The sequence below is a fragment of the Delphinapterus leucas genome, chromosome 8 (assembly GCF_059928025.1).
Source record: "Delphinapterus leucas isolate spDelLeu-1000000601 "Yukka" chromosome 8, BTC_Dleu_Yukka2, whole genome shotgun sequence".
In the NCBI taxonomy this organism is placed as follows: Eukaryota; Metazoa; Chordata; class Mammalia; order Artiodactyla; family Monodontidae; genus Delphinapterus; species Delphinapterus leucas.
Genome location: NC_143136.1, coordinates 115,467,279 through 115,539,367, shown reverse-complemented (window position 1 = coordinate 115,539,367; position 72,089 = coordinate 115,467,279). Strand labels below are relative to the sequence as shown.

The 72,089-nt window shown below is 41.9% G+C and overlaps 2 pseudogenes and 1 gene segment (V, D, J or C); 2 read left to right on the top strand and 1 right to left on the bottom strand.

The window, feature by feature from the left end:
- Positions 1 to 5,975: 5,975 nt before the first annotated feature.
- LOC149748641 (immunoglobulin heavy variable 3-23-like) lies at positions 5,976 to 6,521 on the top strand. The segment is given in 2 exon segments: positions 5,976 to 6,078; positions 6,183 to 6,521. Coding segments are annotated over 2 exon segments (363 nt in total).
- Positions 6,522 to 22,872: 16,351 nt separating this feature from the next.
- Positions 22,873 to 35,174, top strand: LOC149748640 (metabotropic glycine receptor pseudogene; annotated as a pseudogene).
- Positions 35,175 to 56,323: 21,149 nt separating this feature from the next.
- On the bottom strand, positions 56,324 to 61,460 carry LOC149748639 (protein TASOR 2 pseudogene; annotated as a pseudogene).
- Positions 61,461 to 72,089: the final 10,629 nt, after the last annotated feature.

The following is a 72,089-nucleotide window of genomic DNA, read 5'->3' as shown; positions in this document are numbered from 1 at the left end:
ACCTTTGTATGAAAAGGCCAACACAGTGTGATGAAGTGTGTAAAGCTGGTGTGTAACTAATGAGAAAGTGCACAGCATCTGTTTAACAAGCAGCTCAGAGTTAGAGCACAGAAACAGAGAAGGTGTGCGGGGGCAAAGCGGGGGGCCCGAGGCGGCCGGGAGGGCACGAGAGGAAAAGTGAGAGGTGCCGGGCTCTAGGCGTTAGGATCGGATGTGCCCTTGGGAAGCTTCCACGTGAAACCCTGGGAGGGCAAGGAAGTCCTGATATGTTTACTGTCACACACCTGCCCTCTGACTCTCCTTTGTCCAAACACTCCTGTTCTAGAAGGGCAGGACCTGTGGTCAGTGAACAGAAGCTGTGTCCACCATGGACCTCAGCCAGCACCCTCCTCCAGAGCCCCAGAGAGGGGCCAGCCATGACCATCTTTATATGGAAACATGCTTCCCACCTGCACATCACACCCTGGGCTCAAGGGGAAAGCACAGCACCTGTGCTGTGCAGAGTCAGGGTTCTCACCTTCACTGACATAATTCTCTGAAAGTCAAAGATTTAATGAAAAAGAACATGAAATCCTTCGGGTCATTCCTCCTCTTGCTGGCATCTCTCAGCTGTGAGCATCTCCTGGGTCTGAGGAAGGTGGAATTATGGGGTGACGTCTGTGAAGTGGGTGCCACATTACTTTTCCTTCCCCAGGTGTCCTGTCCCAGGTGCAGGTGCAAGTGTTGGGCCCAAGACTATTGAAGACCCTCTACCTCACCTGCCCTATTTCGGGATTCTCCAACCAAAGAGTGCTGACTGCTGGGACTAGATCCCTCAGCCCCCAGGGAAAGGGCTGGGGTGACCGGGGTGCTTTGGTTCTGGGAATAGCACAGCACACAAGCTGTCTCTCCAGAAATGACTCTCCACCTCCAGAGACACATCACAAATTTAGTTTTCCCACAAATTTAGTTTTCCCTGCAGCTCAGCTCAGGGCACAGACCTAGGACACAGCCCTGTGTTACTGTCCCAGGAGGCCCAGTGAGAAGTCAGGGTGAGTCCAGACAGGAACCTCCCTGCAGGGGCCGCACCAACCACCGGGGGCACTCAGGGTCATCAGGAACAAGAGGACCCATTTCAGGGCAGGGGCAGAGGATGTCATGGAGGGATTTTCTCTCAGAGCCTGTGGTTTCTCCACTGGATCACTGCCACCCCTGAAAGCCTCATCCACAGTGATTCCAGGGAACTTTCTTGTTTCTAAACTTGAGACGCTTTTCATGGATTCAGGCTTGTCTGTGTTTCCCCATCTATCTTTGGAAGAGCCGCACAGAAATATTTCTTCATGAGACCTTTATTTGAAGATTAGGTTACTACTTTCTGTTATTACTTGTCAAGTTTTTAATCGTTTAATGACATAAATAATTTTTACTGTTGAACTTTAAATCTGCTTTCCACCATCAGATGGATTTCCAATTCCTCTCATCCTGAAAACCTCTCCAGTCCTGTCTGATGCAATGCCTTTCACTTGAATAGTATGAGTCATGTTGATATTCGGAAATTGATGTCCATACAGCACTGCAGTCATTCTCTCCTCAGAGGACATTTTGAAATGTTGGCACACAGGCCTGGCTGTAACATGTGGGCTGTGTTGCCTGCACCTTGTTATCTAGATTGATAATAGGTAATTAGATAAAACAGAGAGATAGATAAAAGGGAACAGAAACAAGTATATCCTAATCGTATGGAAAATAACCATAAAAACTGACTACATAACCCATATTTAGGGAGTGGTAAAGGCTCGAATGTGTAAAGATGATACAAGCACCCGTATGAAGTTATTTGTATTAACATAAATATTTTTAAAACTTTTGTAAATACTTTTCTAGCTCACTCCTCAATCACTTGGTGAGTGTCTGGTTTTCTCTCTAAGAAAACGACAAATATATTCCAATTGGCGGCCATTGGCATTCCTTCCAGCAAGCGGATGAGGGGCCTTTTGCTCTACATCATCCCCAGTATTTAACTTTTTTATTATTCTGTGCTTTAATTGTTGTAATAAGTGAATAGCAGTATTTCATCATCGTGTTATTTTATGTTTCCTTAATGAAGACTCCTTTTAAAACCTTTATCTCTTCTATGTGTAAGTATCTTCTAATCACTGGCACAGTGTACATTATTTTCATTTTTTGTTGCTGTTGTTGAGCTGTTAATTTGCTGTGTATTCATGATACAAGTCCATATAAATATGATACTAGAAAGCACATTCTCCAAGTCTGTGCTTTAATTCCCTTCTCAGTGAAGTTATTGTTACTGTTGATGTTGTTGTTTTCAGAACAGAAGTTTTAATGGATACAGAAAAATTACAAATTTATATTATGAATGATGTTTGGTGTATTATATCTAAAAATTCATCATGTAACTCAAGGGCACCCATAATTTCTGCCATGTCCATACTCCAGGCCACTTTCAGGGATGGAAGGTTAAGTTCACCTTCCTGAAGGGAGGATGACCATGATGAGGTACCTGAAGTTATTCATTAAGGGAGATTTATCCTACCTTCCCCATTAGATATATTTATTCAATCTCTTTATATAAGTATGAATCAAGTTATTTGTTTCATATTTTCTGTGAAGGTTATATACTAAGGCATTTTCTTTGCTTCTGTAATTCTGACCACTTGTCACCCGGGAGGAGCTCTTTCAGATTGTCTCCTGTATCCCCTTTATGGGTCCCCATCAATTTGTGTGAAGTTCCTTATTTTCTGGTGATACAAGAATCTTCAGAATAATCATATGTATTCTCTTCTCTGGCCCTAGAATTAGCCATGCCGCAGCTGAGTTGCAGATCCCATTCTGGAGAATAGTAATAGGAATCAGAAGATTGGGGATTAGGATACTAATGCTTGTGTCTTGTCTACTGGGAGCATTAGCTCTAGACCCTATAAGGTAAAGGACCTTGGAAATATATCTGTGTGCACTACCCCACGTATACACACACACATCTGCAACTAGCTCTGTATCTCACCTTCTGACCTGTGTTAAGGTAAATGTGAGACAATACTTACATCTCCGATCCTAGTGCAATATCACATGGTTAAATCCAGTCTTTCCACCTTGCTTGTCTGTTACTTTCCATCCAACAGTGAGAAACCTGGCTCCACCGATGCCATCCAGCTACTAATTGTTCAATTCCACATGCACAGTAGTAACAGAATTCTTAGCCTGACTCCTGATGGAAATACCGTTATCCACGAGGCTCTAGTGCTTATGTGCAGTGGCTTAGAACTTAGCCTTTAGACTCCACTCATTTCCAAAGTCACTTAGGTCAAAACCTACTTTCCCACCTTCTTCAGCCATGTTAATTCATAGATTCACTATGATATGAGGTATCATCTTTACAGTGTGCCTCGTTCCATCCTTCAGTCTCTGAACTACTAAGTGAAATTTATATTTATACTAAAAAGGTTCTCCTATTACTGTGTATATTTTGACGAATTCAGAGTGTAATGATTCCACCACTGCAATTTCATAGAGAAGAATTTCACTGTCCTTAAATATTGCCCATGTTTCACATATCAAACATCTTCTTCCAAATTCCTGCTAAATGCTCATCTGATTGGTTTATATATAGACTTGCCTTTTCCCAAATGTGAACTAGATGAAACTGAACGTTTTCAGACCGATTTTTTAATTAGCAATATGCAGTTAGGATTCCCTCATGTCCTTTCATGGTATAATTGTTTAATATTTAGATTGCTGAATACAATTTCATAGCATGGATACATCGCTCATTATTTATCTGCTAATTTATGGAAGAATGTATTTGTGGCCTCCATTTTTTCTCAGTTGTAAATGAAGAGACCACAGTAATTCATGGGAAGTCTATGATGAGCTCTAAGTATCAAGACACTTGTGTAAATATTACGAGCATGACGTTGGGGTCCTACATTAAGCTCTGTCTAGGTGTGTAAGTGACTGCGGGGAGGAAGGGCTCTGATGCAGAGACCGCTCAGCTGACCCAGGCATCTTGCTGAAAGGATGTCAGAGCCCAAGCAGTGTCCACACGAGGTGGACACAAGGCCCAGCCCTCAGACCAGGCTGAGCCCGCAGCCTACAGTCAGGGTAACCCTCCCTTACACGTGAGTGTGCATCACAGGAGCAGGTCCTGCAGCTGAACTTGAGCCTCTCACAGCGACCCTGCATGAGGCAGGGTGGGCTTCTCCTCCAAGCCCTCCCTAAGCAGAGACGGTGAACAAAGTAAAGAGCTGCTGTCAGTGTAAACTGTCAGGGGTTGTGGCAGTGTTTTGTGCGTCAGTCAGCACCCGGAACATTCTTATTCATTTCCGCATGTGATCCTATTTCACCATTTCATATGTGGTAAATATATGGCACAGTGGGACTGGATGAGGGGACAAAGGTCACACTGTGAGCGGAGATGCTATGAAACAGTGCAGATCCAAGTCCAGGGCCAAGGTCCTCTTTCCGAGGATGCAGGAGGACCTAACAGCTCAGGCAGGAATCCTGAGCTGTCCCAGGTAGGAAGACACACCTGTGTTGATAGAGAGGTAACACCATCTGACGCACACTTTAGCAGGACCACGCTGACACTGGCAAGGTAGTTACTTAGGAGACGTTGGGACACTATTACACCCTAACCACACTCGACCTCAAGGCATCCGTTTCTAGTTTAATCTTGTAGTAGTTTTTATTCCATTCAGCAGCCTATGGCAGCATTAACAATCTTAGTCTTTGCTATTCTGTGAGCATTTGTCTATCCAAGATTTAAATTTGTTGCTCTCTTAGTTCTCTAATTATCTGATATAATGGTGAGATTTTGATAATGTGCAACTTGCCCCATTTTGAGGTTGTTTTAAGAACATTAAAAAAGAAGCATTTTCTCAGGTTCTCATCTCTCTACATCTCCAAGACGAGTATCAGCTTTATTGTAACGCCCAGAAACTGGAAACAATTCCAATATCACACATCAGCTTAATAAATAAGCCAATCATGCTATGATCATTCTTTAAATGCAACCTGTTATTAAAACCAGGATTCTTGATACACACAATAACATGATAGTATTCACAACTATTTGTGCTGAGTAAAATAAGCCATAATAATAAGAATACATACAATATAATCCCACTTTTATAAATTCTAGAAAAGGAAAAGTAATCTGAGATAACAAGGAAAGATCAACGGTGATGTGGGGACAGGATGGAAGATAAGAAGGGACAGGAAGGAGGAAACCCAGAAACTACTGAAAATAATGAGAGGAATTGATTTGTTCTCTCCTGATAATGCTGATGCCTCCGTCAGTATTCATCACAGTGTTCATTCTGAGTGTGTGCGCTTTATTATATGTCAAGAAACTCATTAAAGTAATTACAAATAAAGAAATGCATGACTTGGGAGGTAAGGAGTGAAGGGAAGATACTGAAACATAAGAGACTCTTGAAAATACTTCTCATCAACCCTGACCCTCTCCATATATTTTAGGTAAACACTAGAATAGAGCAAAGTCATCATGAGCTCATTACAGAAGGGGTTTTTGCAAACCTCACCCAGCAACTCCAGCTCTGTCCTCCAGTGGGTTCCAGGGAGCAGACTGGCCCAGAGCTCAGGTGCAGATGCTGGACCTCACGGTCACCCCATGTTTCTCATTGGACACTACACACACCCTCCATTCTTCTGGGTGTAGTTTACACCCCTAATATGAGGGTAACAATGACAGCTACATCACGGGATGTGTGTGCATATGTAAAATGACATATGGGTCCTACGTGTTTACTGTGGAACAATCAAACAATGAAAGTTATATTTCCCAGATGCTATCAACACCACAAAATCCAAGACTCTCACACCTGTTCTGAGACCCTGCCCTTTCGGAGGACGTTCAACGACATAGCCTCTTATAGACTATAAGGTCATGCAAATAGGGTCCTTCCTCTGTTGATATAAAGCAGCCCCAGCCCTGACCCTGCAGCTCTGGGAGAGGAGCTCCAGCCTGGGATTCCAACGTGCCCCCATTCAGGGCTCAGGACAGAGCACTCACCATGGACTTTGGGCTGAGCTGGGTTATCCTTGTGGCTATTTTACAAGGTAATTTATGGAGAGCAAGAGACACTGAGGATGTGAGTGGATATGGGTGAGGGAATCACTGGATGTGTGACAGTCTCCTGACCAGGATGTCTCTGTGTTTGCAGGTGTCCAGTGTGAGGTGCACCTGCTGGAGTCTGGCGGAGGCTTGGTACAGCCTGGGGGGTCTCTGCGACTCTCCTGTGCAGCGTCTGGATTCACCTTCAGTAGCTATGCCATGAGCTGGGTCCGCCAGGCTCCAGGGAAGGGGCTGGAGTGGATCTCAGTTATTAGTAGTAGTGGTGGTAACACATACTATGCAGACTCTGTGAAGGGCCGATTCACCATCTCCAGAGACAACTCCAAGAACACGCTGTATCTGCAAATGAACAGCCTGAGATCTGAGGACACGGCCGTGTATTACTGTGCGAAAGATACACAGTGAGGGGAAGTCAGTGTGAGCCCAGACACAAACCTCCTTGCAGGGAGACAGGAGGGGGGATGCAGGGGGCACTCAGGACATACAAGTGTGTGTTTCAGCCCCAGGAGCAGGTGCAGATGGTAGTTAAGGGCTGCTTTCCACTAAGGGTCTGGGGTTTCCTCTCCATGTAGCAGTTTTCCCTGGGGAACCTCTCTGGACTCATCCATGGTTCTTGACTTGCACTTTCAGTCTCTCAATTAGAAAGACTTTGAAATAGGGGAATAAATGTCATATAAGAAAGGCAGAGACTCAAAGATATATATTCAGCTTTTCCCTTGTCTAAATCTTGTCTAAATTGACCCTTTTAAATACTATTCCAGCGGATGTATAAAGAGTTAAACATATTCTTCCTTCCTCATTGTGATATCTCAGCCCTGCCCTACTGTAGACCAGCTGTCCCTGCCAGGATGCTGGCTGTTGACTTGCCTGCTAACCTCTTGCATGAGAAGCATAAATGCGCTGAGCAGCCCCGGATCCTCAGTGGGTCGCTGGGAAAGATGCCAGTTAGAGGGGACATGGGTGGGGGCGTTTCTACATGTGCTCCTTGCTTCCAGGCCCAATAGAATCCCTATATGCTTATATGAGACCTGCATCCTCTTCTACTGTGCAGTTTATTTTATGTCAAATATTCATCATCACAGCTATTACCAATAGACACATATGTAGTTGGCAGGGAAAGTTTAGCGTCAGGTGGATAATAACATGAATTTTCAGAAGCTGCTGAAAACAAATCTATTCTCCTTTCTTCACCACAGCATCTTACGTGAGCACTAAAATGCAGGAAAGTCCCACAGCTTCTCCTTCCAGGAAGAGTCCTGCAGCCTCACTATGCAGGCCCACCTCCGTCCAGGAACCCCTGCACGAGCAAAAATAACCAGGGTGGAGACGCCCAGGCCTGGACGGGAGGCCTCACTGTGTCCTGATGTGTGCTCTCCAGCACATCACTGCCAAGTCCAGGCTGCAGTTTAGCTTCACATCTGTAAGATGCAGGTAAACCGATACCTACATCACATGCTTGGTGTGCATATGTAGAAACAAAATAATAAAGGAGGCCTTGAGTGTTCGGATCCAGGGTAGGCCACCCCTAAATATGCCTCCAAGTGACTTAAGACAGAGCCCACTACAGGGACACTCTGAATTTCCTCCAAATCACCCTGAAATGAGAAATAAACCTCCCATGTGAAAGGTGCTCTCCCCCATTTAGGTGTGGAAGTGAAACGGTCCTTCACCTCATGCTCTCCACCTGCCTTTTTTCTGTAGAAACAATTTAGCCAAAGAATAAGTTTAATCTGAGAAGTGAGCAAATGCAGAAAGAAGGGAAAACTGTCCAACAAGACTAAAAACTAATAGTTTAGTTATTAAGCAAATCAAGGACCTTTGGTTCCTCCTCAAGGGCTGCAGATAATATTCTTGTCCATGTCCCATGAGCCGTCTTATAGATACTGAAACTCCCACCAGGAGGAAGAAGTTAACTGCATGATGACCAGACTGTAGCCATGACATAAGCTGCCACAATTCCAAGAACTGGCCTCAAGAAATGAGAACAAACCGACCCTGGACCTGAAGATTAACTCTACTTAAATCAATCAAGATGAGGCTGATCACAACACCTCATGACCAACTGCAAGACGACTGTCACAGCTGACTCTGCCGTTTCTGCCCGTAGCCCCGCCTTCCGCCTATAAAAGCCCTTTCCCACAGATGCTCAGTGCTGGGTGACCTTTGGAGAGAAGTCTGCCCCCCACCCCCGGGTGCAGGCAGCCAAAATAAAGCAAACTTTCCTTTCACCAACTTTGCCTCTTTATTGGCCTTTCAGCACCAAGCAGCCAGACCCTGCTTTCCTTTACAGAGGGACACTCTTATCACCAGGGATGGGGAATTCAGGCCTGGACGTCTCTATGAACAAACCTTGCTCCTTCTTTAATGACTACGCAAGCCCAAACCCTGCTTAGGTTGTTCGCTATTTGAGCACCAAAAGCACACATTTCCTCCTTCTACCAATTCCTCACAAATATTGCATTTTGTCTAAAAATATAAAAGCTGCCTGCTTTGGTCACTTCTGGGTCCATTTCTATGGCACGTCCATGCACATGGTTAAATTTTTTTTCTTTTCTCCTGTTAATCTGTCTTTGTCAATTTTGTTATCAGCCCAGCCTCAGGAACTCAAGAGGGGCAGAGGAGGAGATTTCCCTCCTGACATGTCCCAGGTGTCTTCTCTTCAGCCTCACGTTGTACAACCTCTTAGGAACCTCAGTCCTCACAGCCACTGTCACTCTGTTGACATCACCTTGCCAGGTGTGTTCTTCTGGAATCTCTACTTTGCGTTTCCATCTCACCATTCGATATTTCTTCAAATCGGTATGAGATTTCAGTGTCCATTGACTGGATATACACAGTTTATTAATCATTCCCTATGAAAGGACATGTTGCTTTTTCCAAATTTCGGCAGATATCAATAAAGCTAACTGAGCATCGTGGGCAGGGTTTTCTCTGGACTAAAGTCTTACTGTCTTTCACAAACATACAAAGGAGCACTATTGCTGAAACATAGATAACAGTATGTTTAGTTTTGCAGGAAGCCCCCAAAATGTCTCCCAAGGTGCACCCCGTTCTGCATCCCCACCAGCTGTGAATGGACCCCCTGCAGCTTCACATCCTGCAGGTGTTTGAGGTTCTCAGAGTCCTGATCTGATCCACTCTTGTAAGTTTTCAGGGATATGTCCTTGTTCGGAACGGCACTTCCCTGTGACATATGTTCTCCCACAGCCTTATTTGCGAACTCTTTGTCTTTTTGGTCAGGTGTCTGTTAAGGATTTTAGCCCATTTTTTAAGACTTTTGTTTCTTTCTTATTGTTGAGTTTAAGGCTTCTTGCTACATATTAGATAACAATCACATATACTAGATATGTCTTTTGCAAATATTTTCTGCCAATCTGTAGCTTGCCTTTGGGTAAATTTTAAATGTATTTTTTTTTGCTTCTCAATTATTTGTTGTTATGTTTCTATTACAATGAAAAGTGAAGTTAAACTTTCACTTCCTAAGCCATGGGAACTTCATGTGGGAACATGTCACAGTACACTCAAAGGCCTCTTTCAGATACTACAAGGATGGAATGGGTAAACAGAGGGGGGACTTCGTCAGAGATGCTCTTCTGGAAAAGTAGAAATGTACCAACGTACCCTCCTTCCTGTGTTGCTGGTGAGAACTGTGCTGCGTGTCCACAGAGACACAGATCCTTGATGAGAGAGTGAGATTTCATCAGTTAAAATGATCGTTTCCTAACAATAAATTTTACCCATGATGCATCTGAGTTTATGAATGATTATAACTTGAATGATTCAATGGATTTAGCAATGGTTGAAAACAAAATCAATACCTTGAATTATTATTATTAATTTTAATTTATGTTGCCACAGAGAAGAATTTGACAATCACAATTTCAGTAACACATTTCCATTACTTAGACTTATACTTCTTAAATTTTAGATACCTTGTTGTTTCATAATAAATATTTCATTACATCCCTCACATTTGAAACTGGATTCCAAGTGGACCTAGAAGATGAAATGTGAGGATAGCGAATGTCTGTACATTCAGTAACATCTAAGACAACTAATTTAATATCACACGAGGGCATTGCTCATTTCCAAGTATACTTCCTGCTTCTTCTTTTCTCAATGATTCCAACAAACATACTAAATGACCTAAACCATCTGTCCTCAACGTTCCTGAAATCCACAACTCATTCTGAGCTTATACTCTCAAGATTTTATAAGGGAAAACACAGAAACCATCAGAAGGACCTGCCCACGTGGTCCCCATGAAGCCACCACCATCAGCCCTTCTCCCTCTTATCACGAAGGTCAGGCGCTCTTGCTGTGACCATCACTAGTAACCTGCAAAGCAAGATGACTGAAATCTCCCCACTTCTTTTTCCCATCACCCACTGGGCGTCTCTAATAGATATTCCCTCCAGCATTATCATATGACCTGGTTTCCAGACTGAATGGACCCCAATTATCTCCACAAAGGAAAAATAACTTTTTTCAGTTCTGGTGAACTAACACATTTTTCCTAGGGTTAAATGGACCCTAACAACACATCCCCACCCACTGAAACATAAAGACACCTGTTATATATCCTTCTATGTTAACATGAATTTGGATGGATCTCCTCTAATCTACCAGCTCATGAAGGACAGGTCAGATGCTGGGGCATCTGTTCAAATGCAGGCCCTTCTTCCACCTGGTGAATAATGGGCCCACCTGGTTCTAGGTTTTAGATGCCATCCCTTCCATTATCCTATCCCATGGCGTATCAGCTCAATTTTCAGTTCCTGACAACAGGGTGTAGACTTGTCCTTTGATTCTTGCCCATATTACTTTGTTCGGCTCTCCTATTATCGACATTCAAGCAGGCAGATCCTTTAGTATTGAATTTACTCTGCAAATATTATTGGACAAGCTAGAAGAAGTATCGTACTCTCTTCATGAAAGAGTATGGAGTAAATATCTTCTCACAGACGGCAGGCTCGACATCAGTCAGTGTACAGGTGAAATCACTGGGCTGAGGGAGAGCTGACCTGCCCCAGACCCACAGTAGTGACCTCTCAGGGCAGGAGTGGAGCCAGCGCTACATGTACAGGGTGTCAGTCAGTGATGGGGACTCACGTTGGTCTTTCTGGTTCCCAGGAGAAGTAACATCACTGATGACACTCATGTCAACATCCAGCACCCCTGGCAACCCCACTATAAATTTCAGACATACCATTACCATCGTGATCCCCAGTTTACACCCTTGCAGACTGAAATGCAGGTGGTGAGGCCACATCCTCAGTGCCCACAGTGAGATGGGATGGGGCTGTGCTCTGCTCTCCAGCACCATTTACTTATATGACCTCAGGCACAGTCCCAGGACTCAGTGACTCAGGGACTCAGGAAAGCTCTCACGTGGACTTTTCAAGGGAACCTGCTTCCTGAGGTGAGGACTTTCCTCTGACCATGACACCCACATACTCGGCAAGCCATTCACTTTGAAGGTTTACTTCCAAGAATCATGCATGTTCTCTCACCCAGTGCAGTGGAAACTGTGTTCCCTGAGCTCCAATGTCACTGGCTGTGACAGGGAGAGTAAAAATGAACACTTCTAGAAGTAGTGAGTCTGTGCACTGTGACCAGGTCACCCGCCCAGCATGTTGGAGTCCTGAGGAGCTTCCAGGAGCTGTCTGTTCTTAGACCTTGCTAGCCCTGGGGATTCCTCAACGTCCACCTGCAAGGAAGGAGCCCTGAAGCTCGCACTGTTCCTGCAGACACTCAGTTGTGCACAGGAAACAGGCAGGTCAGGCTTCAGGCCATGTCAGCAGTGCTAGGATCCATGACCATCTCAGCAAGAATGATTACCTTGTCCACAAAATACACGGTGTGTTTAGTTGTTATGAATAAATCCACCTCCAGAGTAACTCTTGATAACATTTAAACTGTTTCAGGTGAAGAAATGTTCACCCAAGTTAAGGGACACACGAAGTCCCTTGTGAATTATGATAAACATTAAATTTTACCTCACTCTGTCTGAATTCAATGTGATTATTACATGTATGGTTTGTCTCAAATACTTGCACATCCAGGAAATAAACATGAGGTAATGCAGAAAGGAAAAAACAAGAGTCTGTGTCTGACATCTTGGAGGACCCTGAATGTGTGATGGGTATTTATGTGAAATATATACATCCATGGGATTAAAGTCTACTGCCCAAATCTGCCGTTAATCCTTGAGCACAGCTGATTTCCTCACTAGCCCTTCAGCATCATTTCATTCCTGGACACTGAGTCCCCCAGGCATAGGGAGGGGACGCCAGTTGGGGGCTGAGTTCTCTGAGGAAACAGTCAGCAGCGACCTCAGGTGGAGTCCCAGAGACTGGGACCTCCCTTCACTACTTTCTGCTTTTTATAAAAAGGTCCCTCCCTTATGCAAACATCCCCTTAGACCACAAGGTAAAAACAAAGTACCTGTTCACTTAAATTCGGGTTTCTCCTCATGCTTGAAGAGAATTTCTGGGCTTCAGGAATCTCATCTGCAAGAAGATGAATCCACTGTGGTTCTTCCTCTTCCTGGTGTCAGCTCCCAGAGGTGAGTTTCTCAGGGATTCAGACGTGAACACCTGGGGAAGCTGCATCTGAGCCCATGAGTCACCGTGGTTCTCTCTGTCCACAGGTGCCCTGTCCCAGGTGCAGCTGCAGGAGTCGGGACCCAGTCTGGTGAAGCCCTCACAGACCCCCTCCCTCACCTGCACTTTCTCTGGATTCTCATTAACCAGCTATGCTACAGTAGCCTGGGTCCTACAGCCTCCAGGAAAGGGGCTGGAGTGGGTTGGGGGGATAGATAGTGATGGAAGCGCATATTATAACCCAACTCTTAAGTCCCGGCTCCGCATCACCACGGACACCTCCAAGAGCCAAGTCTACTTATCGCTGAGCAGCCTGACAACTGAGGACACAGCCGTGTATTACTGTGCAAGAGACACAGTGAGGGGAAGTCAGTGTGAGCCCAGACACAAACCTCCCTGCACGGAGGCCCGTTACCACCAGGGGTCGCACAGGACCCAACAAGTACAGGGCTGCGACCTGCAGCAGGTGCATATATGGGCTGGGAGGGAATTCTTGTTAGATCCTGTGCTTTCCTCTTCCTGCCCAGGACCTCTACCAGAGACTCTGTACTGTATCCTAATGTTTCATTGCTGTGGATTATGAAGTATCTAAAAATTTTTGTGTGCATATACATATTTGCTTTTTATTTTTATTATAGCTGTGTATATATATATTCATATGCACAGACCCATATAATACTCAAGAATTAAGGTTGTTTATCATTTCTTTATCTTTTTCTCAAAGGAGCTCAAAAAAACCCTGCAGCTCACCATAATTTTCAATTTCAGCCTGAAGTTTGTGAAACGTGTAAATATCCTGACAATGCACATGAGATTTTTAAACAGTATTAATTGTTGTTTTGTTTTTGTAGATGTGGAAGGAAGAGACACACCATCCTGCTTTCAGGCAACCTGTACAGGCATTCTGAATTCTGCAGCGGGCAGTGTTATAGACTCTAACGCCAGAGCGCTCCAATACTGCACATGCAATTATCCTCATTATTCACAGATTCCAAATCTGCCAATTCACCTACTTCTAGCTTTTATGAGCACCCTAAAATAAATACTGTCATTTTGTGGTCATTCACAGACATTAAAAATGTGGCCGGTTGTTTGAATCAGGCAACACACATGCGTGCACTAACACACACACACACACACACATACATACACACACACACACACACACACACACAAACACACACACACATTTTCCCAGCTGAGGTCAGTCAAGGTGATGCTCTCTTTAATTGTTTCAACTCCCGTCCTGTAATTGAGCACTTTCTGGGGTCAAATTAGTGTCATGCTTTTCACATTTCCGTGATTCTTGGCGATTGTTTAAAGTAGTCCCAGGCATAGGGCTGAGGAACAGTCTAGTGTCCCTACGCACAAGTGGCTGTGAGTGGACTTAGGGAAAATATACATGAGACATCAGCTTCATTCAGGCATGAGTTATATGGCCATGGGTGCTGAAAATGATACTCATGTTTCCAATATAAAGTTCGTCGGAAACCTGAAGACAAAACTCGTTGCTGCACATGGGATGCAGCCTTGGAAACTTCACTTAATTCCAAATACAGCCTGGCAAGTGTGGGCTTATGGCCAAGAAGAGGGTGGGGTGGAGTGGACTGGAAATTATTAACAGAAGAAATACAGGCTAAGGGGATTCTGGTTACATAGACTCAAAAGGATTCTTGCTAAATGGAGACCAGGGTGATCAGATACCGTGTGGGTGATAGGAGGTTTGATGGCTTTGATCAACTACTGCGGGTGATCAGAGTTCAAGGGTAGGGGATTCTCATTATTCTCACTTAGCAGGGCTCTTGACAAAAACTGGTCATGCACATATAAACACAGAAGCCCACAGGTCAAGACTAGTTGAGAAGAGAATTACAAGGATCCTGTTGGCAAAGGGGTGGTCAGGGGTCTTTGTCACACTTAAGAAGAGGAATAATGAACAGACAAGTAAACCAGGGATGCACACAGAAACACAGAGAAAAGACCATCTGAGGAGTCAGTGAGAAGACGTCCATCTGCAAGCAAAGGAGAAAGGTCTGAGAAGGACCCAAACCTGCTAACACCGTGACCTTAGACTTCTTGCCTCCAGGCCTGAGAGGAATCCATTGCTCTTGTTTAATCCACCAGTCTGTTATTCTGTAATGGCCACACTAGCCAACGAGTACACCTATAATATAGACGCAGATAGACATATATGGAAATGTAAGTATCGTATTGGAAAAGGAACATCACCCATTCTTCAGAGGTGACATGAAGCTGTGTCCACTCTGGATCTCAGCCAGCACCCTCCGCCAGAGCCCTAGAGAAGGACCAGCCATGACCATCTTTATATGGAAACATGCTTCCCACCTGCACATCACGCCCAGGCTCAAGGGGAAAGCACAGCACCTCTGCTAGTCAGAATCAGGGTTCTCAACTTCACTGACATAACTCTCTGAAAGTCAAAGCATTGATCAAAATGAACATGAAAATCTTCTGGTCATTCCTCCTCTTGCGGGCATCCCTCAGCTGTGAGCATCTCCTGGGTCTGAGGAAGGTGGAGTTACAGGGTGACATCAGTGAACTGGGTGTTTCCTTGTTTCCCCTTTGCCAGGTGTCGTGTCCCAGGTGCTGGTGCAGGAATCGGGCCCAGGACTATTGAAGACCCTCTCCCTTACCCGCTCAGTCTCTGGATTATCCATCACAAACAGTGCTGGCTGCTGGGACTGGATCCCTCAGCCCCCAGGGAAAGGGCTGAGGTGACTGGGGTGCTTTGGTTCTGGGAGTAGCACAGCATACAAGATGTCTCTCCAGAAATGTCTCTCCACCTCCAGAGACACCTCACAAATTCAGTTTTCCCTGCAGCTCAGCTCCGTGATGACCTAGGACACAGCCCTGTGTTACTGTCCCAGTTGGTTCAGTGAGAAGTCAGGGTGAGTCCAGACACGACCCTCCCTGCAGGGGCCTCCCCAACCACCAGGGGGCGCTCAGGGTCATCAGGAAACAAGAGGACCCATTTCAGGGCAGGTGCAGAGGTTGGTATGGAGGGATTCTCTCTCAGAAGCTGTGGTTTCTCCACTGGATCATTGCCACCCCGGAAGCCTCATCCACAATGATTCCAGGGAACTTTCTTGTTTCTAAACTTGAGACGTTTTTCATGGATTCAGGCTTCTCTGTCTTTCCCCATCTATCTTTGGAAGAGCCGCACAGATATATTTCTTCTTGAGACCTTTATTTGAAGATTAGGTTAATACTTTCTGTTATTAGTTGTCAAGTTTTTAATCGTTTAATGACATAAATAATTTTTACTGTTGAACTTTAAATCTGCTTTCCACCATCAGATGGATTTATCCTACCATCCCCATTAGATATATTTATTCAATCTCTTTATATAAGTATGAATCAAGATATTTGTTTCATACATTGTGTTAAGGTTATATACTAAGGCATTTTCTTTGCTTCTGTAATTGTGACCACTTGTCAGCCACGGGGAGCTCTTTCAGATTGTCTCCTGTATCCTCTTTATGGGCCCCCATCCATTTCTGTGAACTTCCTTACTTTCTGGTGCTACAAGAGTCTGCAGGATAATCATGTGTATTCTCTTCTCTGGCCCTAGAATTAGCCATGCCTCAGCTGAGTTGCGGATCCTTTTCTGGAGAATAGTAACAGGAATCAGAAGACTGGGTATTAGGATACTAATGTTGGTGTCCTGTCTACTGGGAGCATTGGCTCTAGACCCTATAAGCTAAAAGACCTTGGAAATATATCTGTGTGCACTACCCCACATATACACACAGACGTCTGCAACTAGCTCTGTATCTCACCTTCTGACCTGTGTTAAGGTAAATGTGAGACAATTCTTACATCTCCAATCCTAGTGCAACAACACATGGTTAAATCCAGAGTTTCCTCCTTGCTTCTCTGTTACTTTCCATCCAACAGTAAGAAACCTCTCTCCACAGATTCCATCCAGCTACTAATTGTTCAATTCCACATGCACAGTAGTAACTGAATGCTTAGCCTGACTCCTGATGGAAATACCGTTATCCACCAGGCTCTAGTGCTTACGTGCAGTGGCTTAGAACTTAGTCTTCAGACTCCACTCATTTCCAAAGTCAAAACCTACTTTCCCTCCTTCTCCAGCCATGTTAATTCGTAGATTCACTATATTAGGTATCGTCTATACAGTGTGCATCGTTCCACCCTTCAGTCTCTGAACTTCTAAATGAAATTTATATTTATATTAAAAAGGTTCTCCTATTACTGTATATATTTTGACATATTCGTAGTGCAATGGTTCCACCACTGCAATTTCATAGAGAAGAATTTCACTATCCTTAAATATTGTCCATGTTTATCTTATGAAAATCCTTCTCCCAAATTCCTGCTAAATGCTCATCTGACTGGTTCATATATAGACTTGCCTTTTCCCAAAGGTGAAATAGATGAAACTGAACGTTTTCAGACCGATTTTTTAATTAGCAATATGCATTTAGGATTCCCTCATGTCGTTTCATGGTATAATAGTTTAATATTTAGATTGCTGAATACAATTTCACAGCATGGATACATCGCTCACTGTTTATCTGCTAATTTATGGAAGAACGTATTTGTGGCTTCCATTTTTTCTCTATTGTAAATGAAGAGACCACAATAATTCATGGGCAGTCAATGATGGAGCTCTAAGTATCAAGTCACTTATGTAAATATTACGAGCATGACCTCTGGGGTCTTACATTAAGCTCTGTCTAGGTGTGTAAGTGACTGCTCGGCCCACAGGGCCTGCACCCACTCACCCTGCTTACTCATGGGCAGCACTCCCGCCTCCCACCATCAGTCAGTGTTGGTCACAGAGAATGTGGTCATGACCAGGACCTGCAAACTCCACCCAAATGAATGAGGTTCCCCAGGGAGCTCTGTGTGGACGTGAAAACCACCCCCAAGTCGTATGTACTGTTTATGACTACAGAACTTTGACTCCAATTTGCATGCTGTTCTTCTGATCCTGGTGAGTTCAGCTGGACCCGAGCTGTTGGGTGGACTCCCTTTTGTTCTCTGTGACTTAGAAGCCTAGCCTGAAGGCAGCCAGGCTGTTTTCTTGGCCGTTTTTCTCCTGGCTCACTGCCTAACCTTTAATGCCTTACCACTCTTATGGTAAGAAAACAAAACGAAAATGAAAACAAAACACAAAAGTCAAATCCAACCAGGAAAAGATAGCTTATGAGAGAGATAACCTTGAGATCTCAGAAAGATCCAGTGTAGCCAGGCCAACCTGCTACTCATTGCTACTCACCACTACCCCCTCCCCGCCCCCCCGCCTTCTGATTACCTCTTGACCTTTGATTGGAGGCTGTTTTCATTGATTTCTTATGGTGAGGATGCTGGAGAAGAGATGCTTCTCTCACTCAGAAGGAGATCCTGGGCCCATATTTTCACTTCAGCTGCTCAAATGACAGGTTTAAATAAGGATAAAGAATCCAAAAGAGGAATTCAGGTGGGTACATTATACAGAGACAAGATTATTTTTATATCCTCTTCACTCTTCATGCTTCAGAAGTCGACCCATTAGCACTTTGGCTCAGTGTTCTCCTGCTCCTTGTCCCAAACCTGCCCCCATCTTAGGAGGGAGTGGGTGCGAGGGTGGGAAAACCCAGCTTCTTCGATAGGTACTGTAACACAAAGCCAGTGAATTGCAGGCAAAAACCACTTCATCATAATTTGCAGGAAGCTCTGTCCTGGTGTTTTTTTTTTTTTTGGTACGCGGGCCTCTCACTGCTGTGGCCTCTCCCGCTGCGGAGCACAGGCTCCAGACGCACAGGCTCAGCGGCCATGGCTTACGGGCCCAGCCGCTCCGCGGCATGTGGGATCTTCCCGGACTGGGGCACGAACCCGCGTCCCCTGCATCGGCAGGCGGACTCTCAACCACTGCGCCACCAGGGAAGCCCTACCTTTGACTTTTAAATGAACACTGAAATCAGCCTCTCTGGGGTATCTCGCTATTTTCTTCTTTCAGGTGCTATGGGACACCTTCAATCCTTTTTAGAGAAGGAGGACTGGAGCAGTGCCCTGTGCCCTTCCGGCAGGAGAGAAGCTCATGCACTTTATCGTTTCTCTCTCCCATCTTTTGTCTGAGGGAATCCCAGAAATAGCTATGATGGTAAAATATGTGAACGGCTTACTATTTATATCTGGTCTTCAGGTGCCATAATAATCATAATACATATAATTAAATATGTCCAACTAAGTTGGTGGTAAGTCTTATCTCATTTCAATGTTACTGTTCGTATTTGAAAATCCAGGATAGTTTCATCTGGAACCGGCTGTTCTGTCATTCATCAGAACTGGCTTTCTGGAGAACTGTGTTGTGCCTCCGTGATCATGCTGTGCACCCCATGCTGGAAGCTTCACTCCCCTCCCAGTGGGAGCGCAGCTTCTCATTTCCTCAGCCTTCTGTTCATGATTTATGGATCAGATGGAGGATGATGTTGGCTCCATCTGGAAAGTGGGTCAGGCAGTCTTTGAGGAGACACATTGGAGGTCTTGAAATAGTGCTCTGGATACAGACTCCATAAGTAGAGAGACTGATATGGAAGAGGAGAAAGGGCTGGACTCTCCGGAAGTGAAATCAGATTTCTCCTAGAGTGGACTTCGTCAAAGACAGAGGCTCAGCACAGTTGAAGGCAGGCATTAAAAACCCTTTCTGATCTCAGATACCTCCCTCAGAGCCCTGTCTGAGCACCGAAACTGGCCACAAGTAGACTGTTGGCCATTGGGCTAAGTCAGTCAGAAAAGCTGACTGTGTTACCGAGGAGGAGTAATATCTTGGCACCTACTGGAACAGTTACACCATTTCTTTGCCAGACTTGTCAGTCCAATGAATTGTAAAGGGTGAGGGGTACCCTATCCCATGCTCATACCTCCCCCCAACCCAAGGAGGTCAGCCATCTCCCTGAATCCTGTGTTCATAATTTCCTTGTTTTTATTTTCATCTGTGTGAGGATAACACAGTTCATTCATCTGTTCTCCTGTGGACAGGCATTCAGGATTTCCAGGTTTGTGCTGTTTAAACAGTGATGTTATTAACATTCTTGTATATATTATAGGGTACACATGGGACAGAGTTTCTTATGTGTATATATCAAGAGTGAAAGTGCTAGACCATAGAGTAGGTGAATGTTTGGCATTACTAGATAATCCAAAATTATTTTCTAAAACGATCATACTAATTTACATTTCTACCAGCAGGGCATAAGAGATTTTGTGAATCCACATCTCCTCCATCCTTCCCACAACCAGTGCCAACAACTTGGCATTATTGGACTTTTTAATTTTTGCCAATCATATAGATACAACTCATATGTCTCGTGTTTTGATTTGCATTTCCACGCTCACTAATGAGGTTGAACATTTGCTTTATGTGTTTACTGGCCATATGTGTTTCTTCTGTTTTGAAATTTCTGTTCATGTCTTGTGCTCATTTTTCAGTTGGGATATAAGTACTTTAAACTGATACATAGGAACAGTGATTTTTCTAAGGAATAGAATTAAGTTTTATTCTAAAATTAGGATTCTACTCCCAAATGAAGTTGGCACACATTATTTTATATATTAATATTATTCTTACTCTAGGAAAACCTTAATTGCATCTGAAATTCAGAGGGTATGAATGGGCAGCCACATTCACGACCTTTGGAATATTACAATCCTGAATTCAACAATTTTCAACCATCTCAACCATTATCATCCTGCTTTCCCCATCCACTTCTAGTCTAAACCACCCTTGTCTCTCACTTTGACTAATGCAACAGCTTCCTAACTGGTCTCTCTGCTTCTATTCTTGCCCTCCTCAGTCAGTCTCTATAGCAGCCCCCATGATTTTGTTACTCCTGTCAAAACCCTCCCATGACTTTCAATTGCCCTTGTAATAAAACCAAAACTCACTGCCACAGTGCAAAAAGCTCTATGTGATTTGATTGTTGCCTTCTCTCTCCATCCACCTTTCCTTGACCTCTATCCACACAGAAATTTTTGCTGTTCCTGGGACAGACCAGGCTTGATACTCTCTCAGGGGTTTTATGATCATTATCTTCTGCTGGGAAAGTTGTTCTCCTGAGTCTTCCCATGTATCGGTCTTTCACACCGTTCACTCTCCTACTCAATGCCACTTAACCAGAGGTGCTTTCCCTGACCTCCAATCTTGATATATCTTCTTATCCCACTTTATTTTTCCTCACAGGACATATTACATCTGAATGTAAGTGCCACAATGGCAGAAACTTGACTTGTTTCCTGCAGCATCACTTTTATATAGAATGGTGTCTGGCACATAGTGGACCCCCCAATAGGTATTTGTTAAATAAAATAAAATAATAAATAATGTAGATGAGAATGCTACCCAAAACTTCTTCGGTTGTTCACCTAGATGTTCACAGATAGCATTAAATCAGCATAGGTAAACCATTATCATACAGAATCGTTTCTAAGAACTAAGACGATTCTAGCTAGAATCAGGCTGATTCTAGAAAATCAAGTCAATCTTGGAGAATACCTAGAGTTGGTAGTTCTTTTTTTTTTTTTAACAAACTTTATTAGGTACATTTTACATATCGCCAGTTTCTAGTGTAAAACTCAAATGATTTTAAATAACTTTACTGAAAATAACTTTACTGAGTGGTACAGCTACCATCATCAGTTTTAGAACATTTTCATCCCCCTCAGTAAGATTCCCTTGTGCCCATTTATAGGTGATTCTTTTTTTTTTTTTTTTTTCCTACAGTTGATTCTCATTCCCATTTCCAGCCCCAAGCAACCACTAGTCCACCTTTTGTCTCCATACATTTACCTTTTCTGGACATCGCATCTCAATACAACGTGTGGTCTCTGGGTCCAGCTTCTCTCACTTAGCATAACGTTTCTGAGCTTTATCCGTGACACGGCATGTGCGGGCAATTTGTTCATTGCTATGGCTGACTAGGATTCTGCCATATGGCTGTACCACACTGTGTCTATCCATTCCCCAGTTGATGGGCCTTGTCCGTGGTTTCTGGGCTCCGGCTACTGTGAGTAAAGCTGCCGTGAACATTCATGTGTGTGTCTTTGTGTGGACATGCTGCTTTCATTTCTCTTGGGCAAATGCCCAGGAGTAGAGTCGTTGGGTCACACGATAGTTTATGTTCAGCTCTTTTGAGAAACTGCTAATCTGTTTTCCAAAGTGACTGTGCCACTTTACACTCCCACCAGAAGTATATGAAGGCTCCTGTTTTTCCACATCCTCACCAGCATTTGTTATCATCTGTCTTGTTTATTATAGCCCTTCTAGTGGGTACGTAATGGTATCTTGTGGTTTTGATTTTCATTTCCCTAAAGGCTAATGACGTTGAGTATCTTTTCATGCGCTTATTAGCCAATCGTATATCTTCTTTGGAGAAATGTCTATTCAAAGTGTTGGCAGTTCTTAAAGGTCTTAAAGGAGAGGAAGCGTATTTGTGGAAGTTTTCTCAATACACAGAATTAACTTCTACAAAGGCAGATATAGGATGGGAGTGTGCAAATTACTTATAAAGGAAGAGTGTAAACAGCATAGCTTTGTTAGAATGGAGTATCTCCAAAATGTAGTGGAGGACTAGTGGGATGGGCAAAAAAAGTTAGTAAATGGCCTTGAATGCCAGGTTGAGTAATGCAGTGTGAGAGGAGTGGTAGCACAAAGAGATTGGATTTTGACGCCTAAAAGAAGTACTTGGGTTAAATATGCCTGCACTAGTTTTCTTGTTTGTAGGGACATAACAGGATATATTCCTCAGTCTATTATAGGACTGTAGGAGAAGAATAGATTCCAATGACCATTTGGTTCATTTGTCTATCCAGGCAGAATTAAATATAGCTCATTTCTGATACATGGATATAGTTTCTACTGGAGATCACAAATTATTCTTCAAGGAAAGATATTCTCTTCTGCTCTTGGCTAATCCATTTCAATTAAAAACAACCCTGACATTCAGAAAAGCCTTCTTATTGCTTTCTTCTTTCTTTCTTTTACTTTTCTTTATAAATTTATTTATTTATTTGGCTGTGTTGGGTCTTCGTTGCTGCACGCAGGCTTTCTCTAGTTGCGGTGAGCGGGGGCTACTCTTTGTTGCGGTGTGCAGGCTTCTCATTGTGGTGGCTTCTCTTGTTGCGGAGCATGGGCTCTAGGTGCGTGAGCTTCGGTAGTTATGGCTCGTGGGCTCAGTAGTTGTGGCTCACAGGCTCTAGAGTGCAGGCTCAGTAGTTGTGGCGCACGGGCTTAGTTGCTCTGCGGCATGTGGGATCTTCCCGGACCAGGGGTCAAACCTGTGTCCCCTGCATTGGCAGGTGGATTCTTAACCGTGGTGCCACCAGGGAAGTCCCTCTTACTTCTTTCTTCACTTTTAGTTACATTTTAATTTTTTACTCTAAAATATCTGATTTGGGATATAAAAACGAACAATTGAGATAGCTACTTTTCGTCACATTCGGTCTTCATGATACTGCAGATTCTTGAAAACTGTTTCTCTTTTTAGCCTTTGTTCCCTAGTCTGCTTTTTCTATGCTCATGAAGAACCCATCCCTCCGCACACACTGTGATAAGTGATGGCCATATAGACTGGAAGCCAGCCCCATCACCCAAGAACATTCACTGACACAGTGAACAAAAGGAACTGAAAGCTTCCTGTGCCAAAACTTCTCTAAAATTCTCCTGTGTTTGAATAGGGAGTTGTTGGTAAAGACCAGGCAAAATTTTCCCTGAAACTATTGATTCCCAAGGGTAAATCAAAAGGACAAGTGGAAATGATTTATATATGCCACAGGACTCAGGCTTCTGCCTCAGACCTACTTAAATGCTAGTACCGAAAGCAATCAAAAGAAGACACTTCTAAGTAAACGTCAATAACTGTCTCACAGGTATGGACGTTCTCTCTTCCCTTTCCCTGGGGACAACCCAGACTTACAGCTAATCTGTCATTGAGCACTTACTGTCTGTAAGAGGAGGAGAAAGAGGAGGAAGAGGAGGAGAGACCAACTGACCACAGATTAGATAGGAAATCTTAAAGTAAATTTCTTTGCCTCCTTTTTTTTTTTTTTCTTTAGGGATAGCAGCAGAGGTCTGGAGGAAACTTTTTTTTTTTTTTAAGTAGGCATACATAATATTACTGTTAAAATAAAACGATAGATTTGCAGAACTGTTTTGTACCTGGATTCATATTTAGGTTTGTCATTTTCTTAGCCTGCGGCTATTCCTGAAACATGTGCAGTGATTGTCTTCTTTCACATTTTGTTGGCATATATTTCCATGTTATGTTTCTTTGTTTTCCTTTTCCATACAATCCTGATGTTAAGATGATGTCTGCAATTTCAACAATATCAACGTTACTGGATTAATTTCCTTCAAGTTTTTTAAAATAACAGCAAAAAGTTTATAAGCAGCTTACTACTCTAAACTTGTTCTTTATAAGTTTGTTTGGATTTACAAGTTTCTGCTCTTCATCAATGAGGAACTGTCATTAGTTAGTGTATCCTATGTGTGCATGATCCTGGGCACTTGAAGATCTCAACTTGCAGAAGCTCCTGTGTTCGGATGGAGAGACGAGTCCTAAACTGATCATGAAGTAAACCCCCATTATGCCCAAGGTACTATGCTGATGAAAGCTATATCATGAATTATAACAACATATGGGTACACATGGTGTGAGGGGCTTCCCTCCAGCAAGGGAAGCAGGCAAAATCGAGCAGAGACAAAATAATCCATTTCCCATCTTTTGCTATCCACAAAGTCCATATTTCGGTAAACTTTGTTTCAAATTTTTTGGTTGTTCTTATTTCTTAATAAGAAAAAGAGACGATCCTTGCATTGAATGGAGTTGAGCTTTGAATAATTAATTTGGTGTAATTTTTTTGTGAAGGTCGTATTGGTCCTTTCCTGCACTGCTGAATGTCAGGTCAGTGTCATGGGACATTGTTTGGAGACATACTTCGCCTCAGCACATTCAGGATTCTCCTAACATAAGTGCCATTTCCTGGCGTTTTCTTCCCTTGTGATCAGGAAGTTCTTCAAGTGTCTTTAGTTTACAGAACCATTTTGTGTGCATGGGGGTAAGGGGATTAGGGAAACTAGCAATTTGGGTCAAAGCCCTAGTGACTCTATAGATGATACTGCGTTTGCACTTCACTGGGAATGCAAGAACAGCCCAAGTCATGACTTCACAGTGAAAAACAGAGGAGACGACTCTGGAAAGAGCAGGAGTGTTGTTAGAAGCGATGCTGACAGGGAGTAAGAGTTTTAAGGGTAAACTGGAGGCAGATGAGAATAAACTGCTAAGTAAAAAACATAAACATCTTGAGTAAGCTTTCTCAGTTAGAAATAGTTTTTTTTTCTTGCTAGATTTCAGGCATATTTTCATCCCTTAATTTGACTTTCTCCTCTTTCCACATTAAATGGATGGAAAAGTGTTACCAAAAAGTCAGGGGTTATAATGATGAAAAGCACATCTCAGAGCAGTGGTTCTCAAAGTGTGTTCCCTGGACCAGCAGTTTTAACATCACAGGGGAATTTGTTAGGAATGCAAATTCTCAGGCCTTATTCTAGACCTACCAAGTCAGCAGTTTTGGGGCTAAGGCCACTAATTTGTGCTTTGACAAAAGTTCTCCAGGTATATCTAGTGTGTATCAACATTTGAGAACCACTGGTGTAGTGATTAAGGGTATGACATCTGGAGCCAGATAGCTGTAGTACTTAGGGCAATTCATTTGTTTGTTTGTTTCCCATCTGTAAAATGGTAGCTGTACCAAACTCACAGTGTGGTAATGGAGACTAAATGAGCTAAAGTGTGTAAAATCCTTAGAGCAATGCCTGGCCACTGTAAGTGCTATATAAATGATTAGGTGATGATGATAATCTCTTTATAGGTGTTATTTTCATTTTTTCCCCCCACAGGGTACATTTCACAATTTACAGCACAGCTTTTTGTTTACCAGGAGAGCTTCTCCCCTATTATCTTAGAGTTATTTTCCATGGCTCAAAGCAGCATTTCTCAGCATGTGCTCCATGGCTTATTTGCATCAAAACCACCTGTGGTGCTTATTAAAATGCAGATTCTTAACTTCCCCCCAGACCTACAGCAGTGATCAGAATTCTCTAGTGACTCTTCTTCACCCAGAAATTTCAAAACCACCACCCTTGGATAACAAAGACTATGATCTTCATTTTGCAAATGGGAACGTGAGGCACAGGGGGTAGCATAAGCTCAGGGAAATCCAGAATCTCAGTAAGACCACGAATAAGAACTGGATTTCTGATTTTGTGTTCTATTGACAGATTATGCTGCTTCTTTGTGGCTTTATTTGCTTTATCAAGAATTTGATTCGGGTTGTGCCACTTTGTTTACTGAGACCTAGCATTATTTAACCTAAAAATAACATTTACATTATAAATCTAGAACTATCAAAAATGATGAGTTCCGAAAAATATACCTGGACCATTATCCATCACTCAGCTAAAACTGTTTCAGTTGTGGCTGTATCTAATACATCACTATTTTTTTTTTAAGTTAAGTATTCTTAAAAATTAATTAAATTTTTTTGGCTGCGCTGGGTCTTCGTTGCTGTGCCTGGGCTTTCTCTAGTTGCGGACAGTGGGGGCTACTCTTCGTTGCGGTGTGTGGGCTTCTCATTGCGGTGGCTTCTCTTGTTGCGGAGCATGGGCTGTAGGCGCACAGGCTTCAGTAGTTGTGCCTCGTGGGCTCTAGAGCGCAGGCTCAGTAGTTGTAGCGCAGGGGCTTAGTTGCTCCGCAGCAGGTGGGATCTTCCTGGACCAGGGCTCGAACCCATGGGCCCTACGCTGGCAGGTGGATTCTTTTCTTTTTTTTGCGGTATGCGGGCCTCTCACTGTTGTGGCCTCTTCCGTTGCGGAGCACAGGCTCCGGACGCGCAGGCTCAGTGGCCATGGCTCACGGGCCTAGCCGCTCGGCAGCATGTGGGATCTTCCCAGACCGGGGCACGAACCTGTGTCCCCTGCATCGGCAGGTGGACTCTCAACCACTGTGCCACCAGGGAAGCCCTGGCAGGTGGATTCTTAACCACTGCACCACCAGGGAAGTCCCTAATACATCACTCTTATGTTAAAGATGAACTAAAAGGGCTCAGAGAGGTTGAGGAAACTGTCAAAAGTCACATGACTAGACATCAGCAGTGTGGAAATCAGAGCTTGGTCTCCCAACTGCCAATCCAGTGTCCTTTCGCCATATCCCACTGTCCTAATCCTTGCTGATTTAAATGATTTAAAGGAGCACTTAAATTTTAGAAACAACTTTACCTATACTGCTCACATAAAATCTGGTCTCAGCAGTTTTTTTTAACCTCCTTTAATTTCTTTTACTTAAAGATATGCTAATATCACATCTTCCTTTTTACAGTAATGATAAATCAATAATATACTGACAACTAATAACTCAAAGCTCCACTGCATAATGCTTTTTCATCAGTGCAAATTTGACTGTTCTAAAGCAGTTAGATTGACTTTTCAGGCTGTGATGAAAACGCTTTGGGCCTTGTCACACAGGGCCTACAGGTCTTGTATACACTGACCTATTACAGTCAAGCTCCCACACAGTATTAATATGCATTTAGATAACTTAGCTCTTAACTTGAGGCTACACAGGGATATTTATCTCCTCTACAAATCACGCTCGTGTAATTGGTGGGACAGAGGTGCTATTCATGCCAGGATCACTTGATTATCCTATAAAATGATTTTCTTTTTGTCTCAATTGTTTGTATTTTTATATTATATATGAACTTCATCTTAATGCAGTCATCTTTTCCCACTTCTCTTTCCTGCTAAGTTTCTTTTCATCTTACCCTTAGCTAGTTCACTACTACTTACTACCTAGTTAACTACTCCTCATTTTTACATCTTAGCTCAACTGTTACCTCCTCATAGAAGTCTTCCTTTTCTTTCTCTCTCTCTATAAGAATCTCCCTGCCCCCATACCATGCACTCTTTGTAACTTTACAGCGTTTATTTCTTCATGGCACTGATCACAATATGTAATTTTAAAATTTATTTGTTTGCTTTTTTATTGTTTCTCTCTCTATACACTTGACTGTGAGGTCCATGTGTCCATCATGCAGGTGTCTGCCCGAGTACTAAGCATGATGCCTGATACACAGCAGAGGCTAAGCCAACATTTGTTGAATGAATATGTCTGTGAGTTGCTGTGGAATTTTGTAGTCTGCTTAGAGGGGTATGAGTATGTGTTATATCTTGGTCCCCTATGATAACTTCTTTTGGATGATCTCCTTCAGTGACAGACACTAACATAGACGTAGGGTTGTCTATCTACTCAGTTAGTTTCCTTGACTCCAGATCTATTAAATGGACAGGCCTCCTAGACCATTTGGACCATGGTACCTTATCGTGAGTAAACCTAGGTTTTCTAGATCATTCTAGACCACGATGTACTATCTTCCAGAGCTTGTATTCTATGGTAGCCTCTGGTCACAGGTGGTTATTGAGCACTTGAAATGTAGCTAGTATGAAGTTCCATATGCTGTGAGTGTAAAATACACATTGGATTCTGAGGATTTAGTATAAAAATGTAGAATATCTCAGTAATACCTGTCATACTGTTTACTTATTGAATAACATTTTGGGTCTATTGGGCTAAATAAAATATATTATTACATTTAATTTCACTTTTTTTCTTTTTACTCTTAAAAAGTGCTACTGGAACATTTGAGATTATATATGTGGATCACATTTGTGACTCACATTATATTTCTATTGGGCAGTGTTGTTCTAGACCTAACTAGTTCACCTCTGTTGTTTGGCAGTGTGGACTGAAGGTGATCCCCTGAAGGGAATGCCCAAATTGCAAGAGCCTCTCATAGCCTGCTCCATTCTTGTTAGCTGTGCACTAGGGGAAGAACTGGCACTCCAGGAGAGTGGCTCAGGTGTCATTTCAGTACTCCCTCAGTGTCAAATCACGAGGCCCACATACAGTTTGCATCCCGAGACACAGAAACTTCAAATATATTGTTAGTGTCCATATATCTTGCTTAAAATAATGATAGGACCAGAACCCAGATCTTTCAATTATGCTAAGTCATTGAATTACTTATAGAAGGACTGACTAATAAAATTATATCTTCCTTTTAAAATGCAATACTAGAAAATTTTAAAGGATTGTTAATTAGTTATACAGGTTTTCTTTAAAAAAATCAATTAATGATGAAATTACACCAGTCTTTAGACAACTAAATAGAAAATCATATTGTATACTCTGATAAATTAAACAAACAGAAACTCCTATTATTGCCACGTGTGCTATAGTAGAGGATTAAACTGGGATGACCTTTATTTGGCAAAAGCATATACACTGCAAAGCAAAATTTAAACAAGTCAGATATGAACATGAACTCTACTTGTAAATAAACACAAATCTAATAACCATTCTTTGCAAAGCTATAAAAACTCCCTTGGAGACCATACACTGCAGTTTGGAAAACTGGTTGCTATGTCTTATTCCAAAAGCCCTCACCACTGACACATCAGGCAGACTTCTCTTCTTAGGTAAGGAGATGGATTCCTAAATAATTAGCTTCATCATCATTATCTTCTGGTTCATTCATTAGTTTAGCAAATATTTAGTGGGAACCAACTATGTGCCAGGCATCTGTGTGTTCTAGGTGCTCAAGATGCTACAGTGACCAATGCAGACAAACTTTTGCTCTTTGGAGCTTAAATTTTTGTGCTTAGGTATTTTCTCAACAGGAAGAATAAAATGAAAGGATAAAGCAAATCTAAGCAGTGCTACCTTAGAATGCCACAGGTAACTTTTTTTTTTTTTTTAAGTTGGGAATCGAAGTGAATTTGAGACTTTCTATCCTGTGTCTTTCTTGGGGAATTTGAAAGTGGAGGTGCATATGGAAGGTGGAGGTGCATAAAACCATACCTATCCAAAGTACTAATTAGTATTTTCAGAATGAAAATGTCAGAAGACCCTATTAAAGCTTCAAATAAAACCATTAGACTGTGTTAAGGGATTTTCCAATCATTCTGGGGGGTCTTGGCATACTTATTCAGTTCTTCTTTCTTCTGCTGGGACATCCCAACCTATAGTTAACCAGATGTCTTAGTTCTTACATCCATTAATTCTAGGAACTCCCAGTCAGAATGGCTTCCCTTCCCGCCCAACAGACTCATTCTCATTCTCTCACAGTCCGAGTCCTGCCCCGGCACATATTCTCTCCCTTCCACATATTCACTTGCTTACACTTCCACAGGTTCCCCTTCATCCCTTTCAAGCAGAGAGGCTCCTTTAATATGGCATTTTCCCCTTAAAGTTCAGCCGGTAGATGTCTCCATTACTCCCTTATAGCGAAGACCTCGGCAAGTAGGGTTTAATCATTTCTTTAACCGACAACAAGGAAGAAGATTTGATAATTTGCCCAAAATGAGCAGATGCTCGGGAGGACACGTCTCCATCCTACGTCCCTTCCCTCCGATTTAAGCCACAAATGAAAACTACTTTCTCCCTCTTTACCAGGCAAAAGGAAAGGCTGATTTAACTAAGCATGCAAGATGCCAACACCCTCCTCCTCGGTACATCCAAGTTTCCTTCGCTCTGAGCCACCACAAGTCTGCTTCTCCCTTCACTCCGCCCACCCCACCTCTCACCCCCTCAGGTTCCCGAGTCATCAGGGAACGCGAGCGGGTGAAAGGACTCAGCGAAGCTGCATTCCGCGCCACCGCCTCCTCCTGCGCCTCGGGTTCAGCACTGGACAGCTCCCGCACCAGCCCAACAAACGGCAGTCGGCTGATTGACAGAGGAGCCGGCCAAACAGGGCACAAGACGACTTGAAGCCGCCCTACCAGGGTTTGGTTGCGGCCAAGCCGCCTCTTTAAACCGGCTTTCCTCCCGAGAGCAGGGAGAGGCAGGAGTGTGGTTTGTGGCCAAACTTAAAGACTCCAATTAACCAGCTGCCTAGCCCTCGTGGTTCCGGAAAGACAAACGCCTTAAAAGAAACCCTAGCTGCTACGCTCGCGGTGCGGGTCTGGGCGCGCGCGCTCCGCGCCTCGGGGCGAAGCGGACGAGGAGGAGCCTGAGCCGGGAGGCGGGAACGACCTGCCACGGGCGAGACGATGGAGCAGTGTCTTTGGCGGCCGCGGCGGCGGCGGCAGCAGCAGCAGCAGCAGCAGCAGCAGCAGCTCCTGAACACACCTCAATGAGAGCGGCGGTGGAAGCTGCTAAGCAGAAAGACGTAAGCAGGCCAACTATAGCTGCCGGCGGCGAGAGGGGATGTAAGGTGCCGGGCTCCAGGCTGCGAGGTGCGCAATCCCGAGCAGACCCATGGTGGAGCAGGAGCAGCCGGCGTTGCCACAGGTGATCTGATCTCCTGCGACGGTAGCTCAGTCAGCCGCGCGTATGTCAGAACATCCCTACTTTAAAGTCCTTTTGGACTGGGTGCCAGCTGAAAAGGGGGAAGACTCCTAGAAAAAGTCTTAGTGCTGATAGATTGACGACCAAAATTTAAAAAGTGACTCCCTCCGTTACCTCCTCTCCTTGCTGCGAGGCAGATGGGAGCCATGGCTAACCCCTTACTCTGCTGCCTCCTGCTCGTTCACCTGGGATTGGGAGCTGCCGGCGCCAGCCGCGACCCTCCAAGTCGGACGGATTCCTCTCGATAGAAGGCCCTGAGGGCGAAGCAGCACGCCCAGCAGCCGGCTCGAGCCTCTGCCTCGGACCCCTCGGCTCCCTGGAGCCGCTCCACCGACGGCACCATCTTGGCGCAGAAAATCGCCGAGGAGGTGCCCATGGACGTGGCCTCTTACCTCTACACCGGGGACTCCCACCAGCTGAAGCGAGCCAACTGCTCCAGCCGCTACGAGTTGGCGGGCCTGCCGGGGAAGTCGCCTGCCCTAGCCAGCTCCCATTCCTCCTTGCACGGGGCGCTGGACACGCTGACACACGCCACCAACTTCCTCAACATGATGCTGTAGAGCAATAAGTCGCGGGAGCAGAACTCGCAGGACGACCTGGAGTGGTACCGGGCACTGGTGCGGAGCCTCCTGGAGGGTGAGCCCAGCATCTCCCGGGCGGCCATCACCTTCAGCACCGAGTCGCTGTCCGCCCCAGCCCCGCAGGTCTTCCTCCAGGCCACGCGCGAGGAGAGTCGCATCCTGCTCCAGGACCTGTCCTCCTCAGCACACCACCTGGCCAACGCCACGCTGGAGACCGAGTGGTTCCGCGGCCTCCGGCGCAAGTGGAGGACTCACTTGCACCGCCGCGGCTCCAATCAGGGGCCCCGGGGCCTGGGCCACAGCTGGCGGCGCAGGGACGGTCTTAGCGGGGACAAGAGCCACGTCAAGTGGTCTCCGCCTTACCTGGAGTGCGAGAACGGCAGTTACAAGCCCGGGTGGGTGGTCACTCTCTCCGCTGCTTTCTACGGGTTGCAGCCTAACCTGGTCCCGGAATTCAGGTAGGGAGGGAAAAAAGATCAAAGCAAAGCCTTCCTTCCGGGTTCATGGGTAGGTGCGCGTGTGGGGAAGGAACACTGTGGCTGTGACATTTAGGCCTCCCACCTTCAAAGCAGAGACCCAGGCTGAGGGACACCCCACGCAGGCGCAAGTGCTTAGGGACAAGAAGTGCCCCGCATTTGTCAGCTTCAGACACTCAGCAAAAGCTTTTCTCTCAAATCAGTTCCCCTGCAAGGGGCAAGGGACGGGAGCTCTTGGTAGAGCTGAGAGATGCCCTATGTTTCTCTCTAGCCCTCGGGAGAGCAGGGAGGGGAGTTCCCGGTCAGGGGTGATGCACTGCACCCTGGCAAGCTCAGGGCATGCCAGCCAGGCACAGAGTGGCGTGCCAACTCACAAGAGTAGGAAAGGGAGTGGGAAGAAAAGAGTTCGTTATTCCCGCTACTTCGGGATAGCCTCTATCTACTTCCTCCTACGTGTGTAGTTTGAGGCGCCAGTCTGTTGTTAGTCAGTTACCAGAGCGCCTAATGAAAACGCTGCAATCCCCTGGGCAGTTCTGTCCCTTCAGCAGTGAGTCAGTCCCAGCAGCACAGCTGTCTCTAGGATCCATACTTTGCAGTTTGACAGGTGCGCTCCTTCTACTTGTCTCCCTCCTTCCCTCAACCCATCTCCCATTCCTTGGTCCCCTCTTTCTCCTGTTTTCTGTGTTAGGCACACCTAGGGGTTCTCTGGCCCTTCACATACACACACTTTATAAATGAACCTGGTTGAGTCATCCTAGGGAGGGAGGGATCAGTTCTCACTGAATGCACTCAGGGAGCTCAGAGAAAATTTAGTAACAGTTCTGTATTTCCTGCCTCACGGTGTAGCATTTGTGGGAAGATGAGAATTTGCAGATTAGCAGGTGGTAACTTGTGCCCTGGGACGTGCCTGATTTTTGGGGTGAGGGACTTTTAGAAGTAGCCCTGTTGAGTGAACATGAGGAACAGAAAGGAAAGAGTGGAAACTCCACAGAAGGCCTGGGAGAAGGCCACAGATTGACTGGTATCCTCCCCAATTCCCAATGGGAAGAAGGTCTTGGGGGTTGAGGTTGCTTCTGTACTTTTTGGGAAACTGGGCAAAAGTGAGAAACCTGTGTGTGTTTTAATGCCCTTTTGGTACAACAAGGACAGGATGATGACCTGGTGAAAGTTACCAGGGGGAGTACTGGGTGGGCAAATGGGAGGAGTCAGAAAGCTTATATGTCTTGGCACTGTTATTTACTGCTGAATGACCTCGAGAAAGTTGCTTAATCTCTCTGGGCCTCAACAACTTACCTATCAAGTAAGGGAGTTGAACTAGATGGTCTCTAGGGAGCCATCCAGTTATAAAACTCTGTGGCTTTTAATGCTGGCAACACTTGAGAAGGTATAAATGAAAAGTAACCTCCTTTCTCTAATTCTGTATGACCATATTAAATGTTTTTTGTGTGTGTCTATCTCTTTAAAGGATCTTGTCTTAAACCAGCGTAACTCTTTCCTACTTTAAGGATAATCTTACTTCCTCCTGACTTCTGTAGGATCCTATTAGTAAAAGCTGAGCCCAGCTTTGAGTCTTTGCTATATTATTTGCTCAGAAAAGATCTGCAGATGCCATTCACTGCTAGAAAATTGCTTTTGGCCTTCGCATAAGCCTTTTCAGGGAGTCCCAGGGCCCAGGACTGAAAGATCAGTTGATCAATCGATCGATTGATCTATCCATTCATCCAGCTTACTAACGTGTATTGATACTTTATGTTAGGCTCTGTGCTAACTGCTTTGCATGTATTATCTTGATTAAGCCTCACGACAAACCTGAGTTAGGTTTTATTAGTTTCCCCGTTTTACAGAAAAGGAACCTGAAGCACAGAGAGATTAAGCTTCTTTCCTAAGATCACGCAGCAGTTAAGCAGCAGAGTCGGGATTTGAGCTCGACTCACACTTTTAACCACTATGCTAAACTCTGTCTCATGAAGGTGTCCTAAGAATGCTGCATGTATTGCAGCTGCTGCATAAAAATATATGTATTTTCAAGGGTCAGATGTGAGACTGGGGATGAGAACCATTCATTTTCAGAAGTATTTCTCATAAGGCTCAGAAACCACAGGTCACCTACATGAACTCAGGCCTTCCGCAGGCCAAGATAAAAGGCTGAGACACCAGGGGTCATGTTGTGTAGGCTCACACGACCCGATCTAATTTTTGGACTATGTTCAGAAAATAGATTGTTTCCTCTGGCTGAGTCTCTTTAAGTGCCTTCCTAGTCATCGATGGTGTTCTTTAGCCAAGGCACGAAGCCAGGCCATTTAGTGTGTGGCTCTCTACAGAATCTGGCTCCTCCTAGCAGCACGCATGAAGAGCAGAATAAGTGCTCTCCTGTGAGTACTTTTGCCCCATGTCCCAAGCTCCTCAAGTACTGTATTGAGGATTCGCACAGATGTTAATTATAGGAACTGGAAGAAATCTTAGATCAGATGGTTCTTCCTGTTTCATAAAGAAACAGATAAGAAAGGTGAAGTGACTTGTCCAAGAATCACATATCGAGCTTTTAACAACAGCAGAAATAGGATCCAGGCCTTCTGCCTCTGGTTCACACTATGCCATATATATATATAAATTTCAACGGGCCTTTTCTGTCTCTTCATACTCATAAAAGGCAAATGTTTTTGATGTTGTTGATGTTTTATCACCTAAGATGTGTATTCTAAACTTTTATAACGTAAGTGAATAATATTGTACAGGTATGGTAACAGGTAAACCTCAAATGAATTTCTGAGAAACCATGACTAGGCTCTAATCATGATTTTAAATCTATTTTGAATCTATAGAGTGTTATTTGCAAAAAGCCTTATCTGTAATAAAAAAAATTTGCTAATGATTTCCTCATGGAAGAGAAGAGGAGGATAAACTTTGTAGTTAAGACTTTCATTTAACTTCAGTTACTATTTCAGCTAATATTTCGCCAGGTCTTACTTACAAGGTTCAAGATTTAAATTATATTCTATTTTTAGAGAATTCAAATCTGAAATATGAAATTCAAAAGTAATGTGGAAAACATGGTCAACTACCTTCTTATATTAATGCTTATCACTGTAAAACACCTCTCAGAATAAATTTTATTCCCCTCTGCTTCAGAATGACACAGGTTTCTTACATTTTAAGGCCTAGTGTAAGACTCACATGTGAAGAGAAGTTTATTGCTCTTTTTTTCCCCCCCAAAATGGCATTAGTGTTTTACCTAAATGGCTCCTGAGTCTTGTTATAGACCTATAGTATAAACACTTAAGTTCTCATCTTCTATCCCAGCAAAAAAAAAAAAGAGAGACTAACAATTTAAGGTATACTCTAAATTATTTTTATTTATCATCTTAGGTTTGTGATGTCCTTGCAGAGTTTTCTTCAAAGTTAAGTCCTTTGCTTTTGTATACTAATTTTTCTGTGTGGAACTTAAAGTACTATGGAGTTTGAGCCCATTCTAATGAACTCATAGACATATTCCTGGTGGTGGTTGGAACTGTTTAGTGCCTAGGATGAATATAAGGTACCTAAGTGTTTGTTGAATTTAAATTAAGGTAAAGGAACCTTTGGGAATTCTTACTTGATGAGCCATAAGGGATTTTGGAATTCATTTGGTTTCTTTCCTCTTCTCATTGTACAGTGGAGGAAAGTAAGACCCAGAGGGCTAAAGGAATTTGCTAAGAGTGGCACAGCTCTTTTGTGGTGGGTTAGAATTAATGGGAACCAATATATATTGAGCATCTACTATGTGTCAGATGTTTTATAAATATCCCACTGCATGTAGTTCTTAGTATTCTCAGGTAGTTACAACTTCAGGAAAGTTGAGCAACTTGCCCAGGGCAACACAGCTAGTAAATTAGGGAGCGTGAATTAAATTTAGATCTATCTAGCTATGAGGCTTGTATTGTCTTTCTACTACCCTATGACGCTATCTCTTAATTACCAATTTTGTTTTCACCTTGTTATTAAAAATGTAACACGGTATTGGCTTGAAATAATTAATATATTTGGCCAAATACGTGACAGACACTTGTTTTTTTGGCCAATCATATAATCAAGCATGTTGTATAGAGAGAAGAGTATTAGACTTGAGTCAGAACTTTGCCCTAAGTCCCAGTTTTGTCTCTGACTGGCTGTATTACCTGTCTGAAAATCAGTTTCTGCACAATTAAAACGTGGAAAGAGACTTGGCGATATCCATATACCTTTATAACTCTTTGTTCTATGAGTTCTTAAGCGACCTATCCAACGGGCAACAAGGAGGCTTTGGAAACAGGACTGATACACATAAATGCAGTACCTTGTGGAAATGATATTGATGGGGGAGGAACGTGCAGAAGAAGAGGACACCAAATGAATGTCAGGTGTGCATTTTTCCACAATAGTGTGGAAACGCCTTTTTAGAAACTTACATAAGTAACATTGGTGTCACTGAGTCACTGACTCCTGAGGGGTTACTCCTCTCTCCTTCACAAACATGTGCCCACACACCTCCATCAGAGATTCTGGTATAGATCTCTGCAGATGGCAATTTACATAGTATTAGAGAAATGACCATCTTGCTCTAGGCCAAACATACCCTGTCTCTCTTGTGGGTACTGGTAGTGGTGAAGAGGTTACCTACAGGAACACGACAGAGCTGTCTACCTGGGTAATGGATCAGAGTTTTTAGATGGACTTCTGCTATTGAGGCTTTTGAGTCTCAATTATTTCATCTTTAAGCTGTGAATAGTAAAGTGTATCTTTGGGATTTTGTAAAGACTAAATGAAGAACTGTTATCACACAGGAAGTTCAGTAAATATTTTGTGTCACAGCGTCTGTCTTCCTAAATACTGAACACTTTTAGTTGTATTAAAGTCACATGATTTATAGTAATTTATAATTTATATAATGACTTAGTTTCATTCCTATTATTGCGAAGGCTTGTAATTACAGTGGATCACGGGGGAAATACTGGCCTTGGAGACAGGAGACATTGACCCCAGCCTGGACCACATCCTTGGCTATGGTGCTCCCATGGGCAGCAGTTGCCTTTCTAATCCTGTTTCCTCATCTGTAAGTTAAAGGGGGCTGGACTAGGTGACCTGTTGGGCTCCTTATAATCTAAAAGCCTATGATTATGTACATAACTAAATGTGTCACTTTAACTTGTGAAGTTTCGATGGTTGTGCTGAAACCAGTTAATGTATCCTCACCTGAATGCAGATCATGTTCATATATGTTCAGTGTTTAACTTTATCATGGTCATTTACTCACAGGCTATTTAGAGAAAGCCCTCTCGGTGTACACTGGATTAAGTATACATACTAAGGGAAATGAGAACTCCATTTCAAAATAAGAATAAGCATGATCTGAGTTTCTAGATCTTGAAAGATCACCTGAAATTTACTTAAAGTCAACAAGAAGCTGTTTCACAGATTTCTAAACCAAGGGCCTCAGTACACTTGTGTAATTTCCCCCAAGGTAATCAATGTTTAGGCATCCTGAAGCTCCTACTTACTGTTTAAAAACAACCTGTCTCTGACTTAACTCTGTAGTTGGTGTTAATACTTCAAAGGAGGCTATTTAGTGTGGTGTAGCAGTGGTACAGCATTATCTTGCCACCTTCTAGAACACGCATTCGGAAGCTGAAATGGGATTTCAAGACTGCTAAATAAATGACAGGAGTTTGGGCCTCCCCTCTGGGGAGAGAACTCATGCCTCACAAGACTGATTTTATGGCCTCAATTGCTGGCTAAGTCAAATTTTACTTTCAACTTCATAAAAGCATCAGTTTTTGTTCACTGTTCAGGGTTTTAAGGCTACCTTTTTCCAAGATGCACCGTGTTTTATGATTATATTGTAATATACTGGGATGCCAAGAAGTATGCTGTTGGTGTTATTTGTACTTGGTTGGTACAGAAGCATTAGGGCCTTGTTTGTCTTCTCTATTCAGCTCTGGATTGATGTTCACAGGGTTATTTAAACAGAATTACTGAAACAGTACATTGGAATTTTGATAACTTTAGCAGCTTGATGGCCACTATGTGCAAACAGGCAGTTCAGCGGTCTTGGGACTATGTTTCGGACACTTTGCAGACAACAGCATCATTAGGCTCTTGCCCAGCACAGCTATGGCACATACGTACATTGGCTTGTTTTGCTGGTCTTTTAGTATTATTCGTTTTTCAAGTTTTAGCAAGAAACCTTTTCTGGTGTAATTTCTACTTTGGCTGGGCATTTACTCATCTAACAAGTCTTTCTTCCTAAAACTTGACCTATGAAAAGATTTAGGTGGATAGGCTGTTCTATAAAATACTTCTTCAGTTTAGGAAAAAATTAATGCTCTTGGCTAAAAGTCTTTCTCAGGTACCCACCCCCCCAGCCCCATTTTCTACAATACCAAACTTAGTGTAGGAACCATGACTGACTTTCTCTTTTACACCAAAGGATATTATAGTGTCTCAAAGCAATCACAGGAGTCACCTAGTTTTATTACCTTCATTATAGGTAGAATTTATAGAAAACAGAGATTAGCTTAAATGTGATCTGACCCCAAGATCATTTTCTCCAAAAAACAGTTTCCTTCCTTTTTATTAAAGAAGGCAGTCTCTTTCTCTTTTATAGTTAACTGATACTTATAATTAATTGAAATCCAGTTAATTTTTATTCATTATAATATCTCTTGTAACTTTCCCCCATTTAGAATAAGACAAAACAGGATTAAAAAAAAATCCTGTCCAGTTAGCAAAGTACCCAGTGCACTTATAACCTAAAAGGGAACTTAGAATTACATAAGATGTTGGTTTACTTTCTTAACCTGGTTTTCTCACCACTTATGTGTTTTCCAACGTGTATGCCTTATTACATTATCGTGGAAGGATTTTTATGGAATAACAAGACACATGGCTTTTATCTGAGAAAGAGGAAAAGGTATTGTAGTACAAAATAATGTATTTTATCAATTCTAAGATGTACCTTTTCCACATTTTGATGTCTCTCAAACTGAGATGTGTCTTAATGATTGGGGTCATGTCATTTCCAATTGGCATACACTTTTCTTTTAGTGGTACAGAATGTAATAGCATATCTTACAATTAATGGCATCTTATATTTGATGAACTGTGATATTAGAAAATGGGAAATTAAATTCCATGGTCTCTCCAACTATAAAGTTCTACTATCATCTATAAGCTATCAATATGCAGCAAAATATGCCTACATGGAAACAAAAAACCTAGACCTTACTGCTGTATATCAGATTGCTATTTGTCTTCATAATAATTTTTAAAACAAGACAAGCTATACTAAAACATGTAACCACACTGTCTTTTTAATATATGTGAAATACACAAAACATCGGGCCAGAAGCTGCAGAAACTTATTTTCAGAATAGGTGAGGTAAGGATTATCAAAATCTTTCCTACACCATCTGGCAAAGAGTTTCACTCACACTGTGGGGAGATGGATAGGACAGTGAGAATACAAGACCACTTATAAACTAAAAATAGAGGGACTAGATCTGTCTTTCCTTTCTAAAGTGCTTAGAGGTTTCAGGGTGGAAATAAAAGCTTTGTGGTGTAGCCGTGTAACTAGTTTTGGTTAAAGAGATTTAAATGGAATTGTGGAGGTATGTGTTTTTTCTCTTTCTTTTCTAGTCAGTTGCCGGGAATGGAATGAAGAGTTTGGCTGTCCCCTTATTTGATGCCTTAGACCACTGTGTAGAGCAGGGTGTCTCAACCTCAGAACTATCGACATTTGGGGCCAGATAACCCTTTTCTGTGGGGGCTTTTTTGCTGTAAGATGTTTAGCAGCACCCCTGACTCTACCCACAGGATGCCAGTAGCAACCTCCCTGCCCAGTGTGACAATCAAAAATGTCTACAAACATTGCCAAGTATCACCTAAGGGGTAAAAATGTCTCTGGTTGAAAGCAGCTGGTGTAGAGGGAACACATATAAAAATGCTATTCTGTGGCTATCCTATTTCAAGAGTTCTATATGTATCTATGTGTGTGTGTGTGTGTGTGTGTGTGTGTGTGTGTGTGTGAGAGTGTGTGTGTGTGTGTGTGTGTGTGAGTTTGTCAGATCACATTTCTATTTGTTTGTCTGGAACATAAGATCACTGCATATATAGAATCTGACATGAATGAGAACTAGAAAATTTTGATGAATCGATGGAATATTAATTCACATTTAGATGTCATTAAGGCTCAAAAAGAACATCTGGCCAAATTATTTCCAGAACTTGTTGCTAAGCATGGATTTGCTACTTATATAGCTAAATGTCTCATTTTTAAGATTTCCCATTAAAGGATGCATTTGGAAAAGAAAATGTGTGTGTGTCTGTGTGTGTGTGTGCGTGTGTGTGTGCGTGTGTGTGTGCGAACCTCTGTGGGGACAAAGAGGAGAGAGGGAGAAAGTAGGGGGTAGAGAGGAGTGTGGACAGGGAACAAATGGAGATGAATGAAACGAAAAACAGTTAGCAATCTATGATAGTGTTTTACTTTTTCATGAAGCTCTGTTTACCACTGAGCACTTTCATAGTTCTGATGAAACTGAATTATTCTTTTCTAGCAAGTAGTGAGGAATCAAGTTCCTGACGATTTAATCATTATAAAGATAGGTTGGCTGTGCTTGCATTTCAGAACTTTATCTCAGGAAGTCAAAGCTATAAACAGGCTGATGCAGAGCTTATCCCATTAAAGGAATATTAATACCTTACAATATATATTCTTAAAATGCTCTGGTTTTTTTAATGATTTTTTGTTTTTTGGCTGCGCTGCATGGCTTGCAGGATCTTAGTTCCCCGACCAGGGATCCAACCCAGGCCCCCTACAGTGGAAGCTCGGACCCTAACAGCTGGACCACCAGGGAATTCCCTAAAATGCTCTGTTTGCCACTTTACCTTTATTGATTCAACTAGAAGCTGTTCATAATTTGAACATATTATAAATGAAATTTCCTAGAAGAAATAATTAAAATGACATATTATATAGACATTATTTAAGGCTTTAACATGTTTAAAGACAGTTTTTAACATTACTATGTTTAGAATCCTGTCAGAAGAAACCTTAAAAAATAACAATGGCTACATGATGGAAAAGAATGTTTAGGCTTTACAAATTACCATAGCACAAACTGATGCATGCCTACTTCCTCCTGTGCCATCCATAAACATGTAGTACATGTGAGCTTCAGGGGCAAGAAACGAGGAGCGTGCTGCTGTATACTGTGTTGATTACAGAGAAATGAGAGATGATGTTGTGAATGTTAAGAGATGAGACCAAAGCTCATGAAGAGAAAGATGAAGATTACTATTTATCTGGATAAGGCACACTTCAGAAAGCTGTTTCAGGTACTAACTTAATAATTAGATTTGTGGGAAGGCCCTCATATTACAGCCCTCTGAAAGTTATTTAGAAATCTATTTGTCTTTCCACTTTTTTGAGAAAGAAGCAAATAACAACTGGGGCATTCCTGAAAGAAACAATGTTCTAGTAAACATCCTGGGAAAGCTCCTTTTTGAAGAATTAGAATTTTAGAAGTAAAAAGGATTTTAGAGATCATGTAATCCAACTTATTTTTACTTTTACACATGAGGAAATTGAGACCCAGGGAAGTGGTGACCATCACTTGCACTGGCTATGGCTGCAGTGAACTTGTAGTTTAATAACAGGCACAGATAAAAAGACGCTGAGTCATCAAGTAAACGTTAATTTACGGTCATTATTCACTGATTACAAACTTAGCTGGGTATCAGGATCACCTGAAAAGCCTGATACTACATTCCTAGGCCCTTTCAGACCCTGTGAAGAAGACATGTGGGGACAGCTTCAGAAGTCTGTATCAAAAACAAAGCCTTGGGGCTTCCCTGGTGGCGCAGTGGTTAAGAATCCACCTGCCAATGCAGGGGACACAGGTTCGAGCCTTGGTCCGGGAAGATCCCACATGCCGCGGAGCAACTAAGCCTGTGTGCCACAACTACTGAGCTCGTGTGCCACAGCTACTGAGCTCGTGTGCCACAGCTACTGAAGCCAGCGCACCTAGAGCCCGTGCTCCACAACAAGAGAAGCCACTGCAATGAGAAGCCCGCGCACCGCAACTAAGAGTAGACCCGCTCGCCACAACTAGAGAAAGCCCACGTGCAGCAACGAAGACCCAACGCAGCCAAAAATAAATAAAAATAAAGTAAATTTCAAAAAAACAAAACAAAACAAAAACCAAAGTCTCCATAATTCACAAGGAGCTGGTCCTTAAACACAAACTTGGGAAAAATTAAACAGTATCTGATAAGCTTGAAACACATAAAATTCCTTTTAAACGATTTTAAGAGTAAGAATTAAGAGTTGTAAATACTTGGCAGCTTCAGCTGTAGTCGTCCAAAAACTTTGGCTGCCGGCCATGACCCTACTGGCAAGGGCAGAATGACTAGAAGGTTATGAAGGCAGGGGGATCACAGAGACTATCATGAGAGCAGCTGCCTCTGGTTGTTATAATTTGTCTCTTTATGTAAACATAATATTTCCCCAACCAGTTCTACAGGTCCTTCAAATGCAAGGACCACATTTCATGGCTTCCCATATTCACTGCCTCTTGAAAGTGCCTTGCATATTTCAGGAAGTATGGAATAGTGTCTAAGAAGAAGGGTTTTAGGATTAAAAACCTAGATTTGAATCTATGAGCTTCCACTTTCACTTACTGTGTGATACTGGGCAAGTTATTTCCTTCTGTGACTCAATCTCTTTATCTGCAAAGAGTACAGATTACACTGTAAAGAGTAAACAATCTTACCTATGTAAAGAGCTTAGCATAATGTATGGAATGTGTTATTTAAAAAAATAACGTGGGCTTCCCTGGTGGCACAGTGGTTGAGAGTCCGCCTGCCGACGCAGGAGACACGGGTTCGTGCCCCGGTCCGGGAGGATCCCACATGCCGCGGAGCGGCTAGGCCCGTGAGCCATGGCCGCTGAGCCTGCGTGTCCGGAGCCTGTGCTCCGCAACGGGAGAGGCCACGGCAGTGAGAGGCCCGCGTACCGCAAAAAAAAAAATAAATAAATAAATAAAATAAAAATAAAATAATAACGTATATAACATGCGCCTGGCTAGGAGTATGGGTACTGAGGATATAACAGTGAAAATGACAGATAAAAATCCCTGTACCTGTGGATTTTTTTGGTGGGTGGGGGAATATAGATGACAAACAAGCAAGATAAATATAATTCTTGATACAAACAAATGCTATAAGAAAATAAATATGATGTGGTAAAGAATGGCTGAGAGGTAAGGCGTGTTGCAGTAAATAGGGTGATTAAGGAAAACCTCTCTGAAGATGTGACTCTGAGTTAAGAAATGAAGGATGAGGAGACAGCCATGAAACAAGCTTAAGCTTAGGAATCATGCTTGAGATAGGGCACAGCGAGAACAAAGGCCTTGAGATAGGAATGAGCTTCAAATGCTCTAAAAGCAGAAAGAAAGTCAATGTTGCTGGAATGTAGTGGGGGGGGGTTGACATAGAAAATGAGAGTAAGGGATGTAGAAGGGGCTCAGTAAGTGGTTAAAATATAGAAACATGTTAAGGGCTCTACAAATGTCTAGCCCTGCAGTACTATGTAGATTGTGGATGTATTTTCGTTTTCTTTGCTTTCCATTTTTCTTTCCTCCTTTCTGTCTTGGCCTTCCTGCCCAGTGCCTCCCTTAGCTCTGAGAGCGTGGGCTTTCCAGCTTCTCTGATGAGATCTCAGTCAAAGAAGCTATTTACAGCTGCTCCATTCTTGGCTGTGAATGAATACACGGAAAGAGTTGAGTGGTAAGGGAGGTAGAGATTGAAAATCTAGAATTTCTTGCAAAAATCAGCTGGGTACTTTTCTTGCTCCCTGGCTTAAACCTGTACGGTGAAACCCTTTCCAAACACAAACAGCAGGAGACTAAAGGCAGAGGCACAGCAGGCAAACTCAGGGGCAAAACACTTTTCTCCCTCACCAGCATGCCTGAGATGACATGCAGCGGGTCCCCTACCTCTCTCAAGCTTGCGGCGGGCAGGTCTTGTCGTTTGGCATTTCCCGCCTCACTCTGTTGTCTTTCATGGTGAGGACTAAGATGTCTGGTTAGGGGCTGCCTCACAAAGTGCCAGTGAGAGGCACAAGATACAGAAGTGAGACTGGAAAAGCCAGAAGGGACACCACAAACATTTGGACATGAATTTGGAGGAAGCAGACTTTGTACCATAGGAAAGGAAGTATAGGCAGAAGTACATCTCTAATGAAGAGCATTATCTATGGAAAATTGGGATTATGAATTTTGGGGATTAAAATCATCACCATGATACACTGATGATGATACGATGATCAGCTTCTCTGATACGACAAATGTGAAACTTAGCTTCTTTATATTTCACTTTTCCTTTCTCTACTCTCTCCATTGTTTTATTAATTATATTTAAAATTTCTCTATTGGTTACCTTGACTTTTATATCCATCAATTTAAAATAGTATCTTCTATTCTTTTCTTTCTTTATGCTCCTACTCTTATTCCAGTATTTTTAGGTAATTCAAGATGGTAACATTTTCAGTCTGTCACTGCAGTAAAAAAAAAAAACCCAAAACCCACTTCTGTTTTGTCCATTAGTTGCTTCTAAAAATTAAAATCTGAATATCTGAATCTATGCCATTTTTAGAATGTTCCAAATTTCAAGGACCAATGGATTTTCTCTCCCTTTTTTTTAGATCAGTTGCACAAAACCATGTTACCTTTAGTTTGTGCATGTCTGCATGGAGACTTTTCACCTATTTTCCCTCCATGCAGCTGCCAATTGCTTTTCTCTTCACGTTAAAGAAATAAAAAGAAACCCTATGTTTTCTTATTTCTAAGATCATCCAACTTCTTAATCAATCGTTTGTTAAAGAAAATTTACATTTTTGTTGAAGACATGCTTCTTGGAGTCCCATAATTTGTACAAATTGCTTTAGGTCTTCTGCAGAATAACTATCATGGAACTATTTTCAAATTATTGAAATTTTGGATCCAACTGTGTGTTGGGTGCTGGTCCTCTTATTTCAAGAATTCTTCTTTTTTCCCCACCCCCCAAAATGCAATTTCAAGTACTTTTTCAGAAAGAATCTGTGGAAGGTAAAATTTCTAAGTCTCCCCGTGTCTGAAAATGTCTTTGTCTTCATGCATGATTGATTGTCTGTATATAGAATTAGGACAAACTTAAAATTTGGCAAATGATGCATATTGTATGAAATCAATATTGTAAGGCCCGCTTTTGTAATCAAAGCTGAGAGATTGCAGAGCACTGTACCAGTAAATATTCTTCCCCTTTCTAATATCATGTATTAACTTGTTTTCATGGAGTGGCTCTTCAGAATTGGCAGGTTCCCACATTCTGTTCAATTTAACCAATACTGGCTTGCTTTTTCTAGTGAAGGATCAGTTTTAAAACATTGTGATACTGATACAGAGAACTTGATACAGTATTTGTATCTTTTAATCAGTGTAGCCTTTGCAGTTATGAGCTTCTACTGCTCAAGAGCTGTGTCAGTACAGTTTGCGTGCCATCTGTCCTCTTGACATTAAGGAGATACGGAATCGAATGTTCCATCGTTGGGGACAGTATCCCTCACTCCTCCCCACCCCTTTACATTTACATCAAGTGTTAGAACAGTGCCCAGGCAGCATAGCCACAAGCTGGGTTTATGTGGGCCTCCAAGTCTAACCGAACTCCAGACTTTGAGAGTCATTTTGGAGGAAGCCTGTGTGCGGTGTTTTAATCTAATAAATTTGATGAGAGCGGAGGGGAAAGAAACTATCATAAAGCAGGTAAACGTAGAAGCTTCTTTTGTATCCCAGGTGGGGCTTCTTCAATGGACCAAGCTGCTGCAATGCAGTATTGATTTGACAGAGCCTCTGCTTCAATGATGTCTGTCTCACAATGGCTCCAGATGATTTCTGTACTGCAAAATAAAGCCAAACTCTGGAAACCAGCTCCCTCTTGTTGGTCTTTTGTGTCCTGACAATTCAGAGCTAGTAAGTATTGTACTGGCCTTGACACAGCTGCTCATTTCCTTCACTAGAGCTGAAAACGGATGCTGGGGAAGAGTGCTGAAGACCCTAGTGGTTGGTGGAGTGCTGCCATCTGGCTTCACTGTGAGTAGGCCCCGAATTACTTCTTGGTACAATATAATTATTAGACTCTCTTAGATATCCTTAGTAGTGGTGTAGAACAAGGATTCGTTCCCATCAGGGAGTAAGTGACATCCGGTGGAATGGGTGCGTTAATATATTTATTTATTTAATAAGTTAATTAATTTTATTTTTGGCTGTGTTGGGTCTTCCTTGCTGTTCACGGGCTTTCTCTCGTTGTGGTGAGTGGGGGCTACTCTTCGTTGTGGTGTCTGGGCTTCTTGTTGCGGAGCATGGACCCTAGGCACGTGGTCTTCAGTAGTTGTGGCACGTGGGCTCAGTAGTTGTGGCACACGGGCTTAGTTGCTCTGTGGCATGTGGGATCTTCCTGGACCAGGGATCGAACCCGTGTCCCCTGCATTGGCAGGTGGATTCTTAACCACTGTGCCACGAGGGAAGTCCCAGTATTTTCATTTAATTCAGATTGTAGACAGACAGTTTTTAGTGGTAACTCCTTTCCCCTTGATTGTTACAAGCCTCACTGTATGTGCTGTCATTTACATCGAGGACATTGTATTCTCTTTTATAGTTGAGTCTGTCATTTATGTCGGAGGAATGAGGACATTGTAACTGTATTCTCTTTTAAAGTTGAGTCTGAAGGACATAGACTAAGGTAGGCAATCTGTTAAAGGATTTAGGGTAATAATAACTTCGATTATCCAAGTGATTACTTTAGCTTTCTCAATCTCATACTGTCCATTTTGGGCCAAAGAATTTTTTGTTGTAGGTGGGCTGTCCCGCACATTGTATGCACCTCCCTGGCGTGACAACCCCAGATCACCCCGGTTGAAAACAACTGCTTCCTTTTCATAAGATTATCTAAAATTCCAGCAGGCCTTTCCCCTCTTTTCCTGCAATATTTCACATTGTGAGCCGTTAACGCAGGTGGAGGCACAAGCTGGGTTAGTAGTACGAAGGAAGTACCAGGATGCCTTCATATTCTGCATTCGGCATTATTTATGGGAACAACCAACATTTCTGTGCCAGGCCAACGGGGCACAAAGGTGATGAGGGCAGAGTCTCTGCAGAAGCTCAGTCTGGAGGCGCCTGCTCCTCTGTGGCCTGGCTAAGCCTTCAGTTACAGAACGGGCGGCCTCGTGGGTGCTGGAAGGTCCTTCAGGGGAGGAGCACGGCTGGCAGGTGCGCTGTACTTTCCTTTTCCGTAGTAATTTCAGATTAATTCAGTGTACCGAATACAGTTATGGTCCTATTAGATTCTTATCCCTGGGGTAAAGATCAGCTGAGTGGGTCTCTAAGCAAGAGCTAGGGTAAGAATTAAAACTCAGTCATTCTTCCTCCTCCTAAGAACATACCGAGGGGAAAGGAACACTTTCGGTTCTGTAGGGGGAGTTTAAAAGCAGATAAATGGCTTTTGAGGGAAGTTCCTGTGCAGGCTGACATGACCCCCTGGAAGGGCCAACTGGAGAGTTGTGAGGTGTCCTCTTGCTGGAGCCTGCTGCTCGGCACCGCACGAGGGAGGGGAAAGCACCGGGCAGGCCTGCGGGGATGAGGCTTGACAGATGGCGGCCAAAGTGAGGTAAGTGGTAGGATTCTTTTGGAAGCTACTTATTCTGCTAAATGGCCTAAAAAATTTAAAGTGCTGTAAAACATTCTCTTACAAATTTAATATTTGCTATAAAATCATTGCAGAAGCAGTTGAATGATTTTTAGTTGTCTTTATTAAAATGAAACAAATTAGGTACAAAAACCTTTGTTCCAAATAGATACTATGTATCTTACCAATGTTTTTGCTTGGTTTTGAGTTTTAAAGATTGGTGTAGAAATTATTTCTAACATAAACAAATGATTATTTCTTCCTCAGAGGGTTGATTTTTGTAGTACGCTGTTTACAAAAACTGAGTAAGTGAAAATGACAGTTTATAAATTTGTACCATTTAGGAAAAAAATGTTTATGTAGTGTAGCATGAATAACAGCAGATAAAACCATTGAAGATGTTAGTTTTTACACAGGTGGTAAAACCTTTAAAACAGACTCCAACATGCATTACATGTGCATTTCTGACCTTAACGTGCAAAAACAAAGCTACTGGTTAAAATAGACTTATTTTTGCTACAACTGAGCACACTTGTAAAATCCTTATTTTTATCATTAATTTCAATGAATAGCTTTGAAGCTATTCTGCTTAAAATGAGAATAATTTAAAACAATAATATTGAACACTGTAACCCAAAACTAATGGAAAACTACAGTGCTGCTGTGAACAAAGCCAGACAACAAAGTCAGACATTCTGGCAATGTGTAAAACACGAAGAAAAATGTTCCCCCAAGTTGTAGAACACTGAGGTACACAGAACAGTCTTCTCATATAAATCAAAGGTTTTCAAAGAAAAGGGAAAATACTCATTTGTTGTTGGCATCACCGATGTCTAGGTAAGCTGTAGTTAAATCACCCGGACAAATACAAAATTGATAATTCCGTCTTTAAAATAAAATAACCAAGAACTATTCCATAAATAGGATGCTACCTACTGGGGAAAATGGCTATGCATGTAGGCTACATTGTCTTCCGTCCTGGCAGCAGATGGACTGCAGGTGAAAACACTCATAGAATGGAGGTTAGTTATTTCATTAGTGATACTTGAGAAAGTCCCATTTATGCCAAACCAGCAGCGCCCCTAAATAAACAAAACTTTCACAAGAAAATTCCTAAGTCACTTCCTCCATGTGGCCTTCCTCCGATCAACCCCAAAGATCTGTGAGACCTCCTTTATTCTGTATCCCATCATCATCTAAATCCCAAAATTTAATTAAGGATTTTCCAGACTTCTTCTTTAGAATCTTTTCTGAAACAAATGGATTTGTGAGGATCTGGAAGTCATATATAAGCTTTCCTACAGTTATAGACTTTAAATGAAGTTTGGCTTCTATATTATATTGACACCTGTGAATCTGTTGCTTAATATCAATAAAAGCTCCCCAGACTCTCTGAGTGTGATGCTTTTCTTTCCAAAGGCACAGACCTAGGCTTCCTGGTGTCATCCTTCTGTATATAGCTGTGCTCAGGTCAGCGGTGATGGTCAGCAGCCTGCCCGGGGTGAGAGTCTCCCTAAAAGGGACCCCAGAAATTGATCTACCTTTCAAGAGGCTCCATCAGCATCCAGAAACACTGTACCCTATCTCGAAAGGCATCGGTCCTGCTGCTCTGCAAATCAATGTTCTCCAGGCCTCATTTTGGCAGCGTGGGCCCTGGAAGTCTTTCTGTGCTGTACTTCTGTAGCCTTCCTTCTTGTGCACCCGCACTGCAACCTCTGCAACTTCCCCTTACTTGGCGCTGGGATTTCAGGACCTAGGAATTTTCCACGATGTCCTTCTACATGCTTTTCATCGGCAGGCCTGGGCTGGCATGTCACACAAGGCTAGCTCCTTCGGCCAACCCCCTCTGCTTAGTCAGTGGCAGCTCCGCAAATGCTGGAGGGATGACTCAATGCACGGGAGTGTGTCCTAAATACTGCATTTGAAAGTGATAGTTTTCCTGAGCTTCTCATGACAATGACTAACCTCTCTGAATGTTTCTTTATGCCTGTGAATAGCTTATCGAAACGGATTAAGCATCCTTTTATGCATGTTCTTAGTAATACTGGCAATATAGTTCTTTTTGTTTGTTATGGAAATAACCCAAATTGGGAAAGGTAGCTTTAAAACTCCCCCGCTAACCAAAGCATGATCAATTGGGGAAAAAATTTTGAATTCTTTTCTTTTTCTTGTGAGAGGCATGGGAAATAATAGGAAAGGGAAAGTGGGGAGCACCACTCATCAAAAAAATATTTTAAGAAATGTGCTGGCTTCTATTTCAGGAAGGTTTACATCAACACTGTTAACAGACAAATGAAGGAAAAGGAAATGTGGATCATTGGTATTGGTACTTTTCAGAAAGGCTGATTGATAATATTTTCTTGTATTTGAGATAATCAAGGACAGAAAGCAATGTCACAGGATGTGAATTACTCCTCGTGACGGTGAGGAAGGTGCCTATTTTCTGTCTGTTGTACAGTATGTCTGGGAAGTCCCTCCCACACTGAGTCCTTGGTCTTTCTTCCTCTGACCCTTTCACATGACTTTGACTCCTTATTGGCAGGGCCTTTTCCTAAGATTCTTTTGCTGATAATCCAGTCATGCTGTTCTCACACAAAGGCGAGTACTAGAAATAGGCATGTCAGGCTATGACACAGCCTTCCTCCTCCTTTGAAGGGGTAATGACCTTATTCAAGATGCTTTTATTAGGTCTCCTCTGCAAGTTACCGGAGAAAAGTCATTGCATTTCATTCACACAACCATGCTGCCACTGCCAGTCTGGGTGGTTCTTCCAAGTCTCGGTCAACCCCCGTTTTACATGGCTGAGGCGAGGTAAGAAGTTGGACAATGAATTGTAATAACCTGGCTGATTTCTTACTTTGATTTAAAAAAAAAACAAAACTAATCATTATTATTTTTTTCTGCCTGTAAAAGTAGTCATTCCGACTGTAGAAAATACAGGGAAAACATAAAGAATAAAATTAAAATCCCACAAAATATCATCGTTATTAAATTTTGGTATTTTTCCTTCTATATCTGAGTTAAGTTATCTTGTCCCACTGGATGGGTGGGACCAACAAAAGAATTTTCTTTTTCTGTTATGGCCAAATCTACTGTTTCAACCTGGGAGGATCTGTCAGTTTTCTCATAGTGTGCATCACAGAGTTTAAAACTACTTGGAAATACAGCCCAAGCTGGCTGTGCTTCTTCACCTGGTACCTGGCAGTCAGGACTAGAAGCTGGTGACACTTCTTTAATTAAAGAACTGAAGGAGGGGAAAAACAAAAACAAACAAAAAACAAACAAACAAAAAAAAACAACTGAAGGAGAAGTCTGAACCAACTTGAACTTCCTCTGCAACCTCAAGGGCACAGGTTTCTTTCGAAAGTATGAAAGCCACTGTCTGTAAGTTATCACCTTTTCTCTCACTTTCTCGTGGTTTCATTGACGTGTGATCAGCAGAGTTCACATCAGGCACCTCTTCAGGCTCAATTATTTCTTCCGCTGTCTCCTGAAGCTCTAAGCAGGGTAACGGGGCCTCCTGCTGCTGCTCCATCTCACCAGCGGATGCTTCTTCCCAGGGACTCGTGGGCGGTGATATGGTGAGAGTGAGGTCAAGGTCAGAATCCTCCTCTGATAACTCGAGGCTGACTTCCTCTCTATTCACAGATAGGCTGGTTTGTTTGGTAAATGCAGAATTAAATGTTTCAAAACTCATGTGTTCACTGTTTAGACCACTCTTGTCATTCTTTAGTTCTGAAGAGCCATCCGAAGCATTCCTCACTGATGGGATGCAGTCAAGTGAATCTTTTTCTTCCAAGGGATCAGAAGCTGACGATGAGACTACTTCTTCAAGCTGGGACGACTCTACAGTGTCTTCCGAAGAGATGCTGGAGAGACTCTGGCTCGACAGAAAACATTCTTGAGAGAGCTTCATTTCTTCTCTGGGTAACAAATAACTAGAACTTTTAACTAGTGATAATGCCTCTGTTACAAGGCAATTATCAGACGGCGATGGTGAGCCTGCAGCAGCCTGCCCTTTCTGTAATGAACACATTTCTTTAGCAAGTATCTCTCTACTCACTGAGAAGGCACAAAGGTACTTAGCGCCTTGTTGTCCTGACATTGCCAGAGAGGGAACGTCCCTAAGACCCTGTGTCTTTTCAAATGCGGACACAGGATGTCTAAGGCTTGTAGCAGGTGATACTTGTTTAATCAACTCCACATTAAAGGGTGTAGGTTTATCAGCTCTGTTTACAACTTCTGTCTGTATCGGTGCATAGGCATTTTTTTCAAAACTGAATGTAACTCGTTCCAGATTAATCACTACATACTCCGTATCATCCTCCCCTTCCAAGGATGACTGACATTCTTTGATTATAAGGCTGCTATGCTGGATAAAGCCCTGCAAAGCACCTGTTTTTGTTTGCATTTTTGCATGAAAAACATCAACTTTGCTTTCAAGGGTGCTGTACACAGACTTTTGAAAAATCATTGACGGATTGCTGATCCCATCGTAAGTCCTGGCGAATGTGGACTGTGTGACAGTATCATTATAAGATGTCACCTGTGTGCCATCAAGTGGCTCAAAGGTTTTATCTTCAGCAGGAATAGAAGATCCATTAGTTTGGGTACTTCCAATGCTAGAAAGCACCAGATTAGAGGTCTCTAGTTTATCTGATGACTCTTGTTCGGCTTTCCCCCCAATTATCTGAAATGATAAAAGCAAAAGAAATAAATTAATTTAAAAAATCAGGGGCCAAATAGATCTTTTTTTCAAGCATTTACATATGTGAAGAACAGAACAGACAAAGATCAATTTTAGTTTGCTCTGTTCTTTTGAATCTTCATAGGGTAGAGATCAAGCAAATCCCTCTCTTCTTAGGCTTAAAATACCCCCCAAATAGGAATTTGTTTTATCTAAATACACACACACGAGAACTCCAAAACTTTCTTAGTTGCACAGCCTTGTGTTTTTTTTTTTTTTTTAATGGACTTTTGGGAAGAAAAGTGGCTAGACCACTGGCAATTTAAAGACTTGAAAATGCAGACTGTTTGCTAAATAGCATCACTTAATTCAGAAATGCAGCAGTAGAGGAAAAAGTGCTCAATTAATTTAAATTATTTTTAGTAAGATTAAAAGATAATCTTTAAAGCAAAGAATAACTTATTTTAAACACCAGCTTTCAATTAGACTATAAATGCACTGTCATCTGGAATGTTCCCATGAGGAAACACTAATTATTATCTCTTGTACTCAGAATACACTGATAAGCAGCTTTCCCAAGGTATCAATCTCTATCCTGTTAAATAAAAGTCCCTTACCCCTTAGCTGTCTTCTTAGCTTATAACTGGACATAATCTCTCTCTCATTTTAATACCTCCCTATTCAACAAAGCAGCAGAAAACACAGTGCAGCTTGCATTAATAAACTCAACTAAAAGGACTGATTTAAACAGTACCAGAAAGGATTTAGCATAAACAGTAACAGAAATACCTCTGGACAATTTTGATAACCTCATAAAAAGGCTGTTTCTTTTCTTCTTTTTTTTAAAGGCTGAAGAATGGTCTTGTTCAGAATATGGTAAAGTGGATTGACCATACAGTTGACCTACACCTGTAGCTCTGGAACACTACGGCCACAGATTTCCTGCCAGATTTTGAAGCAGTCGTGTTGTAAGTCAGGACCTGTGTTTCAAATCTCTTGTTAAAAACATTTCTGCCTTAGTCAAAGAAAGACACTGACCTGAGCAATTGGCAGGGAGGAGCTGAGACTTGGTTTTAAGGGGACACGACTGGCCAGATACAAAGCGTAGAAAACTCTTGATGGCACACTCATTCTGAGAACAGTTCTATGACCCTCCCAATCGTACTGTGGCTGATAATGTTGGGCCATAGTCGAGAATCTCACCATGCCTGTGCTCTTAGTGAAATGAAAACTTTGATAATCCTAGTTTGCCCTAGAATAGGGAGTGGTACAGGATTTAAAGGTGTGTGCACCTTTAAAGTATGGGTACAGTATTCAAGAAGATGACGGAAACATATTTCTAAGTATATGCTATAGAAAGTGTTAGGAATCGTTAATTTTAACATTCTACTTTCTACTTAATACTCTTTCATGTTTGCAAGAAAATCATTCCTAATTGGACATTACTAAAGTAAGTTAATATATATTACCACGACCGAAAATACTTTATAAGAAACTAGTGTGTGTATAAATATATATGTAATAATTAAAATCTGCCTGACTAAACATAAATACTTTCTTATTCTAAGGTAGTGATTTTATGTATCTCTTTGAGAATAAGATGAAATTTATGAACCCCATCCTCAGAAAAAGAACGCATACACACGTAACATATATTTTATGTGTACACATATAAACACACACATATGTGCATATATATACATAAATACATCCACAGAATTAGACACTGAGAAACAGCTAGAGTGTCCAGATCTGAGTCTTGGCCGGACAATTTACTATGTGCCTCCAGGCCATTCTGTACTTCTCCATCCTCAGTCTTCTCACCTATAAGATGGGTGGCACGGTCCTTACCTCACCCGGCCGTGTGAGAATTAACTGAGCTAATGCGAGTGAAGGGCTCAGACCAGTCTCTGGCCCACAGCGTTCCGCCAGTCTTCATTCTGATGAAGATGAGCATCTGCAGACACTCACAGACCCTCTGAGGCTCACCCCTGGACCTGCAAATCCCCACGGAAGCCCAGGTACAGAAACTCAATGTTAACACAGGCACTGAAGGTGCCCAAACCCATGTAAAATTATTCTGTAATAAATCTGCTCTGAAAGCTTAAAAAGGCAGGTATTTTGTCAATCCATTTACTTAGAACCTTGATACAACTTTTTAATTTGCTCCAATTAAAATTCGATTATCAGGCTTCTCTGGTGGCGCAGTGGTTAAGAGCCTGCCTGCCGATGCAGGGAATACAGGTTCGTGCCCCAGTACGGGAAGATCCCACATGCCACGGAGCGGCTGGGCCCGTGAGCCGTGGCCGCTGAACCCGCGCATCTGGAGCCTGTGCTCCGCAAAGGAAGAGGCCACAACAGTGAGAGGCCCGCGTACCGCAAAAAAAAAAAAAAAAAAAAAAAAAAATTCGATTATCCGTCCTATCAGTTGAGAACAGTGAAATGAAACAAAGTGTATTTTTCATATTTACAAACAGTTATCTGCAGACTATGAGAGGTCTGGCATTTTATTTACTGTCTCAGGATTTGTTTTCTGTTTTGGTGGTACGCGGGCCTGTCGTTGTTGTGGCCTCTCCCGTTGCGGAGCACAGGCTCCGGACGCGCAGCCTCAGCGGCCACGGCTCACGGGCCCAGGCGCTCCGCGGCATGTGGGATCTTCCCAGACCGGGGCACGAACCCGTGTCCCCTGCATCGGCAGGCGGACTCTCAACCAATGCGCCACCAGGGAAGCCCTCAGGATTTGTTTTTAAAAATATTCTTTAATATATTCAATTTTAGTTTCCTTTAAGGTTTATCAAAGATTTTTTATATTTATTATTACTGCATTTGATCCATAAACACTATTATAGGTAAACAGAATAAGTATTATTCACCTCTTTTAAAAGATAATAAGCTCAGAGAACAAGTAATTTGCCCCAAATCATACAACTGAAAAGCTACATAATTATGGTTGGCTCCCAGATCATCTGAGGCCTACGATTTTTTTCCTCCTTTTGTTTCTTCAATCAGGATGGTAGATAAGCTCCACCTGCAGACAATCCAGACTTTGTAAACTAAGTTTCTGGCATTCTAATCCTTTACATAGCTAGAGAATCCACTTTCCTAAAAGAAACCAATGCCTTGTTATGAATGTGATTTTACATACAAAAAATATTTCTTCAAAAATAACACCAGCATTTACAGTATTCAGCTTTACCTACCTCATTATTACAGGAATAGATGAAATTCTGGCTTTCTGGGGTCTCTGGATGACCTGCTATTGCAAACATTTCTTTCTGTTCATTCTGCACCCAAAGCTCCAAGCCTCTCACAGGCGGTGGTTTCATGAAAGGAAGCAGGGGGTCAGTGATTGGGAAGGACACTTTGGCAGTAGGACCTCTGGGAGCCTCATTAGTCTCCAACAGAGGGTCTACGGAGCACCTTTCCACACCGGAGGACTCTTCAATTTCACTGAATTCAAACGATTCTAACGTGCTATTTATGCACACGTATTTTGCTGGGTTGCTGTGTTCTACTACTTTTCGGGATGATTGTATGACTTTGTTTTGATTGCTATAAAACAGAGCTACCCACATATGAAGTAAAAGCTTCACTTCTTCCATGGTATCTGGTAAATCAGTATTCCAAGGCCTGAGATTTTAAAGAAAGAAGAAACCAAAATCATTGAAAATGACTATTTTAGTTGATTATCTTATAAGTAAGTGCCTTAATTATTAACCTTAGTTTTTGTGTTCATTTTTATTTTAAAAATTACATGAACATGAAACAATGAGTAAAATAAAAATGAAGTTGATATAACAAATAATTACAGTGAATCTGCTTGGTATTATTCCCAAGTTACTGGATTTTACACACTTCCTTCTCCCTCCCCAGAGTTTAGCACAAGTATCCCTTCTCGCTACATTTATCTCAACAGAAAAGTTCATCCACTTTCATCCAGGGTCACTCCCACTCACCCGTGTAGTGCTCTGACTACAGTCTTCTCCAGGGGGTTGTTGGTATACTTACTTGCCGTCTAAGCTGAACACGTAATCTGCTTCCCATACGAAAGTGACCTTAAAGGAGCCGTCACAGCTGAATACGGCACGAGAGCGGCAGAAGTCCTGCAGGCTGGAGGGCAGCACCCCGCTCCTGCGCCTGAGCGCTGGGGCCTCGGAAAGCTGCTGCAGTGGGGAGGTGACCTGCTGATGCCGAAATGGCATCACTTTCCCCACTGGGGTTCCCGCTTCAGGGCCTTTAGTGCCATTCTTGGCAAACGCAGGGCCTGGGGCCCCTCTCTGCTGTAGATGCTTCTTTGAATGTTCTGCAAGGAGCAGGGCATAGGAATGCTCCACAGCAATGACAGAGCTTTGGCTTGCGTCGGAACTTTCTAGGGTTTCCTCGGGCAGTGCTGACTGGGCTTCTGCAGGGGCCTGAATGCCAGCAACCAAGCTTTCTTCCTCCTGGCTGACCGTGGGGTCTGATGTCAGATTACTCTTATCAGAGGAGGGCTTGGATGACGGTCCACCTTTTTGACTTTTAACTCTTCTATGATATTCATGGTCTGATGTACCACGCAAAGAATGTTCTTTAGAAAGCAAAACATCGTTCTGTGGCAATTCAGAGGAGCAGGGCAAGTTTCTGGGCTCAGAGGATGGTGTGGTAGAGGTAGCAGCGCTTAATGCAAGATCAGCCAACATATTTAGGGCCTGGGAGTCACAGTTGACAATGGAGTTTTCAGGTGGGTCTTCTGGAGCCACTGTGATATTTTCTGGTTGAGCTGTACTTATGCTAATAACATCTTCTTGACCATCTGAAATTTCTGATTGAAGCTGTGAAGAAGTTTTTCCTTTGGCTTCAGCATAAAAGAAAAAAAGACACATAACACTTGATTTCCATAGAATTAATTCTTTGTCATATTCCTATGGTTCAGTGAAAATCAACAGTTAAGTCAACATATTCAAGAAAAACCTCTTGATATGTTGCATAAATTGTATGTTAAATTTTTATTACCAGAGTGAGGTCTTGTCCAACTTCCTGATGTATTATAATGTATTTACCAAGGAACAAGTCTTAAGGAATATGCATATTAATTTAAAAAGAAATCACCCTTCAAAACTGCATGTACTCAGGCTTCCCTGGTGGCGCAGTGGTTAAGAGTCTGCCTGCCGATGCAGGACATACGGGTTCGTGCCCCGGTCCAGGAAGATCCCACATGCCACGGAGCGGCTGGGCCCGTGAGCCGTGGCCGCTGAGCCTGCGCGTCCGGAGCCTGTGCTCCGCAACGGAAGAGGCCACAACAGTGAGAGGCCCGCGTACCGCAAAAAAAAAAAAAAACCTGCATGTACTGACCTACACACAAGGCATACTGCTCAGCTAAAGAAATATACAAAGAGAAAAAAACAAAAACAAGAAAACAAGACTCCTGCCCTCAGAGAGCTTACAATCTAGTGAGAATCTAAGAATTTCTAAGTTTAAAGTGTATATTATAGAAGGTTAATGTACTTTCTTAGAAATCATTTCCCTTGGCAAGTTATTAGAGGAACCACCTAAGTTCAAAATAGAGATGATTTTTAACCGTACTGATGTTTAATTATAATACGTTACGATACAAATAAAAAATGAGAAAAGTAAGAATATTCAGAATCGCCAATTAATTTCAAGTTTTAAAACTTCAGTTTCTGCATTAAAAACATTTCCTCTCTATTCTATCTGCAAAAAAGCAAATCTCCTCATCTACTGATAATTCTCCTTACAGCAGGTACTCAAATCTACCCACTGGCATTCGGTCAGAAAACTAACATTCTCAGGTGGTTTACTTGCCTTCTCAGGACTTTGATTCAGCCTTTTAAAATGTGATTATCATGAAGGACAAAGTTCTCAACAATACTGGGCAGTGAGTCCCTGTAGCAGGTGGCTGGATGGACAGAAAAGCCAACTGTGCTCCTCTTTATAATTAGCAGTAGCAGGTCTGAAATAAATTACTAACCTGTCTGCAAAGCCCAATGACAGTACATTTACAGAGAAAACTCTGGCCTATGAGGTCATCAAACAGAATGACAAGAGTGTGTGTATGGTGAGGAGGGTAAAATTAATCAACCACTGCCCAGTTTTTATTTAAAATATCAAAGCCCAACGGGGTGAGGTACGAGAAAGTGGCCCAAAGAGGGCTGTCTCGTGAACCCTCCGGGTGTACTGGAAACACATTCATTTTAGGATCTGATGTGTTTACTGACACTAAGTTCATTCTATCCTTAAATACTATGGTTCTTACACTGAGTATCACTATGAGGAAGGTCGAATATAGAGAACACTGTATTGAGTCAAGAAAAAGGGTTCATTTTCATATGTGTCATTTCAGGTAAATCATTTAATAACTGACTTGTTAGAGGTTTTCAATTAATTAAAAATACAATACTGATCATCTATCTCTTTTAAGAAATACAGATAAAATGATGCCAAATAAATTATAAAAAATTAAAGAGTTCAGTAAATAAAAACTATATTGAAAACTTTAAAAAGGACAGAAAACCATTAGTTTCAGTAACAAAATGATTGAGCCTTCTTAAACTCTGATATTTCAAGTAAAAGAAATGAAGTGGATTAGCATGGGTGATTAAGAAATAAAAGAAAAAATTAACACATTATTTAAAAGGTGGTAATCTTAAAATTTTAACTTGGAATGTGGCTGCACAATATATACAGACACTTGCAATACAAATCGCCCTATTTCTGAATACCCATTCTGGAAACTTTTCATTTTCTGGGCTCACTTTTCTGCCAATGCCCAGTTGCACACCTCCTCCCACTAATCGATTAGCCTACAAGTATATAGAAGCCAATTCAGCACAAGGAATTCTAATGACAAGGCTGGGAATACAATGCATTATGTATGTATCTATACTCATCCTGTTTACAAACTAATTGGAAAGACAGGACCAAGACACACCAGATGATTGGAAAATAGTATGAATTAACTCTTTAACGTTCTCAAAAACCCAAAAAAGAAATGGAAAAAAAAGGAGAAATGAATGCAGATCAGAGCATCAGGAAATGACTCCGGGTGGACTTAGCTGAGCAGAGGGGACTGCACAGGAGTGACAACAGGCGTGGTTCGTGTGGGTGGCACCATGTGCCTGGCAGGGAAGGCACGCATTGGGAAACGGCAGGAGAGAAATGTGCACCCGTGGGTAAGACCACCTCGTAACTGCCTGGGGAGACAAGCAGAGAGGCTGTGTTGGGTATGACTCTCTACAGGCTGTACGGTGATATGACTGAGGAGCTTTCAGAAAAATCTTCAGCCATAAACAACATTAACGAAACTGAGGAAAGGGACTTCCCTGTGGTCCAGTGGTCAAGACTCTGCGCTTCCAATGCAGGCAGTGTGGGTTCGATCCCTGGTCAGGGAACCGAGATCCCACATGCTGCAAGGTGTGGCCGAAAAAATTTTTTTAAACAATGAGGAAAGAAAAAACCAAGCTCATCCATAATACCATCACCCCAACAAAACAAGAGTCTTTCCCTGAATTCCACTAAATTTGAGGCTTTTAAAAAACCTAAAGGTAGATGAGAGAAAGTAGAATCATGAGATTAGACAGAAAACTGATGGAAATACAGAGATATGAGGAAATGAAGGTTTTTCTAAACAAAAAACACCACCACACATACAACACAGTAGGACTCAATACCGAAGATACTGTAAAATGTATAGATTTTGCAGCTTGGTGGAGCTGCACTCTACTCAGAGAGACGGGTATGAAGAGGGACATGGAGCTGGGAGAAAAGTGAGGTCCGCGGTGATGAGGGAACGTGCCAGCAACGAGGAGGTTCCAGCAGGTGGAACACGGAACCAGCAGTCAGCTGCTGGCTCACAGAAGGAGACTTGGTTATTCACTTCCGCACAAGTAGAAGTAGAAAAGTAAAGCTGCTTTTAAAATTAATTTAATGCCTTTTGAAACCAAATGCAGGGGCTTCCCTGGTGGCGCAGTGGCTGAGAGTCCGCCTGCCGATGCAGGGGACACGGGTTCGTGCCCCGGTCCGGGAAGATCCCACATGCCGCGGAGCGGCTGGGCCCGTGAGCCACGGCTGCTGAGCCTGCGCGTCTGGAGCCTGTGCTCCGCAACGGGAGAGGCCACAGCAGTGAGAGGCCCACGTACCGAAAAAAAACAAGAAAAAATACAAGTGAAATACAGGATTCGAGATTACTGACTGCTTTGAACCATGTCTTTACAGTTCCCTCTGGACAAACTTATAATATCTTCTATAACTGATTATGGTCCAGAAAAATACTGCCAGATGCTACTTGCTTGTGAATTTAGTCATTAAAAAAGGCCATTTATACTTTAACTCTGCTAAACAGTTCATGTTCAGGCTTTCTGCAGAATGAAAAGTAGGGTCTATTTAGTGAAGGTATGAATCTTGGCACTTTCTTATTTATTCACAATGGGAAACCAAGTTACTTGTCCTGTCAGTGTCTGAACTAAAGAAGACCACAAGAACGTGACAGATTTCAACTGATCTTATACTGTTTCAATATACTACTTTATAATCTCGATTAGTCTGTATTACGGTGCTGAAATTTACAGGAAGAGGACTTCTTACCAGGTTGTGGCTGCTTTCTGATTCTGGGATTCTGATTGCCTTTTACTATATTTTCCCTCTGTTTTTGTGGAGAATTCTTCACAGGTGGCTCAGCCCTTGGAACAGTTTTGACTGGAGATGTCTCTCGTTTCCTTGCCCTTTTAGCATTCGTTGACCCTGGAACATCTTTAGAAATAGGAGCTTCTTGGTTTTTCCAATCCAATTTGGTTGTCTGTACAAACTGTGCAGTCAGCACTTCAGCACCTTATGCAGAAAAGACACCGTTTTCTAAGGGGTAGGGGGCGCACATATTTATCAGCATAGCTTTCCTTTGATTTGTTTTGGGGGGAAACTTTAATAATGGGGAATAAAATATAAAATTTGGGGTATTTCATTAAAAGATTTTTGAACTTGCTAAGTGTTGGTCTATATCCCTAATTAGGATTAGGAGAAAAATATCAGAGTAATAACTTTATAGAAACAAGGCATGACTTAATTTTTAAAAAAGATTCCATAATCTTTGCTGACTGATGTGGCAGGTAAGGCTGAACATGCTAGTTCACAGCACAGGGTGACGGATAATTCAATTTACACAAAAGCGACACAGCTCCCATAAAGCCATATGGTTAAAACCATGATCACACTGTAGAGAAGAGACTGTAGGTTCACAAAGAGCCATCTTACATATTTTCCTTCACTACACCTAAATATCAAAGCTTTAACACTGCCTGAAAAATCATCTCTTAAGAGAAGACAGAGGAAGGTACATTGAAGAAAGTCCTCTTCTGATTTAACTTCCTATAAATCTATTATAATTGCTCATTTCTCTAACAAAATGCTCAGCTTTACTTCTCGCAGGGAAGGAAGGAAAGAACTAAAGGTGGGGGCACATGAGGAGAAAAAACTATTAACAACCTGCTTGTATCACACGCAGAAAGTGTTTCAATCCTTTAAGAGTTAAAAAAATATGTTAATAAATGTTCCCTGTGAAAACGTTTTCCCCATTGACTATATAAAATAATCACACATGTGAATGTTTGCAAATATTTTAAAATCACGTTATATGGAAAATACTATTTCTAATTGATTGAGAACAGAAAACATATTAAACAGTTTCAGAATGTGATGGTTATTAGTGAAATGTAGAAAAGAGACCAGTTTCATTTTATTCTTTTGAAGGTTAGAAAAATAAACGGTTTTTTAAAAAAGCTTTTAGACTCTCTTAATGTTGTACATTTCCCTGGGTCTAATTATTTTCTTCCCTACTAAACTATCAAAGGCAATAAAGCAGCAGTTTTGTTTTTAGAGTAAGACTTCTGATTTTATACTGGTTACAATTTCTAAAATTTTTAGCATAAAAAAAGGCAAAATATAAGTCAAGCAGGAAAACTGTTAAGACTAAATTAAGAAGAGAAAGAAAATAAGATGAGATGATCAAGACTAGGGGAAGCGTAACATCTGCACGGGCAGGAGGGGAACATCTCTCACAACCTAGGTCCTGCGAGGAAAAGGAGAAACACGAAACAGGTGACCCTGCACGGACTGCCCTGCTTATTTGCATCACTCAATGACATGTTTCTCAAGCTGCATGCAATAACCCATGGGTGTATTATAAAATAAACTTAATGGGCTGCAACCAGAATTCTTTGTTAAATGAAACAGAAGATATCAGATTGTATTACACATAGTTAGGGTAAATGCTTCCTGAAATTTCTGTTTCAGTAATGTATGAATTTGTGTGTACTGGACTACAATATACAATGTATTTCTTTTCTATTTTTTTTTGAGCTTTTGTGGTATTATATTTAGTCATCTTGGCTGGTTTAATCACATCGTTGTTGTTGTTCATTTTTTGGCCACACTCTGTGGCATGTTGTGTCTTAGTTCCCTGACCAGGGATCAAACCCGTGCCCTGTGCACTGGAAGTGTGGAGTTGTAACCACTGTACTGCCAGGGACATCCCTAAAACATATTTCTTATAGTGGATGAAATTAGCACACTTGAGAAACAGTGACAACATATATGTTGAATTATAGGTAATTTATTTAATACCTTTAAAATGGTTCATATAGAGAGAAACCCAATATGGTTGGCCTGGAATTTGTGAGGAAATGTAGAGTGTGAGTTGCTGCTTCATACTGCCGTTCTTTCTACCACCCTCCTAAACACACACACACACACACACACACACAATTTCTCAAACTATAATTGGCCAGAAATAACTACTTGTTAAACCACAGGGTAAAATCTTAATTATCTAGGATCCTGGGGATCCACACACCTCCAGTGTTTCTTCTTTAGGCATCAGAATTTTAAAATTCAAAATACTATAGATAGGGTTGGCAAATTTTTTCTGTGAAGGGCCAGACCTCAGTCACAGCCGCCCACCTGTGCCAGCACAGTGAAGTACAGAGACAACAGGTAATGCCTGAGGGACCCTTTGGCCCAAGTCTGCTCACCTCTTCGCTAAGGGGTCATAGAGCATAAGTTCCCTAGTTTTAAACAAAATACACCACACATAATCTGAGATGACTCTAAGCCAAAATTGTGTTATTTGTCGTGCTCTGTTCACTGAAGTGCATTTGACTAACATTAAATGGCTCTGGACGCTGATTCTCCCTCAGTTTTCAGGGGGCAACAAAACCACTTGAGGAACTGTTTCAATATATATGTCTCGAGGCCACTGGACCTTGTTTCAGTAGGTCTGTAGTAGGATCCAGACGACCACTTTTAAAACACACAAAGGATTAGAAATTCTGCCCCAGGATGCTCTAGTTCTGGGAGAGTCCAGGCACTTTCCCCCCTCTTTAAACATGTTCAGGCTATCACTTATCAGTTTTTGCCATCTGTTCTTAGTGTGCCTGATTTTAGCAGATCCTCTTCTTCCACTCGAATTTGTCCGAGGACAGTTCAGAAACTGAATGACCTTATTTCTTAGACAGGTAAGTAAATAACTGAGTGATGATTTGAGCAGTTTTACAAGTGAAATACAAGCTTTTGGTGGGTGGGCTTTTGTCCTATTTCTTGATTTTCATGTCATCTAGATTAGCGCTTCTCCAACTTTAGCATGCACACAGATCACCTGGAGAGAGCTAACGGACACTGTCAAGCTACAGTCCAGGATGGTCACACAGGAACAGGGTTAACACACAACAGTTATTACTAATTGCTCAGCTGAAAATCCATACAGACCATGCTTACCGTTTTCTCTTTTCTGACGGAACTTGAGAGTTGTGCGAGAGTCTGGACGCTTCTTTGCTCCACCACGAGTTCTTCTGGGAAAGGGACGGCACAACTTCACCCTTGTACTCTGTACCACGGGCAGCGTGCCTGCTTTTCTCTTACGCTGAACTCTCAGATTTGATGCGGGACTTAATGGGACCAGAGTTCCCTGCCTTGTTTTAAACATCTCTTCAGAATTCTTTTGTGTTTCTGTTTCTTTTCTTACTTCTGCCGCTGAGTCGTGAAATTCAGCACCTGGAGTCATAACTAAAGAAAATCCAGCATCACAAATTCCATCTGAAATACCTTATTTCTTGGACAGGTAAGTAAATAACTGAGTGATGATTTGAGCAGTTTTACAAGTGAAATACAAGCTTTTGGTGGGTGGGCTTTTGTCCTATTTCTTGATTTTCATGTTATCTAGATTAGCGCTTCTCCAACTTTAGCATGCACACAGATCACCTGGAGAGAGCTAACGGACACTGTCAAGCTACAGTCCAGGATGGTCACACAGGAACAGGGTTAACACACAACAGTTATTACTAATTGCTCAGCTGAAAATCCATACAGACCATGCTTACCGTTTTCTCTTTTCTGACGGAACTTGAGAGCTGTGCGAGAGTCTGGACGCTTCTTTGCTCCACCACGAGTTCTTCTGGGAAAGGGACGGCACAACTTCACCCTTTTACTCTGTACCACGGGCAGCGTGCCTGCTTTTCTCTTACGCTGAACTCTCAGATTTGATGCGGGACTTAATGGGACCAGAGTTCCCTGCCTTGTTTTAAACATCTCTTCAGAATTCTTTTGTGTTTCTGTTTCTTTTCTTACTTCTGCCGCTGAGTTGTGAAATTCAGCACCTGGAGTCATAACTAAAGAAAATCCAGCATCACAAATTCCATCTGAAATACCTTATTTCTTGGACAGGTAAGTAAATAACTGAGTGATGATCTGAGCAGTTTTACAAGTGAAATACAAGCTTTTGGTGGGTGGGCTTTTGTCCTATTTCTTGATTTTCATGTTATCTAGATTAGCGCTTCTCCAACTTTAGCATGCACACAGATCACCTGGAGAGAGCTAACGGACACTGTCAAGCTACAGTCCAGGATGGTCACACAGGAACAGGGTTAACACACAACAGTTATTACTAATTGCTCAGCTGAAAATCCATACAGACCATGCTTACCGTTTTCTCTTTTCTGACGGAACTTGAGAGTTGTGCGAGAGTCTGGACGCTTCTTTGCTCCACCACGAGTTCTTCTGGGAAAGGGACGGCACAACTTCACCCTTTTACTCTGTACCACGGGCAGCGTGCCTGCTTTTCTCTTACGCTGAACTCTCAGATTTGATGCCGGACTTAATGGGACCAGAGCTCCCTGCCTTGCTTTAAACATCTCTTCAGAATTCTTTTGTGTTTCTGTTTCTTTTCTTACTTCTGCCGCTGAGTCGTGAAATTCAGCACCTGGAGTCATAACTAAAGAAAATCCAGCATCAATAAATTCCATCTGAAATACCGTACTTCTTAGACAGGTAAGTAAATAACTGAGTGATGATTTGAGCAGTTTTACAAGTGAAATACAAGCTTTTGGTGGGTGGGCTTTTGTCCTATTTCTTGATTTTCATGTTATCTAGATTAGCGCTTCTCCAACTTTAGCATGCACACAGATCACCTGGAGAGAGCTAACGGACACTGTCAAGCTACAGTCCAGGATGGTCACACAGGAACAGGGTTAACACACAACAGTTATTACTAATTGCTCATCTGAAAATCCATACAGACCATGCTTACCGTTTTCTCTTTTCTGACGGAACTTGAGAGTTGTGCGAGAGTCTGGACGCTTCTTTGCTCCACCACGAGTTCTTCTGGGAAAGGGATGGCACAACTTCACCCTTTTACTCTGTACCACGGGCAGCGTGCCTGCTTTTCTCTTACGCTGAACTCTCAGATTTGATGCGGGACTTAATGGGACCAGAGCTCCCTGCCTTGCTTTAAACATCTCTTCAGAATTCTTTTGTGTTTCTGTTTCTTTTCTTACTTCTGTCGCTGAGTCGTGAAATTCAGCATTTGGAGTCATAACTAAAGAAAATCCAGCGTCACAAATTCCATCTGAAATACATGGAGACTGAGGACAGTCTGCCAATAAGTCTAGTGCAGTAGATACTTCCAAAATGTACCCATTAGGATTTGAAGAATAAGATCTCAACTGAGTTAAAGACTGTAAAGGGCACTTTTCAGCTGGAGGAGTCAAGTCAAAACCACTGGACACTTTGCCAAAGAATGCAGTCTCTTTAATTCCATCCTGAGAAGCAGCAGTCAATGAAGGACTTTTGTCCACCTTGTACAGTTCTTGGAGATTATGCTTTACTAATGTGTTTGGACAGATTCCTTTTTCAGAAAATGATTTCTTTGCTTCCAGCAGGGCACAATTAAGGGCAGGTAAAATAGGTACCACCTTCAATGAGATGTCATCTTCAACTTTCAAGTCTTTCAGCCCTAAAATATATACACATGTATTAAAAACCCAAAGTTCTTGTTTTTTCAAAAACATGCAGGAAAAAACGCTTTAGATTACAAAATTACAGGATGGTTAAATATGATACAGTGTTTCAAATGGTAATCTAAATAGCAATTAATAGAAGACTTATGGATGCACTTAATGAACATATATTATCTCCATATATATGAAAACACGCACACACAGAACCAAAAAAGAGTCACTCAGATGGGATCACCAGGTGAGAATGAAGAAGGCAGGCCCGCCTGCAGCTCCATCTCATCTGACCAGGAGCCCAGCGTGGGCTCAATGCACCGGCATTTAGAGTTGGCAGAATTACTTTTCTATTCTCATCTTCTGCTTTTAAAATGTATCTAATCTGTACCTTATATGACCTACTTCAAATTCTCTTAAGAAGGTAGTCACAGGTGCAAACTTTCAGTTATAGGATAAATAAGTACTAAAGATGTAATGTACAACATAATAAAAAATAATTAACACTGCTGACGTTACATATGAAAGTTAAGAAAGTAAATACTGGGACTTCCCTGGTGGCGCAGTGGTTGAGAATCCACCTGCCTTTGCAGGGTACACGGGTTCGAGCTCTGGTCTGGGAAGATCCCACATGCCATGGAGCAACAAAGCCCGTGCACCACAACTACTGAGCCTGCGCTCTAGAGACTGCGAGCCACAACTACTGAGCTTGCATGCCACAACTACCGAAGCCCGCGTGCCTAGAGCCAGTGCTCTGCAACAATAGAAGCTACCACAATGAGAAGCACGTGCACTGCAATGAAGAGTAGCCCCCGCTAGCCGCAACTAGAGAAAGCCTGCAGCAACGAGGACCCAACGCAGCCAAAGAAGGAAAAAGAAGGGAAATACTAATAGTTCTCATCACAAGGGAAAAAATGTTTTTTCTATTTTCTTTAATTTTGTATCTATATGATATGATGGATGTTCACTAGAATTACTGTGGTAGTTGTTTCATAATGTATGTAAGTCAAATCTTTATGCTGGTAAACCCTAAACTTATATAGTGCTGTATGTCAATTATATAATATCTCAATAAAACTGGAAGAAACTAGAGTTACAACACAAACCAGTTGAACTAAAAGAAAGTAAACCCTAAGTAACCCCCAACTCTCATGGTAACTACTGGTATATATTTCATCACCTTCTCTAGCAAATGCAATTTTTTAATATTATGTAACTAGACTGACTAGTCTGTATTTTACTTCCTCTCCCTGGTTCACTCTCTGACTGAAATGCTAATTTTTCAGCAACTCAATAACCTAAAGGAAAAGAGTACAGGAAAAAAGAGAAAAGGTCAGGTCACTGAGAAATAGGTAATAAAATCCTAGAAAATGTAATTTATCAGTAATAAAAAACCCACAGATAATAAAGACCTTTGGTGCCTACTAAACTGAAGTATACCATTCTTTTTAACGAAAAAGTAACTGCAAAATTAAGAAACACCTAGCTGAATACGTTTATACTTGAGCAGGTATCAGGAAAAGAATGGCAAATAAAAATAAATGGGAAAATGTGGCTAGCCATTAAAATAAAAATTCCTTTCTCTGCAGTTCATTTAGATAGTAAAAGGAAAAATAAAACATGACAAAGTTCTTATGTACTGCTAACAGTTCACGATAAAGCAGCAGTTTTCTAGACAACTTCATTATTTCAAGAATTTGGAAAGGCAGAAGTCAGAACGATTTGTAACAGGCTATTATGAAATCTAAGAAAAAGAACTTTTTAAGTCTGCTAAGCGAAGAGTCACTCAATTTAAAACAAATAACCACAGCACTGAACATTTCTGAGTGACCAGAAATAGAAAAGTGTCTTAACGAACTAGAGGAGGCTGTGAGCATTGAACACAACAATCCAATGTTTACTCAAAAAGAAATCCTGTGCTGTTCAGCCCCAAATGGTACAGGAACTAATGTTTCTTATTCAGGTGGTAGTGTACACCTAAAAATAAGAATAAAGGCAGAGCTCCTGCATACGGAGGGAGGCAGTGTGGGAACAGAGCTGGAAGCCAGCTCAGACTCAGCTGTTTGACCTTGGGCAAGTTTAAGTTTCAGTTTCCTCATCTTTGAAATGGTCACAATAAAAATACCTATTAAGGGCTGTGAAATCAATTGTGCCTAGCAGAATATCAATGTAGTAAATGCTTGAAAAATGCAAGCAGCTATCGCCATTATGTTATTATAACTGGTAATATTTTGCTTATTCCAAACAGGTAATGCCAGTAGTTCTCTGCTTTGAGTAGCTGAATACAATTTAAAAACATCAATTAAAAAAATTTTTTGGATTGGTTGTAGCTTTATAAATACTATATACAAATCATATTTAAACATACACAGTGTGATTATAAAACAATGAGGAAAATTTCCTCATGTGACAAAAAGAAATGACTCATTTACTTTATTTATTTGCTCAGCAAGCATTTATTATTTTTTAGGTGCCTGACATTGTTAAGCAGTAGGGATGCAGTAGAATACAAGAAAGGCAGGCATTAAATAATTATAAAAATAAATATTTAAATTATATTGGTGAAAAGCCTAGGGGTCCTCATTGAAGGAAGAAGAGTGGTGATGGGAATAAATAAAGTGATATTTAAACTGACACCTGACAGCTATGGGTAAGTGGCTAGACCAGCACTTCTCCTCCAATTTTATTCATTATCTACCCCCACCAAAGACAGCCTTTCTAGACTTTGTTTCCTAACTGCCCTCTGAAATTCTAATACCACAGATATACTGTATATCTATTTACAGACTGCAGGAGCAATATTTTTTGCCCCAGCAGGCAATTCCTGGTTCTGGCTTGGGGGGCGATCAACATCATCTGATCAGGGGGAAGGAGACAAGTAGTCCAGACAGAGGGAAGTGCTTCTGTGAGGACCTTAAGTCCTACTGACGGGGAGACTATGATAAAACCAACTCCCAGCTCTTGCTGTTCAATAACAAATGAATCCAGTTTTGGACATGCTGAATGTGAGGACCATCTGAGACATTTAAGTAGAAAGAAATGTCCATAGGCAGGTGGATATCTGAGCATGGAGCAGACAGGAAAGGATAAGCCTACAAAGAAAGGAGATGAAGGATTAACCAGGGAGAGTAAAGGAAGAAAGTTATTTAAGAGAAGAAAAGAGTTACCAGGGTCATATGCTGCTGAGAGTTTAAGATGAGGACTGAAAAATGGCCCACAGGTGCAGTGAACTGCCAGTCCTGGTCCTTACCTGCTGACGGGGATGAATGGAATAAATGCAACCCGTGAAGACCCATCTGCTCCTCTCCAAAACCTACACAGAATGAGAATCAGAAGAAACGTGAGGTTGCTGATCTTATACAATAAAAGTAAACATACTGAAAAACATTTATTCAAAAAGTTGTTCTTACTTGTTTCTGACATTAAGGCTGACGACGTAAGTAAAATGAAAAATTCTCGATCTTCTAAGCATTTGACGATTGCCTTAAACATAAAATAGCAAGAAAGAAGATTCAATTCCTCTCTCCTTCTCCCTCTACCACATTCTTCAGTGATTTTTAAGCTCATGAAAAGTTAAAGAAAAAAATTCTTGAAATGTCAGTATTTATGGGAATCAGGACAATTTTGTCCCCAGTATCAGAAACTGCAAGCTCCTTAGCATTCAAGTAATCTTGGCCTTGTTATGGCTACATATAATAAATAACTAGAACATCATGGGTTAGTTTTAGGATAGTGTTCAATTACATAACAAATCAATCAGAAACAACGTCTTTCATTTTTTTTCATTGACATGTTGGACATTTCATACTGCTAAGTAGCCGCTCTGTTCCCATTTAGCCACTACAAATTCAAGGTCAATCAGACCTATGATTAACATGTTAAGCTCATTTTAATACAAAACATATCACAGAATCCTGGGACTAGAAAAACTGGAAGATACCATCCATTAAAAGAATCCTTTCTACAGCTTCCTAAGAGATGAGTAATAAAAGGAAATAACATCATTAGGTCCCCTGGTTATAAGAAATGCAGATGAAAATAAATACTTCTATTTTCCCTCTACCACAGTCTTCAGTGGCATCTTCTGTCATTCTAAATCACAGAGATAACAGCTCTTCTTCCCCATTAGTCACCATTTCAAAAGCCTATATACCCTTAACGAAGATAAAATTCAATGTCATACAATAATTTCTCAGTTAAAAAATCAGAATAAAAGATACCACTTTATAAAGTGATAAAACATACTTCAAAAATTGACAGGTCATAAGCCTACAAATATGATAAATCAATAAATTATTCAACAACTCAAGTATGAAAAAAAGACTTCTTTTCTAATTATTTATTGGAACTAATTATGAGACTGAAACTTCACCCACAGGAACAATCACTATTGTGAGTCTCCAAACATTTCTATCACAGCCCCTATGCATTGGTTGGTTTACATTTTTGTCTCCTATAGTCTTGTAAGTTCCTTGATGGCAGGGACAATTTGTCTTTTTGCTTCTGGCACACAGTAAGCACTCAAGAAAGAATTACTGAATAAATGTATCAACAGTTATATATACCCATATCTTTGGTATTTATCAGCAAACAGATGTAATTCTTGTTTTATCTTTTTATCGGTGTAAAGAGTAAAAGTGACAATAATTAGCTACATTATTCTGAATTTTAGTTTTGTAATATAGATGAAAGTAAAATCCTATATCTGCTTAAAACTGTACATTTCTTTATTCCAAAATATGTGCACGTAAAACAAATATGTAGTGTATCTTATTAGTCTCTCAAATTATGCGCTGAAAGGGCTATATAAAATTCCTATTTTAACCTTTGTGGGGAAAAAAATCATAGAATCTTTGAAATATCTACTTCTAGCCTTTTCCATTCACACACAGAAAAATCCAGCCATACATGTCTTTACCACCTTTTAAAGAAGAGACCTTCCTCAGTACTGTTCTTGAAGTCCAGTGTTGTAGGTACAAGGGACATTTACTGCTCGTCCACTATACACCAGGCACCAAGGTGTCAAAGATGCTTAAGACATGATACCTACCCTCAAGGAGCTCGATGTCTAGGTAGGGAGACTGATATGTAAAGATTATTCATTATAAAATGAGGCAGGAAAAGCAGCCTGGAGCACTGAGAGCGAAGGACCTTATGTGATAAGTAATTTCTGTTAAGTAATTAACACACAAACTGTGAAGTAAAGCTGGGCACCGAGT